At 36.2% G+C, this 64,341-nt stretch overlaps 2 protein-coding genes across 2 annotated transcripts; one reads left to right on the top strand and one right to left on the bottom strand.

Moving 5' to 3' along the window:
* Positions 1-18,678: 18,678 nt before the first annotated feature.
* Positions 18,679-20,613, bottom strand: LOC131640381 (spermidine coumaroyl-CoA acyltransferase-like). The gene has a single exon (XM_058910781.1). It carries the CDS (start codon positions 20,568-20,570, stop codon positions 19,092-19,094), a length of 1,479 nt encoding a protein of 492 aa, XP_058766764.1. The 5' UTR covers positions 20,571-20,613; the 3' UTR covers positions 18,679-19,091.
* A 7,069-nt stretch (positions 20,614-27,682) lies between these two features.
* On the top strand, positions 27,683-33,211 carry LOC131640391 (uncharacterized). The gene has a single exon (XM_058910788.1). It carries the CDS (start codon positions 27,683-27,685, stop codon positions 33,209-33,211), a length of 5,529 nt encoding a protein of 1,842 aa, XP_058766771.1.
* Positions 33,212-64,341: the final 31,130 nt, after the last annotated feature.

The following is a 64,341-nucleotide window of genomic DNA, read 5'->3' as shown; positions in this document are numbered from 1 at the left end:
TTAGTAGCACTATCAAGATAAATTTGGGTGCACATTTTTTTATTGGACATTATACATATCTCAACCTTCTCGACGGGTAATTGGAGCATTGGAGCAAAGACCCGAAGTGTGAACGGGTAATAAAGGCAATATGGCAAAATAGATCGAGGCACACAGTGGGTAAGTTAGCAGCGATGAACGAGTTGAGTGATCATTTCAAAGAGTACAAAACTGGCGTTGTTAGAAAAGAGTTGAACCGTATAGAGAACCTGCTCAAAGAGGAGTGTAATTGGGATGCTAGTGAGGAATCCATTAGAAGATACAGGAACTTGGAAGAGCAAAGAGATAACCTTTCGAGGAATGACGAAGTCGCATGGAGACAGAGAAGCAGGGCTTTATGGCTGAAATATGGTGACAAGAACAATAAGTTCTTCCATAAGAAAGCTGACCAGAGGAAACAGACTAACAAAATTACAAAATTGCGAGGCGACAACGGTCAATGGTGGAAAGGGGAGGAAAACTGTGAGAGAATTCTGTCGGATTATTTTGTGAATCTTTTTACGTCCTCAAATCCTAGCGCGGTGGAAGAGGTGTGCAGTATTGTGAGAGACAAACTATCGCAAGAACATGTGTCATGGTGTGAAGCCCCTTTTACAATGCAAGAAGTTAAAGAAGCTCTGGCTCAAATGCATCCTCTGAAAGCCCCTGGTCCTGACGGATTGCCGGCTTTGTTCTACCATAAATATTGGCATATTGTTGGACAGGAAGTAAGTAGGCTTGTTTTGGATGTTCTAAACAACGGCAAGAACCCTAGCAGCATCAATACCACCAACATTGCGTTAATCCCAAAAGGGAAGAATCCATCCACCCCGAAGGAATTCCGTCCAATTAGCCTGTGTAATGTCGTGATGAAAATGGTGACAAAGACGATATCTAACAGACTGAAGAGAATCCTGCCAGAAGTTGTAGACGAGGAGCAAAGCGCCTTTATCCAGGGTCGTCTCATAACAGATAACGCTTTGATTGCGCTCGAATGTTTTCACTGGCTGAAAAAGAAAGTGAAGGGCAAAAGAGGTCACATGGCTCTTAAGCTGGATATGTCAAAGGCATATGATAGATTGGAATGGAAATTCATCACATGTGTGTTATCCTTTATGGGATTCCCTGAACGTTTCACTGAGCTCATTGGAAGATGTATCTCCACGGTCTCCTATCGCGTTCTCCTAAACGGGCAGCCAGGCCGAAGCTTTATACCAACCAGGGGTCTCCGTCAAGGGGACCCTCTCTCACCCTATTTGTTTGTTCTTTGTGCAGATGTACTATCGGGTCTTATAAAGAAGGCGGTGGCGGAAGGTAGCGTTCATGGATTGAGGATTGCTCACAAAGCCCCGAGTATCTCACATCTATTCTTTGCAGATGACTCTCTTCTATTTGCACGAGCAACTCTAAGCGAAGCTTCAAACATTATGGAAATCCTGAAGAAATACCAAGATAGCTCTGGACAGTTGGTGAATTTAGACAAATCGGAGGCATCCTTTAGTCGAAATGTGAGTGAAGAAGGCAAAGATTTTATCCGGAACAGGATGGGAGTAAGGACAGTGGAATGCCATGCCAAGTACCTGGGGCTGCCAGTCATATTCGGGAGATCCAAGAAAGAAGTTTTTGCATTGGTTGTGGAGAGGATATGGAAGAAGATCAAAGGATGGAAGGAGAGATTTCTTTCGCGTGCCGGGAAGGAGGTCCTTATTAAAGCGGTCGCCCAAGCAATTCCAAGCTATATCATGAGTTGTTATAAACTGCCGGAAGCAACTTGTGCTGAGATTGAGAAGCTGATAGCAAAGTTCTGGTGAGGTACGAAGAACGGCGAAGGAAAACTTCATTGGCTAAGCTGGGACAAAATGGCTAGATCAAAACAGGATGGAGGTCTCGGATTTCGTGGAATAAGTGCCTTTAATACTAGCCTGCTAGGAAAACAATTCTGGCGCTTGCTAAACAACAAAAATTCGCTTATGCAGAAAGTGTTCAAAGGCAAGTATTACCCTCGTTCCAATGTTGAATTGAGTTCTATTGGTTACTCCCCAAGCTATGCTTGGAGGAGCATTCTAAGTGCAAAGAAAGTGGTTCAGAATGGTTCACGGTGGCGTATTGGAAACGGAGAAAAGGTCTCGATTAAAGGAGATAGGTGGATTCCGGATAATGCAGGTTTTAAAGCCTTTTCTCAACTGGGATCTCTAGAACCGGAAACAAAAGTGTGTGTTTTGATTGATAAAGAGTTAGGAGGTTGGAAAAGGAATCTGGTGGAATCATACTTCAGCCCCCTTGAAGCTTCTTCCATTCTCAGTACTCCCATTTCAAGACAGCATATAGAGGATGAATTGATTTGGCACTTTGAGAAAAATGGTGAATACTCGGTCCGATCTGCGTACCACTTATGTATGAAGGAGAAAGCTGACAAAAATCCTGGCCCTTCCAATGTACAAACTCAGAAGATTTGGAAACTAATTTGGAATTCTCCGATCAACAATAAGGTGCGTAACTTTCTATGGAGGGCTGTCAAAAACATTCTACCTACCCGTGGCAATCTGAGGAAAAAAGGTATGGAAATTGATACCTCGTGTCCATTCTGTAATATTAGTCTGGAACATGTGGAGCATATCCTGATGCATTGTGATTTTGCGAAGCAAGTTTTTTTCTCATCCATCCTAGGGCTGCGTTTGCAAGCAGACACTGATCTCACCACTTGGCTGGAAGCTATGTTGTCTAAAAAGGATAGAGGGGCGGTCCAACATTTGTGTTCGTTGCTTTATAATTTATGGCGTGCTCGCAATCTCCTAGTTTTTCAATCCAGAACTCTTTCCCCGATAGAGGTTGCTCGAATGGCTCAGGATTTTGTGTTGGATTTCAACAAGTGGAATCCGGAGATTGTAATCAAGAACAAAATTCTATACAGCGTAACGGATAATGGAGATGGTAAGTGTGTTATTCAAACTGATGCCGGGGTTTTTGAAGATGGAAATATAGTTTTTGGTTGTGTGATCAGCGATGGAGGAAGGATAATTCTGTCTGCAAGCAAGGCGGAATCGTCTAACGCGGAAGTGGCCTTGGCTGAAATCATGGCAATTCGATGGAGCCTCAATATCGCCCGCCAAAATAACATTGAGGAAATTCTAGTTCAATCGGATAGTTCGGTAGCTGTTGATTGTATTAATCGGGTTCTAAATCATGCGGTGCTTGAGCCGGTTGCTGTTGACTGTAGGTTTTTGTGTAGTAGTTTTAAATCAGTTTCTGTTATTTACATACCCAGGAATCAAAACTCTGCTGCCCATAACCTTGTTAGCATTGGGCATAGACAAGGAGATTGTATGTGGTTGGGTTCTTATCCCACCTTAAATTCTGTTGTTTCCTTTGCAGTTTAATGAAATGCTTTTTCCATCAAAAAAAAAAAGAACTCTTTTTATCAAAAAAAAAAAAACCTTCTCGACGGGCCATACGGTCCAATAAGATCAGCTTAATTCAAAAGCTCAATCTAAAGTTTCACCCGCTTAACATGCATAAACCGGTAGACTCTCACAAAGGAGTCGTGCATTGGAACCATGCACCACACTCGTTGCTGCCGTTTGGATCAATCCAACGGTGGTCCGTATTCCACACCACAGTCAATAGAGGTGGTTCTAACTGTTGTCTATATATAGGCATTACCAATATGAGCGTCTTGCAAGTGCACCCCTCTCCACCTACCAAAGACTCTCCTCGTTGTGCCAGAGAGCTTCCACGACGGTCTTCATCAGCAAATCAACATTTCATTTTCCTCACCTGAATAATGGCTGTCATACCCCAATTTTTGACCCTAAGATCCTATATCATTCATATCCCAATCACTAATCAAGAGCTTCACTTGGAAGTTTTGTTTATGGTGTTGCACTCACCTCATCAATAAGAGGGACCATCAAGCACCAATGATTGTTTATCTTGTATGCATATTATACTAACCCAAATACCAAAAATATTGCTTTGTTTCTTTGTAGGCTTTTGTTTTGTAGGTACCAAGCCAAGACATGCAATAAACAAGGCATTTTTCACATTTTTGACTGATGAAATCGATTTCCCTACTGGGTAAATCGATTTCCCTGCAGCAATCTTCAACAAAATCACATTCTGGACAGCATGAAATCGATTTCCCTCCTGGGTAAATTGATTTCCCTAGTGTATTTTGCGCCAAATTCTCTTCTGGAACAGAGTGAAATCGATTTCATTCCTGGGGAAATCGATTTCCTTAAGGCGAAATTCAAAAAATATAAGGAGGGAAGCTTGACATCATTTTGGCACCTTTTTCTTTGATTATTTTTGATCATTTTACCAATTTTCCACCTCATCAAAATTAACCCCTTCATTAAACCCACTTAAACCCCATTTTACCACTTTTTACCATTTAATTGCCACTTTAATTACCAATTAAACACAAGCTAATTACCAAATGCAAAAAGACCAAATTACCACTACTCTTGCTCTCATCCTATAAATAGAGCCCACTACTCTCTCATTTCTCAAGCTTTGAGAGCCAAAAAACCCCTTGCAATTTCTCTCCTCATCCCTACCAAATTCACCAAAGCTCTTTATTCTTTCATAAAGTTTGTGAGTCACACCTTGAACCTCACAAACTTTGAGCTAAACCACCATCCATTTCACTCTTTTTTCTTCAATTGTTGAGAGATCAAGATTTGTGTTGGTGATTCTTGAAGTAGATCTAAGTTTTGTGCATGATTTGGTAATTTTCTTCATCTTTATTCATCCATCATAATGTGATTCTTTTGTGCTTGTGTGTGATGCATCTTTGATGCTATATTGGTCCTATTTGATGGTGAATTGATGGAAAATTCGTGCTCCAATGGATATGTGATCATAAGGTGTTTGTATCTTTGCTTAAGTCAAGTTTTATGCCTCCTAATGCTGATTTTTTGAATGCTGTGTGCAGGAAATCGATTTCCCTCTGTAGGAAATCGATTTCCACCTTAGTTTTTTTCAAAATTTGAACTCCGCACTCAGGAAATCGATTTCCTACAGAGGTAAATCGATTTCCTGCTGGCAGAATGTGTTTTTTTGCCTTTTTTATGCTTGTTTTGGCTTCCTACTTCCTCCACTTCATTAATATCATTGGATCTAGGGTGTTGATAGGTTTGAAATGACCTAATCCACCAAAATGGATGAATGATATTAATGATAGTGTGAGTTGATTATCTTTTATGTTTTCATTCTTATCTTTTCATCTTACTTTCTTTTGATCGATGAAAGTCTTGATATCTTGAGAATTCTATGGATTCTTGATGAAGACTAGATCAATTTGTTTTCATTCTTATCTTTTCATCTTATTTCCTTTTGATCGATGAAAGTCTTAATATCTTGAGAATTCTATGGATTCTTGATAAAGACTAGATCAATTTGTTTTCATTCTTATCTTTTTTCATCTTATTTTCTCTTGATCGATGAAAGTCTTGATATCTTGAGAATTCTATGGATTCTTGATAAAGGCTAGATCATTTCTTCTTCTCCTTCTTATTTCTTTTGATTGATGATCTTGATCCATGGAGAGTTCTCCTACATTTGTCCCGACTCGATAAAAGATCAAATATGGAAGAGAATTGTATGCGGTTGATTTATGACTTATGGAAATTTATCGTGTAGTCGCTATGATTTTATCAAGCTTCTGATAAGTTTCCATTGACCTTAAATCCGAGTACATCATTCACTCACCATCGATCTTCATTACTAACTTTGATAACATACTTGACAAGTTTCAAGATGGTTATCTTTAACATCTAACAACTAACTTTAATTTCCGCCATTTATTATACCGCTCTTTATATTTCTCGCTTTATCGCTTTATTTTATCATTTCATCATATTTACATTCCGCCATTTTCTCTTTGTCCATTTGGACGTTTACATTCCGCTATTTTCTCTTTGTCCACTTGGACATATGTTTATGCTTCCGCTATTTTTCTTTTGTCCACTTGGACCATACTTTACTTTTATGCTAAAACACTAATAAACAACAAAAATCTAAAAAACACATAAGGCTCTCTTTTGGACTATTGGTTACTATCCCTAGCATTTTGGAGATTCGGACTTATGGACCTAGTGCCTCTGGACTCTTATTCTGTTATTACTCTGCTGTTATTCTGTCTGTCTGGCATTGGATTGTTGTCTGTTTGTATGTGCAGGTATTTCCTTGAAAGCCCTTGATGGTTAATTCCAAGGCATTGAGATAAGGATTTTACCCGAAAACAGCCGTTACTCTGCCCGATTTTCGTCAGAATCTTAATGTGCTTAATGGAAAGTGGTGCTAAGACAATAAGTTCATCTGGATCCCCCAAGTGTTAATGTGTTGGTATTGATAATTCCAAAGGATGGGAAATCTACCTTGACTCATAATGTCAAGTGTTGGCTTCTTCTTCGGTTAGACCGTTTCTTTCCTTAGCTTTTATTTTACGCAATAGGATAGCCTCTTCATCTCCTCCCCTTCTTAAATTTTCAAAATCTTCTCCCTTTTTCAAAAACCTTCTTATGTTTGCAACCTTTTCAAAACCTCTTTCTTAAAAATATCTTTCGCCCTTAGTGGCTTTTCTTCAAAAGTTTAGACACCGTTAATTGTCGAAACGAGTGGTTATACCCCACGATTTTGAAATTGATTGATATAATGAGATCTTTTCCGCGTGAGAGAGCTAGTGGCATACTCGTCGATTTTATCCGAGTTGGAGCCCTTCTTTCATTTGCGATTGCGATGCAAAGAACTCGTTTGTTCTCATGCTCAAGATCAATGGCTGAGTATTTCTCTCCGACGACGATAAAGTGTTTATTCGTTTTTTAAAAAAACGTTTTCCCAAAAAAGCGGAACTACATTAGCTCTGACTTCTCCATTGCACCGAGGAGGTATGTAGGCCCAAAGCTTAACGCTTTGCCGAACTTATTTTAAAAATAAATAAAACAAACCCCTTTTTTAGCACACACACACAGATTTTCAAAAAGGTTCCTGTGGAGTACCACAGATATGAGGGGTGCTTAAAACCTTCCCCTCATATAATCAACACCCGTACCTGAGATCTCTTTCTTGTTTTAAAAACAAAACTTTGGGTTTTACGTTCTTTACCCTTTTCCTTTGAAAAAATAAAGCGCGGTGGCGATTTCAAACGAAATATTGATTCGAGTCAATCCCATGGCTTCGATATCAGATTTTCCCCGCTACAATGGCGCTATGGGAACGTTTCTTGATTCTTCTTATGAAATATAACGTCAAATTCCTATGATCTACTCAGTTGCACCGTCGCAACTATTCTTGGTAACCAATTTGGTTGTTGCGAGTTTTCATAACCGTCAACAATGACTAGTTTCAAAGAAACTCGGTTACTGTTCATCACAACGCCACTTTACCAACTCCGACTTCTTCTCCTTTTCCATTTCCCCCATCTCCTCAATAACTTAAAGGTTATTTCACCTGAAAGAACCACTCATGACAACCATAAAGAGACATGCCACAAGATTAGAAACGAAAGGCGAAGAAGGGAAATCGAAAGACGAGATACCTATTCTAGGGTTCATGGGTAAAAAAAGGAGGGCGATATCCATAATGAGGTACTTCCATTTCTAATAACAAAAAGTATAGCCAATCACGAAGTATCATGATTCTTGACCAAAGAGGGAAGCTCATGTGACATCATGTACACTGGTCTCTTCAAAGAATTAGGGTTGAAAAGAAGGATATTCTCGCCTTGTGCGAGCACTCGTCTGCATGCGTTCAATAACATTGTGACACCCATTGGAAAAGTATAGAGTTGATGGCCTCGCTTGGAGAAATGAGATGTGAGGACACGACACATACAGTTCTTGGTGGTCCCCTGCAAGAGTGTTTAAATTATATCATGGATATACCCTTTTTCACAACTTTTGACATTGTTGCTTCTACCATCCACCTGAAGATGAAGTACCCCAATACTCATGATGGTTCGATAACCATCGACAATGACTTAACAAGAGCATGTCAAATACATGAAAAAATACTAAAGGATCTGATTGCGATTAATCTTCAACAAGGGAAAAGTTAAAATAGCAAGCCTTTCCAATCAACGCTAGCTGGACGTCAACATTACGGATTTTGATGTGCATTTAGACAAAAACAAAAAGGACAATGAATGCAGTCTCTCAGCCGAAGTGAGAATGAAGATCCCATGATCAATTCTTGATGGTGAATTCATAGTCGTCCAGAAGGGTAAAGTTAGGAGCTAATCTCTCTAACCCCTCGGAAAGAAATCTCATGAATTGCCTCAAATCTAACCCCGATCACTTCTCCATTTACTTGGATGATATGCACAATATCAACCCCATAGTGGCATGCCCTTAGTTGAACATTAACCCCTCTATGTGGTATGTATCCCAAAGGAGAAGGCGCCAGTCACCAAAAAAGTTGGCATTAGGTAAATGTATAAATGTATAAAGTTTGGATAAAATTGTATTGCTATTGGTTTAGCAATATTACCAAGTGATTTGTTTAACGGCTTGAAGAATATTAATTCAAATTTAAATAGAGATTTAAGTTTGAATTTAAATTTAAACAAATCATATCTTGTTGGAGAGATTTATGAAACAAATAATATCCAACAAATTCTGCATTTTTTCAGGACAAAATCAAATCAAATATCCATTAAGAAAAACCCAGAATCATTATGCTATATAAGAGCTCAAACTTGCATTGGAAGTAAGACATTCACATTGAAGATCATAGAGTGTTAGGTTTACAAGAGTCCTTGTTATATTATGTACACCACATTATGTTTGAGTAACTTGGCATAGTTGTAGGTTTGTCTAGCTGAGTTGTAAATTCAACATCACTCATTTTTTTAATTAAAGTTGATCACTAGGATTTAGTGGTGCAAGTTCAAACACTAAGGGTTGTTGAAGCTGTATAGCGGCAAGCAACAAAAATTTCAGAAATATTTATCCAAGAATTATCGTGTCAACAGAGAATGATGTAGAATGTCATTCAACGGTGTTATACCCCAAAATTTGCCCACATATTTTTCAAGAAAACTCCAATCTGAAAATTAAGGGTCTCATATAATCATGGATTTTTATTTCAACAAATATCCTGACATATGAAATACTTAGTTTTTAGAATCTTTCTTATACAGTAATTTGGCTTGCAGTTGAATTTATTCTTACGCAAACGCCAAATACTGTTTATTACTTCACACATGCTATTTATTTATTTACAGATAAATAGTACTGACATAATTGATACAGAGTTAAATCTTTTTGCAGGCGCAAAATCAGGAAACTCAGACTGTACTGGTAACAGTAAACATTAGTTATTTATTATGTCTGTGTTTTTCTAACAAGTCATGTAAATAAACTTTCATTTTTCACATAAAACATAAAACAAAAAACAACAAAAAAGAAAATTAACTTTGACTGTTGATTTTTCACTCTAACTGCTACATCAATACCTGAACAGTCAGTTGACAGCCAAACTGCTGGCAGTACAATTCTCAGTGTTTTGTACCATCAATCAAATCAATCTTTCACAATTCAAAATTCCAAGATTTTTGTTCTAGAAGTCTTCTGAATATCACGCGATTAGCAGAGACTCAACGCTGCACAAAAATCAGGTACGCTTAACTGTCTCCTACACAAACAGTCCCTAATCAAGGTTTTTCTTGTTTTTACAGGAGCAACAAGTTTTTGAGAGCTCAAATGGATTTCATACACATCCATATATCTCAAAGTACCATCATACAAATTTTCAAACTTCAATTCACTCAGACGCACCGTCAGCAGCTCAAACGGTCAACAGACGACCCGTTTGACCAAAAAAGTCAACAGACAATCAAAAATGAAATTTTTTGTCAAAGTCCATATTTTGTCAAAGGATTCATCATTTGATCATTGGATGATCATAATTCATCAAGGAAAGATCAAAAATCAACAAAACCCTAAGATTCAAAATTAGGGTTTTTGCCTGAAAAGTCAACTCAACTTTGACTGATCATAACTCTCCCATCCTTCATCCAAAAAATTCAAACCAAGGCTTGTTTTGAAGGAAATTCAATTATCTTTCAAATGCCATTGATCCCATGGTCATTGGATTCACCATTTGAAAAATATGACCAAAGACATTACAGGTCATTTTCAAAGTCAACAAAAAGACACTTTTTTCAAAAGGACACACAAGGAGCTTCAAAAATCATTTTGACATGAGACCAAAGGCATTGGTTAGAGGACTCTTTGAGGTTTCCAAAAAGTGCAAGATCTCCTTCATATGACAAAAATTGAAGGATTTACACCTTGTTGAAGTTGGCTAAATTTTGGGAAAATGCATGAAATCAACATTGCTCAAAAATGTGTTTTTTCCAAATGGGGCCAAGTTTTCAGCATTCAAACATCATTTCCATGTTACTATGGGCCTCCCACGACCAAGACTAAGCCCATACCTTTTTTATCCATTTTTTGCATGATTTTATCTTACTTTAAGATTAAAATTAAAAGAAAAATGCATGGATAATGGTAGCTTACAAATCAAGCATGACTCACCTCAAAGAATCTTCATCTTTCTGCAGAGAATTGAAGGACAAGGCAGGTGCATTGAAGGCAAGATGACTTGGTCAAGAATTCAAGCTTTTTTATATTAAAAAATGCAAAGTTTCAACAAAGGCAACTAGCTGCAAGTTAGCCTCAATTCTAAGCACACATAGCTTATAAATAAGCTATCATAGTTCAGCAAACAAGGAGAGGCAAGACCAGAAGCATAGCATAGCATATAACACTTGTAGTCACTTCAAAAAATCCAAAGAAAAACTCAAATTCGAATTTGTAATTTCAGTCCATTTCAATACAAACTAAGCATTCATATACCTTCCTTAAACATCACTGAAACTATCTCAATCAATTACAAGCCTTGAAGCTCACTGAATCGAGCTACACAGGTCAAAATTTGTTCAAACTAAAATCAATTCGTATCTGGTTATTCACACATGTTTAACAAGATGTAGACATACTATTGAGTTTGGTTTGAGGTGTAGATCATTTCTGGAAACTTAATTGAAGTTTGGACACGTATAAACGAAACTACCATTTTAGGGTTCATAGCTTCAAATTTAGGGCTTTCCAAATTAGGCAAAATTAGAAGTTCTGATTAGCACCATTAGATTCGCATGAACAAGACGAAACGAATGGAACCATCGCGCCAAACTTCTTTGCATGTTTACCCCTATTCGCTATTTTGCAGGTTTGAGGTTCACTTACTATAGCGCTTTTTTCATAAAAACGCTGTAAAAGGCCCTGGCGAGAGGTTGAAGATGATGAGGTGTCCCCACCTCATTGGTTCAGACGCGCGCGTTTTTTTTTAAATTGTCCTCTGATTCTGTGCTTCGCAGGTGTAGCTTTTACCACGTGCCTCACCATCTGGACCACCTGATCTCATTTAATGAATAATCCAACGTGCCAGATCAAACCATCCTTATCATGGACTCTCAATCCAACCACACAGGATCAGTATCCTTTATTTCTATTTTATTTTCTATTTTATTTAATTTCTTTGTTAAATTAATTAAAAATAGTTTTAAAAATCCAAAAAATACACAAAAAATATTTTTAGACTTCTAAAATAATATACTATTTTATGAAATAAAAATATTTTATTTTTCTTCAAAATTTCAATATTTTGCATAATTAATTAGTATATATTTATATATTTGCTTTTTAATTATTCTAACCAATCAAAAAATCCCAAAAAAAATTGTTCTTCATATAAAATATTGTTTATATATTATAAACTAATTTTGTACATATTTTGAATAATTTTATCTTTGAGTTTTAATTATTTGTATAATTATTTGCATAATTATGTTTTAATTAACTTAAATCAATTTCAAATCAATTTCCAAAAATTCCAAAAAAATTAGTTTTGTTTTAAAATTAATTGACAAATATTTTTGTACATATTTTTTGAACTTATTTCTAGGTTTAAATCTATTTTCATCTTTTTTCTTCATTTTAATTTAATTAATTATGCATTAATTTTAATTTAAAATCAATCATAAAAAATCCAAAAACATGCCTCTTATTTTTCTTGCAATTTAAAATTCCTAGATAAATGTATAGGATGTCAAATTCATGTAAATAGGCTAGTTTACATTTCCCGCACAATCGATGTAATAGCGTAGATTTACTTTCCGCACTTTACATTTCCGCATTTTAATTCCCAGCACATATAAACTGCGTGTATGTCAAAGATAAAATTGAACCGTTAGATCACTAACTTCAAAGATAAAATATCTGAATCCAATCACAATCCCACTTGCACCTCTTCAGGTAATCCTTTTCAATCTTTCAAAATCAAAGTCAAATTTTACTGTTTCGAGTACAAAATCGAACCTTGCTTTTATATCCGGTGAAAGGATAGATTTTTAAAGGAAATAGGATAAAGACCTTACAACTCAGGGTAGACCTCCTAGTTTGCTTGCTCAAATCAAAACAAACAAAATTCTCATACACTGTTGATTTTCCAAAAAAAACTTTCAAAAAAGACAATACTTTGTATACATTCAAACACGGATTATTACAAAGTTAACGTTCTTTTCAAAACATCTTTCGAAAGATAAACAAGCATTTTGTATACATCCACACACGGATCATTACAAAATTCAATTTACAAAGGTATTTGAAACCACATATGAGCAATTTCAGAGCAATTGAAAAGTGATCGAAAAACAAGTGAGCTAAGCAAACTTAAGAGCCCATGGATAACCATGGATACAAAGGGTGCTAACACCTTCCCTTTGTATAACCTACCCCCTTACCCAGAATTTCTTAAAGGTCTTTTTTCTGTGTCTTTTATAAACCTTTCCTTAATTGGATAAAATAAAAGGTCGGTGGCGACTCTGTGAATTTTCAAAATGCGAAAGCATTAAGCGACAAAAAAGAGTCAGTTCACGTATCTCTACAGATCAGAGGTATGGCCCGGTATTAAAAAAAATCGGAGGTCCACAAACGGTTTCTATGGTTTCGAACTATGGTTGAATGGGTAAAAAGTATAAAAATGAAAAAGTAAATATCAATACAAAAGAATTCATTCTTCAGAAAGAAAAGACTTATCAAGCTTTGCATATAATCTACTTATCACAAACTTAAACTTATCGACCAGTTATACACAACCTACGATACTCGTCAATGTCATCACGTATCTCTCACATCATTATTCATCTCTGAAGCACCTACAAGACAATATCACAACCAAGGTTATCTCTAATGCAAAGTTGCGAGAACATCCGTATTCTCGCGTCGGCGATCTCTCGCGCGTCACTCAAACATGAAAGCATTAAGGACAGATACACAAGTGATTGTTAGCTCTAAATCTATCTCTAGAGTTCAGAAACTAACAGATAATCATCCTAGATAAGGATTCAAGAAGTTTATCTCTAAAGTAACCAAAACCCCAAGCACAAAGCAAAAATCCAAGAAAACAATCAACACAGATTTGTAAAGCAGATTTAATATAACGCCATGGACGGCAAATATATATGAGTTAAAAGTAAATACATACACAAAACCCAACTATAAGAGAAAACACAAAGAGGGAGAGAAATGAATCGAAAATATCCTAGTTTGTCTGCTGCATTAGACAATCAATCCATCTCCAATCATTCAAATCAAGCTCCATAGTTGTTTTCTAACCTAATCTAACCTAAAAATTAGAGTTTAATGAGTTGGGAACAAATACCCTAAAACATAACCTACAAAAATGTGATTTTTGACCCTTTTAACGAGATACTGTCCCAGGCAATCTCGCTTAGTGATCTTAGCTCGCTAAGCGATAGCAGAAAAAAACCAAATTTTGTTTTCGCCATAACTTGAGAACCGTAACTCCGAATTGCGCCCAATTCGAAGTGTTGGAAAACTTATTCAATTCTCTATCTAACTATAACTAAATGACAACAAAATTTATGATTTTAGCATTCTTATTTTGAACCTTATGTTTTGATTAGTTAGTAAAATTTGCATTCTTGAAGCTTATCCTTTGTCCTTTATTACTCAATGCTCCAAATATGCATGAATACCTAAAAAAAGAATGGAAAACTATTAATCGGTACACAAATGAATCAAAAAATGAAGTATGCACATATTTAAATAAAATTTGAGATTTTATTATAAAAACATAATGAATATAATCGATAAGTGCCACAATTATATACTCAAAATAACGATATTTTGGCACTTATCTAACTCTCCCCAACTTGAAACGTTGTTTGTCCTCAAACAATGTCAAATAACACAAAGAATCAAAAGTAATAAACCAAAGAATCGTGAATCAACAAGTTTAGAAAACCAAAAACAAATGTATGGCTCAACACAAAAACGTATGAACAAAGTAAATACTTACCACTATCCTACGATGACAACATGTAAGCAAAACGAATCCTAAGTACAAAAATCATACAAAACATTCTAAAACAATACAAGCTCACATCATGAATCAAACCTAGCAAAAATTCTTCAATGGATGAAGAACACACAAAGGTGAAGGACTTTTAACACTCATCTAACAATCTTGCAAACAAAAGATTAAATTATGCATTCATCCAAAAATCACATTGAAGATACAAAAGCAAGAATCACAAGGGCTTTTCAAGGCTATAATGTGGCTTGGTTAACAAACAAGGGATAAGTCTTAAGTTTAATCGAAACAAATACTTGCCTAAACCTAAGGGAGTGATTAACTCACACAAGTTCAAACAACATAATTCCAATCAAACTTCTTCCTTATTCCAAGTTGTCACAACCAAAGCACCATACTTATTAGCAAAATTATTCCATACTCTTTTTGTTTTTATTTTTCGAAACTTTTTCTCTTTTTTCTTTCTTTTTCTTTTCTTTATTTTTCAAATTTTTTTATTTTCTTTTCAACCTCATAGCAACTAACCACAAATGCACAATCATTTTTCTCCCTAACTTGAATTCAGCCGCATCATAATATGAATACTTCCTACTTTCTAAGGCAAGGTAAAAATTCATACAATAACACAAAGTTGAGGGTTCAAGAAAAAATAATCAACATACATACAAAAATAAGTGAACTAAATGCAAGCATAGAAGTTCAAGAGATAACATGGATGTTGACAAAAAGCTCAAAGGAGGTTAACAAATGCTCATACACTCACAAGGTGAATTGACTATTTGGCTAAGGTGGTTGTGCTCAGAATGAAACAAAATGCCTTGATCCTTTTCATGCTTTTATAAAATCAACATAAACAAAAGATTAAGCATAATAAAATCCAGTTAAAACAAATATTATGGCCTCCAGCATATATGAACAATGGAAAGCTTCATCACATTTATGGTTTGGGAACTAAAGTGATTCGTGAAGGATAGAAAAACACTTAGAAAGGGGGGGGGGGGGGTTGAATAAGTGTAGTTTAAAAACTTGAACGATAAAAACAATTTGCACAGTTATTTTTATCCTGGTTCGTTGTTAACTAAACTACTCCAGTCCACCCCCACGGAGTGATTTACCTCACCCGAGGATTTAATCCACTAATCGCAACAGATTACAATGGTTTTCCACTTAGCCCACGACTAAGTCTTCTAGAGTATCCTGATCACAACCTGATCACTCCAGGAACAAATGCTTAGACACAAGCTAAGACTTTCTTAGAGTATCCTGACCACCACGTGATCACTCTAATTACAACTGCTTAGACACAAGCTAAGACTTCCTAGAGTATCCTGATCAACACTTGATCACTCTAGTTACTTACAAATTAATGTAATCAAATAAGAGTTTTACAATGCTTCTGAAAAGCTATAATCACAACGGTGATATTTCTCTTAACGTTTAAGCTTAATCTCACTAATATATTACAACAGCAATGTAGTGAGCTTTGATGAAGATGAAGTTTCTGAGCTTTGAGTTGAACAGCGTTTCAGCAAGTTTTTCAGAATAAGTTCATTCGGGATTGGTAACCTTGCTTCTCATCAGAACTTCATATTTATAGGAACTTGAGAAGATGACCGTTGGGAGCATTTAATGCTTTGCGTATTCCGTAAAACATTGCATTTAATGTTTCACGCTTTTGTCAACTACCTCGAGCCTTGTTCACGCTGTGTCTACTGACGTTGCCTTTAATAGCTTCCAACGTTCCTTTTGTCAGTCAGCGTAGCCTGCCACCTGTACTTTCTTCTGATCTGATGTTTGTGTATACAACGTTTGAATATCATCAGAGTCAAACAGTTTGGTGCATAGCATCTTCTTGTCTTCTGACCTTGAAGTGCTTCTGAGCGTGATACCATGAGAACTTCAGTGCTTCTGCTTCTGAACTCAAGTTCTTCTGATGCTTCCATAGACCCATGTTCTGATTCTGCCTTGATCATCTTCTGATGTCTTGCCAGACCATGTTCTGATGTTGCATGCTGAACCTTCTGAGACAAAGCTTCTGAGCGCTGATTTGTGCATACTCTTTATATATTTCCTGAAAGGGAAATTGCAATGTATTAGAGTACCACATTATCTCACACAAAATTCATATCCTTGTTATCATCAAAACTAAGAATATTGATCAGAACAAATCTTGTTCTAACAATTCAATCAACAAGCAAGTAATGTAAAAGAATGAATGGCATGATAATTGTACAAATGAAAAGTTTCATAAACATGTTATGCTATAGAAAGCGATAAATGAGTACCTTGAATGATACTACTTTAAAAAAAAATCCTATCATACATTCGTAAATTAAAACACTTTAGCTTAGGATAATCACCTCAAAAATCTTTAATTAACAAACAAAATTTGAGTTCAAACAACCAATAAAAGAATTATAAAAATAAAACTAGTATCTACTACTAAATAGCCTTGGTGAAAGTGGGAAAAAGGAGTGAACCAAGTGGAATAGGAACCCCACTGGCAGAATGCAAGAAAACTGAATTTTTCTGCACTCGTTAAGCGAGATGAGCTTTCTAATCGATGATAGGAAAAACCATAAAAACCAGAACAGCAACAGGTCTTCCAGCTTGCTTCTACTTCACCTAAATACCTCATATGTAGAAAAATAAACAAAACTTACAACCGTAGGGGTGCCTCCCAACAAACGCTTATTTTACGTCGTTAGCTCGACGCCTTTATTGAATACGTGCTCGAAAAGTAACATATTCTCGTAATGCCTTGGTGATGTCTCACCGCACAAACCTAAATAAAGTGTCCTAACCAAAACACTTAACAAACGTTATGGGTACAAATATATACGACAATTACACGAACATAAAAGAAAACATAAATATACAAGTATGAACATATACAACTATTATCACACAAAAAGAGAAAGTTGGTGAATGTTGGATGCACAAGTTGAAAAGTGAAGAGTTGTAAATAAAGAGCTAATCCGAGATCAACATGTTTAGCCAAGTTAAGATGTTGTGTATTGCATAAGGGGTGCTTTTCCCCTAATTAGAGTGCTTATTATGGTGGATTCAGATGAGAAGTCAGTTATGGGTTACATTTATGAAGAGATGGACCGAGTAAAAGAAAAGATTCAATCAAACTTCAAAGGAGTTGGTAGCAGGTAATTATCTTATCGTTTCTTTAATTTTCAAATTTATACACTTTGTTTCAAATCAAATTCATTTCCCTCTTTCTTATCTACAAATCAATATGGAAAATTATTGATGAAAGATGGGATAAATAACTATACCGGCCTTTGCATGATGTTGGAAATTTTCTTAATCCTGTCTTGCCTTATGCTCTTGAAATGTTGTAGACAAAATGTATGAATGTTTGAATAGGATGGTTCTGGAGTGGGAAATCGTTCTAAGGTTAGTTGTGATTTAGCCATGCTCGCACTTAAAACCAACACACAAACATAATGGTGGGGGGTCTTATGGAAGTGCATATTTTGAATTTAAGTGGTTTGTAATGCGAGTGTTGAGTTTAAGTTGCAGTTCATGCGATTGTAAAAGAAATTGGAATGTCTTTATTATAAGGGTGAGTAAGATTTTAACTTGAATTCAAATTTTAATAATCTTGAGCATTTGTTTTAAATTTTAATTTATTTAGGTCCAGACTAAAAAAAATAAATCTTTCAAAGCAAAAAATTATGAACAATATAGTTTATGTGATGATTAATTCAAAATTGGGCAAAAAGAAGGAAGTTAGAAAATCATTTTATAGCTTTTATGAAGATATTCCATTTGAAGATGAATGACAAGAGAATAGAGATAATAATGGACATATATATGAAGACATCATACTTAAGGTTGAAGAAGGTGTCATAAGTGGTGGTGTTGTTGGTGATGATTTGGATATTCCTCCTAGGATCTTATTAATGATGACCACTTGACGAAGAATTAGAAGAGAATGAAGACGAAAACGAGAATGAAGACGACTATGCATTTATGGAATTTGATAGTATTTTGAATGTTTAGAATACTTGTTTTTAAATTGTTTTCATTTTGAATTAAATTTTTAGTTATGTTTTGGTTATGAATTTATGGTTATAATGGTGAATTTATGAATTTTTGGTTATGATTGAATACTTATTTTCTTTATCTATGATGATTTTTTAGCATGTGTATTTGTTTTTTCACCGCAGACAGACGAGCATGTATCCAAGATGTTGGAGCATAAACAAAGGCAAGTGATCTCTAAAACAAGAGTTGAATCCAATATTTTTCTACGCTTGGAAACATGGAAAATCTGAGTTACATTTGATGAATCTAAAAGTTGGTTTCTGCCACATATCTCAGATCATTGAAGTAGCATCTTAGAACACCAAGCAACATTTCTTAACACCCTCATTGTCTTAAAAAAACCTTCATTACTCATGAAATGCAAAACTAGAGGTATCAAAAACTGGCTATCTCTCATCTTTGATATTAGTAAAACCTTTAATATAGTGCAGTAAAACCATCTGCATACTTTGGTGTCCTATTCTTCTAGATCATAATAACTCACTGAAAAAGAAGAAAAAAAATAGCACACTTGACTTTTAAGAAAGATTGAAAGAAAAACAAAAATAACTTCATAGAAAACAAACAAGCATCAAATTTTATTAAGTATCAATATTTTCTATATCTAGGAGCTATATATCTTCATCCACTTTCATGCCCTTGAGAAGCTCCATCTCCTCCTTAAACTTATCCATTGAAGCTTTAGGAAGTGACACAAAGATCCTAACTCCACCTTTCATCAAAGGATCCAAATTATTTGGAGGCAAAAAGAGACACAAATCCACAAAACCAAACATGTTCCAAGGAACAGGCACAATATTAACTGAACCCTTCCAACCAAAATCAACCTCTTGCAACAAACCAAGTTGTCTCCAATCTGTCAAAACCAATGATGCACCTCTTCCTTCAACCTTAATCTTCCTTTTCCTCATTATCTCCAACATGTTCATTGAATTTCTTATATGTTCTTCATTCATTGAAGCCTTTTTACTCTCTTTGATAAGCTTCACTGTTTCAAAAAGTGGTTTTTCATTAAGCTCTTTCACTTTTAACACCACATTTGAACCTACAAATGCATTACCATAATACCCTTCATGCAAAGGTGGGTCCATTAAGTTTCTCACACCTACTGCTAAACAAAACAAAGTGCTTCCATCATTGTTTAGTTTCAAAGCTCTTACTTTTGACCTCCAAACATAAGCACCAAGTGCTTCAACTGTTGTGATTGTGAAACTTTCCTTCATCACATTATCACTATCACTATCACTATCACTATCAATTTCCTTCATTAGTTTCATTTTGAGATTTTTTATAGTTTCAATATTCAAGTTAAAACATTCATGTGAGATTTCTTTGGTTGGTAAAAAAGGTGAAGTTGCTAATGAAGTTTCATCTACAAGAAACTTAAATGGTTCTTCTTTTTTAAGAGTAGTTTTTTTCACTGTTAACCTCTCTCTCTCCCAAACAGGTTTCACAGAAGGTTCATTTTTTCCACTTGCAAATTCTGAAAGTGCTCTATAGAATTTTGATGCACCAAAACCATCACAAACACTATGTGACAATCCCATACCAATTGTGAAACCACCACAAAGAAACTTTGTAACTTTGAAAACCAAAGGGTGAGGACTAGTTTGGTCTTGTGAAGGGTTATCAAAGACTAACATTTGTGCTGTTGGAACATCAATGCCTTCAAGATAGTTAAGTGAAGAGAGATCACAATTCGCATTTGCTTCCATGAATGGAACTCCATCACCATTGCAGTTGATTCCAAGTTTTTCATCATCATCATCAAGTGTTGTTAGTTTTCCTGCAAGAGGGTAATAGTAAACCAAAGCCTTTGAGAGAGCTTCTTTTATCACAGAAGCGGGGTCTTTTTGGTCATTTGAGAAATTTTTATTTGCTTTGTAGACATATATGGTTTGACAAAGAATGTTGATGTTAGGATCATTGTCAATGGTGGAGAGTGCGAGAATTTCAGAAGGTGTGGGTTTGGAGGGTTTTACTATGACAACATTTTTGGTATCAAGAGAAAGGGAAAAGGGTGTCTTGTGATTTTCCATTGAGAAAGATATGAAGAGAATTGAAATTGAGGTGAAATGGGTGTGGTTCATATGTATATATAGAAATTCTTGAAGTATGGTTGGATTTAATTCAACACTAAGAAACCTATTTGTAAGTTGATATATGCATCTTACTTTTTTTAATGGAGAGGAGACATCTTTTTATTAAATAAAATAACCCTGTAATAATAATAATAATAATAATAATAATAATAATAATAATAATAATAATAATATTAATAATAATAATAATAATTATTATTATTATTATTATTATTATTATTATTATTATTATTATAATAATAATAATAAGGGTTAAATATGTTAGTGGTCCCTATAAATAAACCAAAATATGATTTTAGTCCCTATAAAAAATTCATCTAAAGAATGGTCCTCATAAAGTTTTCCGTCCATATTTTTAGTCCTTGCCGTCTATTTGGTCTAACGGAAGCTGACGTGGCACGCCACGTTGCATGCCACATCACTCATAGTCAACACTGCAAAAATAACATGTTAGATTGCGGGGGTTTCAAACCTCCATAAATTTGAATATTTTTTCGCCATTGTTACTACCAATTAAAGTTGTATTCAAATGGTTCACATTTTTCTAATCATCTAACAAATTTTTTATTGCAGAAGTGCTGATTTGCTTCTCTTCTGCATCATCCAGCACAACTTGAAGAGTGAGTATAGTTATCTTGGTGTCATGGTGAAATAAGATGTAGAACCATATAAGTACTAGTGTATGACTAATGTGAGTATATTTATATTCTCCTCTTCTCCCTCCAAAATCTAGCAAAAAGGGTTAGTATTAGTAATATTTGTCCCTACTATATTATTTGCATTTTATGATGGATAATTATTTCAATATTTATTAACCATGCCCCTCGAATTGTGCTTTGCTAGTATATCTTCTATTGGGGAATTATTTTTTGTACTTATCTTAAAGCAATGTACATACTCGGTTCATTACATATTGATGAAAAACATCCACAAAATGAAAAAGTTTCTGCTCCACTAACCATTATACATGTGAATACATATAAACGAAAGAATATAACTAAAATGCTAAGAAAAAATAAAGAACAGTACAGACAAGTCAAGAGGCCAAGGTACCTGCCAATTCCAAAAAATTTAGTAATCTTTGCACAAAAAATTAGCTATGAAAATCAATATTGATAGAAAAATGGGACTTGAAAACATACAAACTAAAACAACACAGAAGAGGAAGTAAATTTACTTTAACACTCACTTCATATATTTTAGAATTGATAATATTTGCTGCATGTACATTTGCCTTTTATAGGCTCTCTCTTCTTAACAAGTAAGTAAGTAGTCTTGGACACTAAACAAACCTATAGGCGGTTAGAAAAAATAAATGGTGGTGGCACTAGCTGGATCCTATGATACTTAGCTATTAAGCAAAACATTTTAAACTTAATAATTAAGAAAACTCTAAATATTTTCTAACCACTTCTAGAACCCATTCTAAAATATTTTCCCTTGAAATTTAATTTAGTCAACAAATATTCTTAATAAAGAATTAGCTAATGTATCCTAGAAAAATGTAATTTTAAACAACTTTGCTGTTTGTAAGCAACTAAAGTTTATATAAAAGTTAGTAACAATTCAGCAAATGTTTACATATGCACTACTCATTAATTACTGAAGCAACACCAGCACAGCTTGAATTAGTTTATTAATATGGCACTAGCTCTATTATTTCACTTATCAGTAACCTTACCAACACTTATCAGTAAACTATCTGAAACAAAAGTATAGTTAACATTCAAAGACGCAATAGCCAAAAAAATATTGTTTCTGTTGGTGCCTTTCATACTCAATGGTCAGAAAAGGGCTCCTATTGATCAATAAATGCATTCTTAGAGGTGCCCTTCTAGTTGAGTTATTTCATCGAACAAGTTGAGTGCATCCACAACAGTCTCCTCCATGTATAAATCACTTCTCATATGATACAGAAGTAGAAAAATGAGATCATTTGAATATGATGATGAGAACCTCTTAGATAAAGATGAAGAATAATGGCAACATATGATTCACAACTTTAATATATAATGGCAAAAATTGGAAATAAACAATGGCAAAAAAAAACTCAAATTTAGGGAGGTTTGAAACCCCCGCAATCTAACATGTTTTTTTGCAGTGTTGACTTTGAGTGACATTGGCATGCCACGTCAGCTTCCGTTAGACCAAATAGACGATAAGGACTAAAAGTGTGGACGGAAAACTTTAGGAGGATCATTCTTTGAAGGAATTTTTTATAGGGACTAAAACCAGATTTTGGTTTATTTATAGGGACCAAAAACATATTTAACCCTAATAATAATAATAATAATTTTTCAATATTTTTTAGACAAATTTGAATCCAGTACCCTATAATTATATGATTAAATGCCTCTATCTAAATACGACTTTTTCTAACTCACATCATTCCAAACAACCACGACACAGACCGTCGCGTCACTCATTATTGACTTAGATCGGCTATCAGACTATTGTTATTCGTCGTCGACTTGGTCGATTTCCAGACCGGTCATTCGTCGTAGACTCCGATAGACTGTCAGACCGTGACCACATCAACTTCTTCGTCTCCTTCAAATTCCACCGTCTGGCCGCTGGTCCACAACTCTGGCACCATCTTTCAACTTTTCTGGCGTTCAGCTTTCTAGAAATCTTGAAACATTTTTTCTTTCTCTTCATCGCTTGAAGTTTTAAGGCATATTTTTACAATTCTCCATCTTTACTTTAAACTGATGGTTATGCTAATTTACTCCTCGACCACTTTGATGCTCATACTAATTGTAAGATAAGCAATACTAGAAATTATAGAGGTTCAATTGCAATTAAGTGACCTAATCCTCTCCCTCAACATTTGATCTTGAGAATATCCAATCATTCTTAAGACCTGTTAGTAGGCTGAACTCTCAAACCCTATTATACAAGGAAAAATAAATTTGCAGGCTAGCTTCCAACCAATCATCGAATACTGGATTGAAGTGGTTAGCCTTTTTCCCAAACAATAACTTGAAGCGATTTGGCCTCAAGATTCACCAAGATTTTCCACAAGTTTATCTCGAACCAATGTGAGATTTTGAACTAGGATGAACTCACAAAACGAACCGAGGTTTTGACTAGGTTGACCACAAATTATTCATATTTTGAACCAGACTTATCTCGAACCAAAGAAAGCTTTTTACCGGAGTGAGCTTACAAACTGAACCGATGTTTTTTTTATTAGGATAACCACAAACCAAGTTGAGATTTTGAACCGGGAAGATCTCAAACCAAAATAAGCTTTTAACCAGGCTTATCTTACGAACATAAATGCCACCTTAGAATCTAAATGCCTAAAATCAAAAGTACTTATCAGGGTTCGAGTCAATTCTTCTAAAACACAATTTTTACGCTTAACAACAAAATTTTGTTGTGGAGTTCTCAGACATAAGAAGTTACGAGCAATTTCATTTTTGGTGCAAAAGTTTTAAATTGATGGTTAACAAATTCACCATCATGATCACTATGGAGTGTGATAATTTTCAAACTAAGAACATTTTGGACAAGCTTAGAAAACTTAACAAAAGCTTCAAAAGTTTCATCCTTATGGGTCAAAAATAACGTCCAAGTGAATCTAGAGTAGTCATCAACAATCACAAATCCGTAATAACTGCCTCATAAATTTCTAACAAGTCTAGATGGAGAAGCTCGAGAGGTTTTATATTGAAACAATCTTTTTCGATTTAAATAACACTCTCATTTGCTTTCGCATTTGGAAAGCATTACATAGTTTGTCCTTAAAAATTTTATTTTAGAAAGACCGGTCACTAGATTCTTGGATGCTATTTTATTTAAAAAATTGAAATGCACTTGACTTAAGCGTCAATGTCATAACCAAGAATCTTAACCCTTGGTGGCTAAACACTTAGTTCTATGCAATTAATTAGGCAATTTAATTAGGCAATTTAGATCCCTAAGTAGTGGATCATTTAAGGTTAGTTAAGGTACACTTGTAGAAATTATTATCTTTCTTTTTATGATGTTTGATGAGAGTTGGACAAGTCGTTCTAAAATATCCCGATTTTCCACACTCATGACATGTAAGGTCATCATTTTTTTTCTAATGTTTTCTTTTGAGTGGGTGAGTATTTCTGAAATTTATCAATCTTTTGTCGGAATGCTTGAGCTTGTTTCTTTTCAAGTATCTATTGTAGTGTTTGACGAATAAACCCATATCCTCTTTTTTAGGAGCTTCTTTGTCAGAGTTATCACTTTCTTTCTTTGACTTTTTCCCTTGGAATGACGAAGCCTTCAACGAAAGACTCTTTTCCACTTCTTTCCTTTTTTTTATTTTACTTATCTATTCGCGAGTCGTTTTAGTTTATTTTCATGCTCGTCTAACTTCCAAAACAACTTTGTGATATATAAAGTATCAAGATCATTAGATTCTTTTATAGCGGTAACCTTTGATTGTCACTCATAGCATATAGATCTTAATATTTTGTTAGCATAATCTTTGTTAAAATGTTTTATCCAAGTTGCTTAATTTGTTGATTAAGTAGAGGAATCTAATTTGCATGGAATTCATGGATTCTCCGGGTTCTATACGAAATTAATCAAACTCCTCGGTGAATATGTTGATCTTAACATCCTTGACATCATCCATTCCCTCATTGAGAATTTGGAGAGCGTCTCACGTACCTTTGGCACTTGTATGATGTGAAGTTGCATAGAACATTTTCGCACTGAAAGCAGAGATAAGTATGTTCCTTTCTTTCAAATCATATGAAGCCTTTTTGGTTTCATCATCAGACCAATCTTTTGGGTGTTTGACTACGTCATTTTTTCCCACAGGAATAAATGGTCCCTCGTTGACAACACACCATAGATTTTTGTCAACCGATAGTAAGTATACGTACATGATCGCTTTCTAATAAGTATAATTTTCACCTTTGAAAATCGTCGCTCTATTATACGCATTCTTTGGATCGTCATTGTCCGTCATATTTTCAAAACTTTTGAAGTCAATTAGACTTAATAAAAATACCAACTCTTGATGCCAATTGTTGGGGGGAAATATGGAGAAGGAAAATATTCTAGAGGGGATGAATAAACTAAAAACAAAGTTTGACTGATTTTCCAAAAATAAAATATCAGAGGTTTTTCAAATTTACACATGAAAGATTTATAGCGAAAAATGTGAGAATTATACTCTTATTGAATCTTGATTACATAGACAAATACACAATGCACACAACTCACATATTATTCAATAATGAGTTGTTAAATTATTGAATATTACACAAGATGTACCTTATACGATATTTCGATTGTGATCGGATTCTAACCGCACTAGTTCTATTGAATTTAATCACCACTAAAACTCAATTAAGTTTCAATTCTAACAAAACCTAACCTTATGTAATAAATCACTACCAATTGAATAAATGATAAACTACACTAAGATTTGAAAACTAAAGCATTCTAGAAAATTAAATGCGAGAGAGAGAGAGAGAGAGGACGCAAGATTTATAGTGCTTCGGCGTTCGTCCTCGCTTTATATGTATGATCTATACGATAGTATGTTTCAATCCAACGGTTGATTTTTTTAAATAACATTTCTTTGAAATGTAGTTATTGAGCGAGTGTAACACGTGGTGTAATTCTTCAAGTGTATTTTGATCCCTCATATATATATATATATATATATATATATATATATATATATATATATATATATATATATATATATATATATATATATATATATATATATATATATATATATATATATATATATCCCTCTTCATATATATATATATATATATATATATATATATATATATATATATATATATATATATATATATCCCTCTTCATATATATATATATATATATATATATATATATATATATATATATATATATATATATATATCCCTCTTCATATATATATATATATCCCTCTTCATATATATATATATATATATATATATATATCCCTCTTCATATATATATATATATATATATATATATATATATATATGAAGAGGGATATATATATATATATATATATATATATATATATATATATATATATATATATATATATATATATATATATATAAATAAGATTAGATATATTGATCATTAATTATTAATTAGTTTAAAAAATAATTATCTGTTATAAGAAGGATTAAAGAGAGTATATTTGTACAAATTATACAACTCTCTTTAGCATTATCTATCCATTGTGGAATCCGAATGATTACATTCCAACTTAAAAAGTGGAATAGGTTGAAATTTTGTTGACAATGACATCAGTGGAACATGGTAGTTAAACCTTGAGTTGGAAGGTAACACGTTTTGGAAAGTTAAGCATTCAATCAAGAACCTAAGTTTTAGCTCTCTGTCAATACATAGAACATTTGTGAGAATTGGATAGGATAATGCATAATGAAGAATATATAACAAAATATAAAATAAACTTTTCATTGCGTTACTAATTAAAATTGTTCAATGTGTAACCATATAATAGGAAGTTCAGATCGTCAAGATTATCATAATTTATTTTTGAGAAACAAGTGACATGATGGTTGGATAAGTTTGAGAAACATGAGTCAAATACTTGGGACATTTAATAGATAATATATTTTTAGGTATAAATGTATATAGACCATGGTAAGTGGAGATGAAAGACACATGAATATGAGCAAATAATTTCTGGATCGCACTCAATAAAGCTACTGACTGATGAAGGTTTCACACACATACAGATCATGAAGAAATTTGGAAGTTGGTTGGCACTTGTGGGTTTGATGTGTTTTAGGTTAGGTTGGGTGTTAGGGACAGGCCCATTAGAGAGAAAAAGCCTTCTATTTTACTTAAAGATTTTTATTACTAATTATGGAGGTGTTGCTTAGTATTATTATTATTTCTATTCTAAGTCTTTTATTTTGTTTAGCTGGCCCATGGCCCAATGTTAGCTCAAACCCTAACTATATATTGTATGTTCCATCTTGTTGATGAGGAATGAAAAATCTGAAAAGTTATTTCTTTATGCTTTTATCTTCTTATGCAATTTAGATCTATGGTAGCTTAGTGTAACCTAACATTGGTGCTTTCATTTCTTGCCTCTCATCCCTCCCATGGCTCCACCAAAACCCCCTAACCCTTCTCCCAAAGAACTTATTGAAGAGGCTGTCCAAATCTCTACCCTCCACCTCAACAATGCAATGCATGACACTCAAGAGCAAATGGATGAAAGGTTTGCTCAACTCTCTTCAGATTTATCAAACCTCCAAACACGGTTAGACAATGACAAATCTGTTGAAGACTCTAGGTATGAGTCTCTCATGGCTATTCTTACCAAGATTTCCTTACAAAAGGAGCTCCAATCTGCCTTGACAGCAGATTCTGCTACTGTTCATGTCACAGCACCTGCCTCGTCTACTGTTCACGACACTGTTCGTCCCTCCGTTACTGTTCACGGAACAGTTTCCCCCCACGCTACTGTTCATGGAACAGCTAGCCCCTCAGGTACGGTATTCAATCCTTCTTCTATTCCTAGGGTTACAGCCCCATTTTCCCATGTCCTTTCCCCATCCAACACACCTATGAGACATTCTGCTACCTTTTCTACCACAATTCCTCAACCCACACCTTTGAGAAACAATTATACGACCTTTCCCCACCCTTTTCCAACATACCCACCAATCCCAACAGTATTGTCTTACAGCCAACCTTATACCTTGCCCTTTTCCCAAATTCCACCACAATTTTCCCAATCTAACCTTTCTCACATTCCCCCATTACCAACTCTAAGAACCCCCAAACTTGAACTACCTATGTTTGATGGTTCAGCACCCCTTGATTGGCTATTTCAAGCGGATCAATTCTTTAACTTTTATAATATGCCTCCGGAAAATCGTTTGTCATTAATTTCATTTTATATGAAGGGTGATGCGTTGTCGTGGTTTAAATGGATGCATCAAAGTCACTTATTAACGGATTGGTTTTCATTTGTCAAAGCCTTAGAATTACGTTTTGGTCCATCTTCTTTTGACAACCATCAAGCAGAATTATTTAAATTGAAACAAGAGGGTTCAGTTGTTGAGTATCAAACTAAATTTGAGAAATTAGGAACCCAAGTTATTGGTTTACCGCCGGATGCAATACTCAATTGTTTTATTTCCGGTTTATCATGCGAGATTCAAAACGAAATGGCAATTCATAAACCTACAAATATTTCCCAAGCTATTGGATTAGCCAAACTAATTGAATCCAAATTGAAAGATTCCAAACCAAAATTTCAAAAACCCTTTTCAACCCAATACTCAAAACCCTTTTCCCCTTCAGCTAACCCAAATCCCAAACCTTTCAATTCTGTCCCAACACAAGCACCTCCCTTCCGCCCACAAACAGTCCCAAACCCAACAAAACTACCCATCAAAAAGCTAACTCAAGCCCAAATTCAGGAACGTAGGGCCCAAGGCCTATGTTTTAATTGTGACGAGAAGTTTTTTGTTGGCCACAAATGTTCAAGTAGCAGATTTCTAATTCTAATGGCTGAGGACGACTCTGTTTGTGATACCCCTCTTGAGGAAGTTAATTCTGATCCAGAACGTGAACAGGACTTAAATGACACATACTTTCAGCTGTCTACCCAAGCCTTAACAGGCCAGTTTGCTCCCCAAACCCTTAAGTTCAAAGGCTTAATTGGTGGTATTTCCGTAATGGTCCTTGTGGATACAGGCAGCACTCATAACATTATGCAACCTCGCATAGCTCACCATCTCAACCTCACACCCACACCTATCACTCAATTCTCAGTTATGGTGGGTAACGGTTCGCACTTACAGTGTGAAGGGGTTTGTAATAATGTTCCTATTATGTTACAGAATGAAACTTTCAAATTACCCTTTTACTTACTACCAATCGAAGGGGCAGATGTTGTTTTAGGCATGGCATGGCTGCGAACATTAGGACCTATTCAAGCAGATTTCTCTATTCCTTCCCTCACCTTTTCCCATCAAACGAACCAAATCACACTCAAAGGTGATCCCAATATACATCCTTCCCATACCACTTTTCACCAACTTAAACACCTCATCCACACTAACTCAGTAGCTTCTTTCCATCTTATGATCTTTCAACCAACCGAGCCACCAAAAACCACCTTTGACAAACCAGAACCATTGTTTACAATACCACCCGACCTTCACCCAAATATCAAATCCTTACTCCAAAAATACCAAACAATTTTTCAACGTCCAGAAGGCCTACCCCCAACCAGACCTCATGACCATCATATCCCTCTTTTCCCCAATACACCCCCCATAAATGTCAAACCTTACCGCTATCCCCACTCACAAAAAACAGCCATGACAACAATCATACAGGATATGTTAAAAGAAGGAATCATCACCCCCAGCCATAGCCCATTTTCATCTCCTGTCCTACTTGTAAAGAAAAAGGATGGAACATGGAGATTTTGTGTGGATTACCGCGCACTAAATGCTGTAACGATAAAAGATCGTTTCCCAATCCCAACCATCGATGAACTTTTGGATGAACTAGGCAATGCAAAATATTTTACCAAGTTAGACTTACGCTCCGGCTACCACCAGATCCGCGTTGCATCGGAAGACACGCATAAGACGGCTTTTCGGACTTTTGATGGGCACTACGAATTTCTCGTAATGCCTTTCGGGTTAACTAACGCCCCTTCCACCTTTCAATCAGCCATGAATGATTTACTAAGACCCTACTTACGCAAATTCGTTTTAGTTTTTTTTGATGACATACTCATTTACAGTGATAATTTCTGTGATCATCTAACTCACTTGCAGGTTATTTTTACTCTTTTGGAATCTAATGCATTTGTGGTTAAGCTATCCAAGTGTGTTTTTGCTGTTAGTCAAGTTCAATACTTAGGTCATGTTATTTCTGTTGGAGGTGTTGCTCCAGATCCAGAAAAAGTGCAAGCCATGTTGGACTGGCCCACACCTTGTTCTCTCACGTCTCTCCGCGGGTTTTTGGGCCTCACCGGTTTTTATCGTCGATTTGTCAAGCATTACGCCACTCTCGCCGCTCCCCTCACCGATTTACTACGTTCCAGTAAATTTACATGGAGTACAGAGGCGGCCGAAGCCTTTACAGAACTCAAAACAAAAATGACCGACATGCCGGTCCTGGCTTTACCAGATTTTACAAAGAAATTCATCGTCGAGACTGATGCTTCAGGGGTAGCTATTGGCGCAGTTCTGTCCCAGGATGGTCATCCTATTGCCTACTTCAGCAAAAAAATGTGTCCCCGCATGCAAGCTTCCTCGGTTTATATTCGCGAAATGTTCGCTGTAACAGAAGCAGTAAAGAAATGGCGTCAATATCTTATCGGACAGAGATTCCACATTTACACAGATCAGAAAAGTTTGAGAAACCTATTGCTACAGAGAATACAAACACCGGAACAACAGAAATGGGCTTCAAAACTACAGGGATTTAATTTCGAGATATTTTACAAACCTGGGAAATCGAATCTGGTTGCTGATGCGTTGAGTAGAAAATTTCATTCTGAAGATTCCTTGCTGCTGGCCTTCTCTTCCCCTATTCCGAATCTCCTAGACACGCTTCGAGAGTTTTATGCAACAGACAGAGCAGGGCAAATTTTAGTATCAGAGAATACTTGTAAAAATGATCTTAACACACCATACAGGTTTTCTAAAGGCTTACTCTACTACAAGGATCGACTGTTCATACCTGACATTAATCAGCTCCGCCTTAGCATCTTGAAAGAATATCACAACACACCCACTGCGGGGCATTCTGGTGTAAAGGCGACTTTGGCGCGAGTATCGACTTCCTTTTTGTGGCCAGGCATGGTAATAGCAGTAAAAAACCTGGTCAAATATTGTAGTGTTTGTCAGCATAACAAGTATGAAACTCAGAAAAAGAAGGGCCTGCTACAACCACTTCCGATACCTAATCAAGTTTGGGAGGAGATCACAATGGATTTTATAACAGGCTTACCTAACTCCTTTGGTTACACAACTATCTGGGTTATTTGTGATCGTTTAACCAAATTTGCTCATTTCCTTGCGCTGCCTTCCAAGTTCACAGCCAAAGATCTTGCCATCCGTTTCTCTGTCGAAGTAGCACGCCTTCATGGAACCCCTAAATCAATCGTTTCGGATCGCGATCCCTTGTTCCTGAGCCACTTTTGGAAGGAGTTCTTTAAAATACAAGGAACAACCCTGAAATTTAGCACAGCTTATCATCCTGAAACGGATGGTCAAACAGAAGTTGTGAATAGATCTGTGGGGACTTACCTTCGGTGTTTTACCAGCGATCAACCTCGCAAATGGTTTAAGTTTCTTCATCTTGCTGAATACTGGTTCAACACATCCTTCCATACAGCAATCAACATGACGCCATTTAAAGCCTTATATGGAAGAGACCCACCCAAGATCCCTGACTATGTATGCGACTCAGTGGAGGACGATGCCCTTCGAGATTCTCTGCAAGAACGTAATAACATTTTGACAAAATTAAAAGCCAACTTAAAGAAGAGTCAAATCCAAATGGAAAAGCAAGCAAACAATAAACGGAGAGATTTCACCTTCCAAACAGGTGACTTGGTTCTGTTGAAACTTCAACCCTACAGACAACAAACGGTTAGTAGGAGAACTTCTCAAAAGTTATCAAAACGATTCTTTGGTCCATACAAAGTTATCCAAAGGGTCGGCGAAGTAGCTTACCTATTAGACCTGCCTTCATCATCAAAGGTACACCCAGTTGTCCATGTTTCCCTCTTGAGGCCGTATTTTAGCAACACCGCGTCTGAAGGATTTCGACCTCTTCCCGGAGACGCCGCTTTAAGCTTCGATAACTCGCTGGTGGACGATTCTCAACCCCCCTCCATGGATGATACTCGCATGCTATTGCCTTCGGCAGTAACTGATATCCAAGACAAAGGTAAGAATAAGGGTTCTGAGAAGGGAGAGCAAAAACAAGCTGAGAAAGAGAGGAAATATTCAGAGAAGGGAGACGTGAAACAAGTAGAGAAAGAGTTGAAGTGTTCAAAGAATGAAGGGACAAAGAGTGAATCTGTGGGAGTAATTGAAGAGTGTGGTACTACTCTTAACTTTCCCCAACGTATAGTTCCTTCACGTGCTAAAGGGAGTTCCAAGATTGTGAGTCCCAAAGCCAATACAGCTGTAGCCGCACCTGCTACCCACCATCTTCCAACACGTGTCCCAGGGCCCCACGCTCCAGAAGACTTTTCCCTTCCCCAACACGCTTTCGGTTCACGTGACTGCACTTTGCCACTTGCTTTTAATAATTCAAACACACAACCAGCTGTAAACCATACTTTCCCAACTACCCCCACTTATCCCACATCCCCACACAACACGTGTCTCCCCACCTCACCGAAACCACCTCACTCAAATTCCCCACCGTCCATTCAAAATCCTTTATTTCCATCGGCCCCCAACCCTAATTTATCTCCCACACCCTTTTCCACACGACCCGGCCCAAATTCGGTTTCCTGTGGGCCAACTTCTCCATCTATGAACCTTGAGGACAAGGTTCTTTTGGACCCAATGAGTATTGTTAGGGACAGGCCCATTAGAGAGAAAAAGCCTTCTATTTTACTTAAAGATTTTTATTACTAATTATGGAGGTGTTGCTTAGTATTATTATTATTTCTATTCTAAGTCTTTTATTTTGTTTAGCTGGCCCATGGCCCAATGTTAGCTCAAACCCTAACTATATATTGTATGTTCCATCTTGTTGATAAGGAATGAAAAATCTGAAAAGTTATTTCTTTATGCTTTTATCTTCTTATGCAATTTAGATCTATGGTAGCTTAGTGTAACCTAACATTGGGCTACAAAATATGTAGTTTATTGAAGAAAATCTTGTTTACTACCCCCCAAACACTAAATACCCTCAAAATACCTTTCATTTTAACAAATAAACAACTAAATAATTAAATAATTAAAATGTGACTTATTTTAAAAAAATATTTTTGTTTTAATTTACAATATACTGTTGAATATATTTTGAAGTTGCATTTTTTCTGCCTCCTGAATTTATGTTTTGATTGTTTGTCTTTCATCTCCTGATTTTGTTTATATCGTTATTGAGTCTCCTCATCGATTTTGCATCTTGAGGTTGAATTTTAAATCTATTTATTCTCATGCATAAGTCAAAATATTTGGTTATAGTTTAAGCAATATGCTTCAAGTCAATTTGTAGAGTTTTTGGATCAGTAACTATATTTGAAAGCGATTCAAGTTATGATAATATTAGAATCTCAAAAACACTTTACATTTTGCAAAAATTATGATTCTGAAAGTGTGATTCGAACACGGTATTGCTTGACTCGTATCAGACAGAACTGCATTTCCATAGTTTTGCTTTCGTAATATGATTCGAATCACATGTTTTCATGACTCAACCATGTGATTTGAATCACATAATCTATAATTCAAATCACACAAATAGGTTCTCATATGTTATTGGCTCTTGACTCAAATCACTTGATCCTTTGAGTCAAATCATACTTCTTACTTATGACTCGAATCATACACAATTTTCACTCCTTTTTATACTAAATCTCCAACACATAAAAAAGTATTTTCACTCAAAACCTTTCACATTGTTGGAAAACATACACTTTTCACTATTGATTTGAAAATTCACAACACACTTGTTCTCTCAACTTCAAAAGTGTTTTTAATCAATTTTGAGTGATTTGCAAATGAATTCTTTCATCTTCAATCTCATTCTTTTTGTATTTTCTTGTGGATCTAAATCTCATATTTTAAGAAGTGTAATTTTTTAGGAGATTTTGTTATTGTGATTAAAGTTTCTTTGAAGATTTTTTCAAGATTTCAGAGGTTTACAAAGTGTATGTGGTTGTAGCTTATTTTGATAAGTCCAACAGAAAAGAAGAAGGCTCTTCTCTCTATAATTAATTAGGTAGTGTTGTATAAAAACCTACAAACAAAGTGAGGGTTCTTCTCAATCTTCAAACGAGCCAAGGCTCAAGATATCGAGAGGATCGAGGAAAGATCACTGCACAACGAAGATTTTGGAGCAGCATTCCTTGTGTTGGAAGATTCAAGACGACTTCGAGTAAATATTTCGCGAGGATTCAATTTAGATACTGTATAGAATTCAACGAGGATTTATATAAGATATTTTATATTTTCAACATTATTTAGATAGTGATTGTGCTTAACATCTTGTAATTTCTCACAAACTATAGTGGAAGACCAAAATATTTCAATGAGAAGCCATTGGAGAATGGAGTAGGCTTAACGAGGACGTTATTTGAATCACTATACATCTGGTGTCCTCTCTATTTTAATTTCATTTAAGAGCATGTTCATGTTAATTTTACCGCTTTCATGGAATCGTATGTTCTTTGACTTATTTTCTTGGTAGCGATTTATTATTTAAGTTTATGTTTTGTTAAATTAAAAATTGAAATTGTGGTTTTAGAATTATAATATGTATTGAATTTGTATACTTACACATCTCGTGTGAGTTGATAATTATTTGATAAACCACTTTGATTAATTTGATTACTTGTCTGATACAATTTCTGTATTTGTATACCAATTATGGTGTTTTATGTATATATATCGTCCGATAAGCAAAATCGATTTTATACGCACTTTACTTCAGCTACGCAAATCACTTTTAAACTATGATAAGTTTGTCAAACTAAAGAAATTTTCAAATAGGTCATATTATTTTTGGGAGGTTTATTCACGTCCCCCCTTTCTAGACAGTTGCTTTCTCGTATTCTCACCCAATAATTGGCCTTAAAGTTGGTCTTTTGATCAGGTCTAAGCGACTCAAATGTTTAGAATATGGGTAATGACAATTCGAATGGAGCGCATAGTAGATCCCAAATTTTCAAAGGCGAAAGTTATGCTTATTGGAAGGATAACATGTGCGTACACTTAATGTCAGTAGACAAAAATTTTTGGCTAGCAATCACCGACGAACCTTTTATTCCTAAAAGCAAAATCGATGGTTCTGTTAAGCTCCCAAAATATTAGTCAGATGATGACACCAAAAAGGCATCCTATAATCTATAGGTATGCAATATACTTATCTCCTCCTTAAGTGCTAAAGTATCTTACTCTATCTCACATCATAACAATGCTTAATCAATGTGGAATGCTCTTCAAGTCCTTTATAAGGGAACTAAGGATGTTAAGGATTCTAAAGTCAATATGTTGACAGAGGAGTATGAACTTTTTCATACGGAACCATTAAAATCGTGGAATCTATGAAGTGTCATTTTTCCATTTAAACAGCAAGTTAGAAAAATTGGGAAAGTCTTTTTCTAATGACAACCATAAGTCACAAACATCAAAGAATTAAATGATTTAAATGATTTGGATAACATAAAATTGTTTGGAAGGCTGGTTGAACATGAAACTGAACTAAAAAAGCTTCGTCATCAAATTTAAATAAAGTAGAGGAAGATAGTGATAGTTCTAATGAAGACTCTTTCAAAGTAGAAGAGATGGTATTCGTCAAGTGCTAGAATCGATAAATAAAGAAGCATAAGCTAAACCATTCCGATAAAAATTTGATTAAATTTAAGAATACACATCCACATAATAATAAACATAAGAAAAGGAAGAAGATGTCACATGCTACGAATGCGGAAAGTGAGGTCATTAGCGAACAATGTGCCTGAGTCTTAACAAGTGCAACAAGAAGAAGGATAAAGGTTCCTACAAGACGAAGGGAAATCATGCGAAAGGACGTAAGGCTTATATCTCTTAAGAAGAATAAAATGATAGCTTCTCTTGATATTCCAATTCAATCTTAGATGATGAATATGCAAATATGTGCTTGAGGTCACACAAGCAAAGTAAAGACTAAGAGGTATATGATTTTAATTATGATTTTAAACCTTCTTACAAATAGTTGTCAAAAGCGTTTAGAGAAATGCATGCAGATACATTAGGTGCATTTAAGAAAATTTCTCTCCAAATAAAACTTATTTCAAAACTAGAAAAGAAGATTTGTGATCTTAATAGTACCTTATATTCTTTAAAAGAAGAACATGCATCTCTCGTTAGTGAGCATGATTCTCATCTTGCATGATACCCATAAGATACATGTGAAGTAATTCAAGAACATGAGTAAGATGTTGAATTTTCTCATGTTACATCTTGGTTTGCTTTCTAACTTGACAATAGTCATAAATTTTATCTTCATCAATTCTGAGATCTAACATACATATGACAACTTTCTCTACAACAAGGTTCTTCGTACTCCCAATTTTTTTGTGCCATAGCTTAGTTTTTGTATCTAAAATGTTATCCATGATTTCAATAACACGTTCTTCAACATTTTACACTACAGTGTTAAAAACACTCATCTTCCCTTCAACACATTTCTTTCTTGTAGCGCTATCACCAAATGTAACATAGTCTCTTTCTCCTATCAAGTGTTTAGTGCAACTATTATCAAAATAACAATCTTCACAAAAAATATCTTGAGGGAGGTACAAGCAATGTGAACAAGAGTTTTGGCTTGCCACGCCAAACTTGTTGATGATACATTTCAAACTTCTCATTCCACTAGGGATTCATATGTTGGTGATATGGTTGTATACCATATAACTTATAACAGTACAATGGAATATAGTATAACAAATTAATGAACCGGTAATGATGTTTGACAAGATATCGAGACTTGTTACCTGACATTATGCATTTTGTTTTCTGAATAGGAGTAACATACATATTCTTTGAGTTGGATGGCTCACCAGTATATCTAAAACCTTTCATTGTTTGCTTGATTATATCCACCTTATTCATTTATCTTATCATTAGTGACACTGTAGAATTTTCTTTGTTTCCTTAGAAAACTTGAGCATTCAGTTTGAAAATGTCCAAAGCCTATGCATTTAAGACATTGGATCCCTTTGCCACAGTAAGAATAGTTGAGATTTTATCTTTCACAATCATTTCCTTTATGCTTAAATTTACGCCTATTAAAATTGTGATTTTGATTGTCCTTGACATTGGTAGGGACATTGTTCCCATATCTCTTGTCCAATCTTCTCGTGACCTTTCTCAAGATCTTAGCAAACTTGATATTTTCTTCAGTTCTATATTTTACTTGGTCTTCACAATCTTCATAACTTTCTTTAGCTACAATATTAGGAGGATTCTTAACACCATAAAGAATCCCTGGTCGATGAACTACTCCTCCTTCTTTGGTATTCTCCATATTGAATAGAATAAGAATCCAGGAAATCACCCAAACCCAACAAAAGGGTGCTTGCTTTGATGAAATTTGAAATTATGTTCTTCTGACGGGAAGATGTCAAACACAATGTATGGCACTATGTGTATGACAAGATAATTACGTAGCGGACAAAATTAAAGAAAAATATAAATAACACATGAATTGGTAACCTATTTTGGTGCAAAATCAGTTGGATGTACAAATTGGAATTAGTTGAACCCTCATAATTCAATGCCTCTTTTCCTAATACTACTCAAGTATTTTTATACAGGACTCACTATAGAAATAACTTCACTCCTAATATTCAGAAGTACAATTGGTTTTATCTGAACCCACTTCGTGTAGGGTCGCTTTCCTAATACTACATGTGAAGATTCGATCAAGACTCCCCTGAAACTGAGACACCTCCCACTTTCAATCAACACCCTCCTAAGTGTTTGAACAATTACAACAATATAATATGGATGGTATAACAACCTTACACTCCAATCTTGATTGATCAGTTCCAAAATTAATGTGAATCTCTAAATCAATCTTGCTGCATTTGATTCAGATCATATCTCCCAAAATCTAACATAATCAATCAAATTTTTATTATGAAGATTTAGATCCTTGATTGATATAAATTTTGAATAAATAAGCACTCCAAATGCAATTTTGATAAAATTAGATCTTTTCAAAATCCAAATACATGCTAACTCACTTATATCCTTGATATAACAGAAGAGGAAATAAATCTCAAAAGGACAAGATATAATTCAATTAATCTTGCTCTCCAAGCAAGAAGTCTAAGACAAGATGTCTTAGAAATCATGGAACGTTTGACTTGACATCTGTCCATGGAACAAAATTTTGAATCTTTAATAATTGAAATAAAATCTTAACTTGATATAATCACAATTCCAATTTCTCAAATAAAGAATTTATAACAAATTACTTGATTAAATCAAGTTCAATCTTATTTCCTTTAAACCTAAAAAGCACATAATCAATCAAATATTTGATTGGATATAAAAGAAAAAATTTCTTAAATAAATCAGCTCCAAATCTTTTAATAAATGCAAATTCAAATCTTCTGTTTAAACCATATTCAATTTAGATCTTCTCCAAATAAATATATGATTTAATCAAATGTTTTACGGACAATCTTTCACCAACAGATAATGTATTATTCTTCTTTCTTACATTCAAGTCCTTCGAGTACAAGGCTAATTGAAATTCTTCAATGGTCAAGGACTCTCTTCCATATAAGAGAGTTTCTTTGAAGTGAGCATGAGATCTGGTTAAAGCACACAACCGTAACATCTCTTAATCTTCATCACTGATGGTAACATCATTATTCTCTTAATTAAGAATAAGTTTATTGAACATATCCGACTGCTCTCTCAAGACTTTGTATTCACTCATCTTGAATGAATACAGAGCTTGATTAAAGTAGATATAATTTACCAAGGATTTGGTCATGCATAATCCTTCAAATTTCGGTCACACACCTGCGACTGTTTTCTCCTCGAGACTTGCCAGAGAACCTTATCATCAAGGCTCGAAACGATGGCACTATGGGCTTTCTTGATCATCGTCACCTTCTCCTTCTCTGTTAGGGAAGCATCTATCTTCTCTGGTCCTTTCAATGCTTCTAACAAACTCTATTGAACTAGAAGAGCTTGCATCTTCAAGCGCTATTAACCGAAATCGTTTACTCCGGTGAATTTCTCAATCTCATACTTCGTTGACGACATCTTGATCCACAATTTCTGCCCTAGTTTATTGTAACAAATGATACCAATAACGATGTAATTATGTGAGAAAGAGAGTTTCTTGATTGATCAAGAAACTGTCTAATTAACAAAGGGGGAGAAGAGGGAAGAAGAAGAAAAAAAAATTGGTTAAAACTGTTATTCTTTACTTTCTCATTAGGGTTTATGATTATAAGTATTACAGAATAACAACCAACCTCGACCTCTCTCAACAACCTGGGAGATCAGCCTATTAATAGACTACTAACTATGTATGTTATGTATGATGATAACACACATACATACATGACATACATAGCTAACTTAGACACTAAGTTACCTTAAACAACTAGTTAAAAACTTATACAACTACATTTTAGAACAAATTTCGACTACAATACATGCATCTGTGACTACTGCATATTAGAACAGACTTCGACTACAACATGTACTACTCTATCAAACTATGAAACTACCATTATGTACTAGAGTTCAATCCAAATACCACAACACCATGAACATTTATGAACATTTATGGTTCATAAATTACAACAGGATGTGCCCAGATACTACAAACATCAACATGGTCTCGCATGATTTCAATAGCTCCAATAAATATAATTGCACCTACTTATCCCCTCGCATGAAAGTAAGTACAAAATTATTTACACTTTATTACATTTCTAATTATATTAATAAAGTTATTAATATTCAGATATTTAAAGTCTAAAATATGATGTAAAATGATATCGTTCACGGCATCATTGGTCTATCATATACACCATAAACAATGTTATAATTCCTCACTTTAATCTTTCATAATTCTTCTTAGTTCAATATGCATACACTAACAAACATCACATTTTCAATTTTCAGTTTGACTACCACCAAGATATCAACCTTGGTGCTTAATAGAGCACCATAAATCAAAAGTGCAAGGGTCATTGAATGTGGATTGGACTGAATTAAACCAAGCTATAATTTTCCACAACATCATCGAGAACCATGACACAACATTGACCATAATTTACAACTTTAAAACTTCACTAATAGTTTAGTCCTTGGATTGGAAAACTGTTAGAACAAGATTTGTTCTGATCAATATTCTTGTTTTGATCATAACAATGTATATGAATTTTGTATAAGATAATGTGGTACTCTAATCCTTTACATTTTTCAATTCAGGAATTATATAAGGAGTACGCACAATTCAGCGCCAGAAGCACTGACTCATAAGGTTCAAGATTGCAGCATCAGAACATGCTCTCGCAAGACATCAGAAGATGGTCTAGCAGAATCAGAACATGGTCTATGAAGCATTAGAAGAACATGAGATCAGAAGCAGAAACTCTGAAGTTCCTATGGTATCACGCTAAAGCACTTCAAGGTTAGAAGACAAGAAGATGCTCGGCACCAAGCTGTTTGACTCTGATTATTCAAACGTTGTATCTACAAACATCAGATCAGAAGCAAGTACATGATGACAGGCTACGCTGACTGACAAAAGGAACGTTAGAAGTTACAAAAGGCAAAGTCAGTAGAAGCAGTAAAAGAAAGGCTCGAGGTAGTTGACAAAAGAGTGAAACATTAAATGCAAAGCTGTACGGAACACGCAACGCATTAAATGCTCCCAACGGTCATCTTCTCAAACGCCTATAAATAGAAGTTCTGATGAGAAGCTGAAGACACAACTCTTGCGCAAAAATACAGAAACGCTGTCAATTTCAAAAGCTCTCAAACTTCATCTTCAACCTCACTTCACTTGTAATATCTTAGTGAGATTTAAGCTTAGAACTTAAGAGAAATATCACAGTTGTGATTATAGCTTTCTAAGAAGCATTTGAATACTCTTGTAAACATTTATTTTACATTGATTTGTAAAAGGTTCCTAGAGTGATCTAGTTGTGATCAGTAGACTCTAGAAGACTTAGAAGTTTCTAAGTGTTGATTTCCTAGAGTGATCAAGGTGTGATCAGTATACTCTAGAAGACTTAGAGTGTTTCTAAGTGGACAACCTTTGTAATCAAGATTGATTAGTGGATTAAATCCTCAGTTGAGGTAAATCACTCTAAGGGGGTGGACTGGAGTAGTTTCGTTAACAACGAACCAGGATAAAAATATTGTGTTCATTATTTTTATCTTAAGAGTTTTTAAAGTCACACTTATTCAAACCCTCCCCCCCCCCCCTTCTAAGTGTTTTTCTATCCTTCAATTGGCATCAGAGCACCGGTTCTAGGTGCAAGCACTTAACCGTATTAGAAAAAGGTTCAGGGTGAGAAAAACACTAAGTCAATATGGTTGATGCTATTACTTCTACTACATATACTTCAAATGATCAACACAACAATGGAAATGGAAATGGATATTCTAGACCACCAGTATTTGATGGTGAAAACTTTGAATACTGGAAAGATAGATTGGAAAATTACTTTCTTGGTCTAGATGGTGATTTATGGGACTTGCTTGTGGATGGTTACAAACATCCAGTAAATGCTAGTGGAGCAAAGATGTCAAGACAAGAAATGAGTGATGATTAAAAGAAACAATTCAAAAATCATCATAAGTCAAGGACTATTCTGCTGAATGCTATTTCTCATTCTGAATATGAGAAGATATCAAACAGGGAAACTGCCCATGACATCTTTGAATCATTAAAGATGACTCACGAAGGAAATGCCCAAGTCAAAGAGACAAAAGCTCTTACAATAATCCAGAAGTATGAAGCCTTCGAGATGGAGGATGATGAAAACATTGAAACAATGTTCTCAAGATTTCAAACTCTAAATGATGGATTAAGAGTGCTTGACAAGGGGTATACAAAGGCTGATCACGTCAAGAAGATCATCAGAAGCTTGCCTAGAAGATGGGGCCCAATGGTGACTGCATTCAATATTGCAAAGAATCTGAATGAAGTATCTTTGGAAGAGCTGATCAGTGCTTTGAGGAGTCATGAAATAGAGCTGGATGCTAATGAACCTCAGAAGAAAGGTAAGTCTATTGCATTAAAATCTTTAAATAAAAAATGCACTAACGCTTTTCAGGCTTAAGAAGAAGATTCTGAAGAATCATAAGAAGAAGAAGAAGAAGAGAACTGTCCATGATCTCTAGAAGGGTAAACCAACTCTGGAAGAGTAAGCAAAGGAAGTTCAAGAACATCAGAAGTTCTAAAAAGCCTAAAAGAGGAGAATCTTTTGGAATCAGAAGATCTGACAAAAAGAAGGTCACGTGCTTTGAGTGCAAGGAGCCAGGTCACTACAAGAGTGAGTGTCCAAAGCTTCAGAAGGAGAAACCCAAGAAGAAGTTCCAAAAGAAGAAATGTCTTATGGCAACTTGGGATGATTCAGATTCATCAGAATCAAACTCTGAAGATGAGCAAGCCAACATAGCACTGATGGCTACTGTGGATGCTGAATCAGAATCTACATCAGAATCAGAGTCTGACTCTGAAGAGGTATTTTCTGATCTATCTAGAGATGAGCTAGCTTCCAGTTTAGCTTAAATTCTTGAAATCAAGGCTAAGCTTAGTATCAAGTACAAAAAGCTGAGAAAGCTCTTTGTATCTGAAACTAAAAAGCTTGAATTAGAAAATTCTGAACTCAAAGAAAAAGTTTAAAAACTATCCAAAGATGCTGAGTCATCTTCTGGTTCAGAAAAATCTATTCCAAGCTTGAACAATATTCTTAAAGAATATGACTTGAGTTTCAGGAAATTCTTATCTAGAGGTATTGGTAGAAGTCAACTTGCCTCTATGATATATGCTGTTAGTGGAAACAAGAGAGTTGGCATAGGCTATGAGGGTGATACCCCATACAAACTTGAACCTGTAGATGATATGAAAATCACATACAAGCCATTGTATGATCAGTTCAACTATGGTCACTCCCATGATATTAGGCTCACCTCACATGCTAAAAGCTTTCACGTTACACACACTAAGAAGCATGTGACACAAAATAGAAAATATCATGTTGCTCAACCTAAGGAATATCATGATGTACCTCCTGTTGTTTATCATGCTAAACCCAAGTTCAATCAGAACTTGAGGAAAATTAACAAGAAAGGACCCAAGAAAATGTGGGTACCTAAGGAGAAGGTAATTTATGTTGCAGATATCCTTGGAAGCAAATAAGACAAAGCAAAACATGTCATGGTACCTGAACTCTGGGTGCTCGCGGCACATGACGGGAAAAAGGTCTATGTTCCAAGACCTGGTGCTTAAGTCCGCTGGTGAAGTCAAGTTTGGAGGAGATCAGAAGGGCAAGATTATTGGCTCAGGAACCATAAGTATTGGTAAGTCTCCTTCCATAACTAATGTACTTCTTGTAGATGGATTAACTCATAACTTATTGTCCGTAAGTCAATTAAATGACAATGGTTATGACATAATCTTCAATCAAAAGTCTTGCAAAGCTGTAAGTCAGAAGGATGGCTCAATCCTATTTACAGGCAAGAGAAAGAACATTTACAAGATTGATCTTCAAGAACTTAAGAACCAAAAGGTAACTTGTCTTATATCTGTTAGCGAAGAGCAATGGGTCTGGCACAGAAAATTAGGCCATGCTAGTTTGAGAAAGATTTCTCAGTTTAACAAACTAAATCTGGTCAGAGTACTCCCTAATCTGAAATATAAATCAGATGCTCTTTGCGAAGCATGTCAAAAAGGGAAGTTTTCCAAACCTGCATTCAAGTCTAAGAATGTTGTCTCTTCCTCTAGGCCGCTAGAACTTCTGCAAATTGATCTGTTTGGCCCAGTCAAAACAGCATCTGTCTGAGGGAAGAAATATGGATTAGTCATTGTAGATGATTATAGCCGATGGACATGGTTAAAGTTCTTGAAACACAAGGATGAGATTTATTTCAAAGAAAATGGTATTGCCCATGATTTCTCTTGCCCTAGAACTCCACAACAAAATGGAGTTGTAGAGCGAAAGAATAGGACTCTACAAGAAATGGCCAGAACCATGATCAAAGAGACCAATATGGCTAAGCATTTCTGGGCAGAAGCAATAAATACTGCATGTTATATTCAGAATAGAATCTCTATAAGACCTATTCTCAATAAGAATCCTTATGAATTATGGAAGAACAGAAAGCCTAACATTTCTTATTTTCATCCTTTTGGATGTATATGTTATATTCTGAATACTAAGGATCATCTGAGTAAGTTTGATTCTAAGGCACAAAAGTGTTTCCTTCTTGGATATTCTGAACGCTCAAAAGGCTACAGAGTATACAATACTGAAACATTGGTTATTAAAGAATCAATCAATATCAGATTTGATGATATGCTTGGTCTTCAAAAGCCAAAGCAGTTTGAGAATTTTGCAGATATTGAAATCTCTAACTCAGAAGCTGAAGAACCCAAAAGCAAGGTATCAGAAGATCAAGTTGCTGCTTCATTAGAAAATCTCAGAATTTTTGAAGAGCCTACTATCAGAAGATCTTCTAGACTCACCTGTAGCGGGGAAAATCTGAGATCGAAGCCATAGGATTGACTCGACTCAATATTTCGTTTAAAATCGCCACCGTACTTTATTGTTTCCAAAGGAAAAGGGAAAAGAACGTAAAACCCAAAGTTTGTTTTTAAAACAAAAAAGAGAACTCAGGTTCGGGTGTTGATTATACTAGGGGAAGGTTTTAAGCACCCCTCATATCTGTGGTACTCCACAGGAACCTTTTTGAAAATCTGTGTCGTGTGTGCTAAAAAAGGGTTTGTTTTATTTTTAAAATAAGCTCGGCAAGACATTAAGCCTTGTGCCTACATACCTCCTCGGTGCAATGGAGAAGTCAGAGCTAATGTAGTTCCGCTTAAAAGGGAAAACATTTTAAAAACGAATAAACAATTTATCATCGTCGGAGAGAAATACTCAGCCATTGATCTTGAGCATGAGAACAAACGAGTTCTTTGCATCGCAAATGAAAGAAGGGCTCCAACTCGGATAAAATCAACGAGTATGCCACTAGCTATCTCACGCGGAAAAGATCTCATTATATCAATCAATTTCAAAATCGTGGGGTATAACCATTCATTTCAACAATTAATCATGTCTAAACTTTTGAAGAAAAGACACTAAGGGCAAAAGATATTTTTAAAAGAGAAGTTTTGAAAAGGTTGCAAACATAAGAAGGTTTTGTAAAAAGGGAGAAGATTTTGAAAATTTAAGAATGGGAGGAGATGAAGAGGCTATCCTAATGCGTAAAATAAAAGCTAAGGAAAGAAACGGTCTAACCGAGGAAGAAGCCAACACTTGACATTATGGGTCAAGGTAGATTTCCCATCCTTTGGACTATCAATACCAACACATTATCACTTGGGGATCCATATGAACTTATTATCTTTAGCACCACTTTGCATTAAGCACATTAAAATTCTGACGGAAATCGGGCAGAGTAACGGCTATTTTTGGGTAAAATCCTTATCTCAATGCCTTGGAATTAACCATCAAGGACTTTCAAGGAAATACCTGCATACACAAACAGACAACAATCCAATGCCAGACAGACAGAAACATCACAGAGTACCAACAAAATAAGGGTCCATAGGCACTAAGTCCATAAGTTCGAATCTCCAAAATGATCGGGATAGTAACCAATAGTCCGAAAGAGAGCCTTATGTGTTTTTTAGATTTTTGTTGATTATTAGTGTTTTTAGCATAAAAGTAAAGTATGGTCCAAGTGGACAAAAAGAAAATAGCGGAAACATAAACAAACTGTCCAAATGGACAAAGAGAAAATAGCGGAATGTAAATATGATGAAATGATAAAGCATAAAGCAAAATATAAAGAGCAATATAATAAATTGCGGAAATTAAAGTTAGTTGTTAGATGTTAAAGATAACCATCTTGAAACTTTTCAAGTACGTTATCAAAGTTAGTAAGGAAGATCGATGGTGAGTGAAGGATGTTCTCGGATTTAAATTCAATGGACATTTATCAGAAGCTTGATAAAATCATAGCGACTACGCGATAAATCTCCATAAGTCTTAAATCAACCGCATACAATTCTCTTCCATATTTGATCTTTTTATTCGGGACACGAAATATTGCGCTATGTTAAGCAGATCGCCAAGTGATTTATGTAGAAATCACCCTACAACGAGGCCGGTCAAAACTTTATGTGCTAATGCATGCGAGAGAAGCGATATGTAGATCACTCTCCGAAAGCAATACTGCACGAAAAGAAAAATAAGGAGCGATCTAGCCTTCACCAAGAATCCATAAGAATTCTCAAGGTATTAAGACTTTCATCGATCAAAATAAAAAGAAACAAAAGATGGAAACACATTAAAAGCTCCTTTCATCCATAATTTCAATCACTTAATTTTGCGGATTTGGATTCTCATCCTATCGACGCCCTAAGTCCATTGATATTAGAGAGAAATTAGCCCTCTAATTTGTGATTCAAAGAAAATATCAAAAGAATGGAGTAGAAGAAGAATTAGAACCAAAAACAAGTCAAAAAATAGCAAAAACAAGCATTCTGCCTCACTGGAAATCAATTTACCTCTGTAGGAAATCGATTTCCTGCCTGCAGAATCCAAATCAGGCGCAAAAGACAGAGTGGAAATCGATTTCCCTCATTAGGAAATCGATTTCCTGCGCACAGTTATCAAAAAAACAGCATTATGAACTATAAAACTTGATTTAGACAAACATACAAACACCTTATGATCACATATCCATTGGAGCACGAATTTTCCACCAAATCACCATCAAATAGGACCAATATAGCATCAAAGATGCATTGAACACAAGCAACAAAGATCTACATCTTAGAATTTAGGAATTTACCAATTCTTGAATCAAAATGTTGAAGTAGCTTCAAGAACAAGCACAAAGTGTGTAGATCTTTCACAATTGGAGATGAACAACTAAAGAAAAGAGAGAAATGTAGGAGGTTTAGTTCAAAATTAGTAAGATTCAATGTGAATCTCACTAATTCTTTGAAAATGAACTTTGGGTGAGGGTTTTGGAAAGTGTGAGAAATGAATTTGCAAGCAATTTTTTGGCTCTCCAAGCTTGAGAAATGAGAGAGTAGAGACCTTTATTTATAGGATGGGAGCAAGATTAGTGACAATTTGGTCATTTTGAATTTGGTAATTAAGTTGTGTTTAATTGGTATTTAAATGGTAAAATGAGACTAAAATGGGTTTAATGAAGGGAATTAATTTTGGTGAGGTGGAAAATTGGTGAAATGGCAAAAATGATCAAAGAATATAGGTGCCAAAATGATGTCACACTTCCCTCCTTATTTTTTTTGAATTTCGCGCACAGGAAATCGATTTCCCATATGGGTAAATCGATTTCCACCTTCAAATTTTCAAAAATTTTCTTCTTGCACTGTTTTGATTTTTGTCCGATCTTTTACCTGTAAAATATAAACAAAAGAGACAAAAATGCATATTTTTGGATTTTGGTTAGTATTAAACAAATAAAAGCTAAAATGCTCGATCATTCCCCTCAAAGATAATCACAGTATCAAAGGTAGAGCTTCACAATGGTGCTCTTGATTAGTGATTAAAATGCAAATGATGTATGATCTTAGGGTCAAAAATTAGGGTATGACAAGCCCCTATTTAAGTTTCTTCGATCCAGAGATACGATGATTACAAATCTTCATTTTGACGAGACTGAAGAGACTTAAATATATAAAACACACAATTTTTGAACCTAAGATGCAATGCAATGTTTAATGAATGCATATGATGATGAAATAATACACCACTGGGGAGAAAAAGAACTCCACTGGGGAAAGCAAATGTCTTGCGGGAAGAACTCCACTAGGGAAACAAGACTTTGTTGGAGAGACGAGACTTTGCTGGAAAACGAAACTTTATTGGGGAAAACATTTCGCACCAGAGAGGTTAAAGCATCACCTTTCACTGGAGATAAGAAAAAAGAAAAAAAAGGGGGGGCATCCTCTTTCACTGGGGATGGAAAAAATATGCATCCTCTTTCACTGGGGAATCAGAATACCAATCTTTCATTAACAGAAAACACACCATCGTTCCACTGATGATATGAATAGAACTGCATCGACGTACCACTGACGATGAAAATATAACAATATACACCAACGTTCCACTGAAGGTGAACTACCAACGTTCCACTGGAGGTAGGAAAGAAATGTATCGCCGTACCATTGACGATAAAATATACCATCGTTCCACTTATGATATGAAAGAGAAATACATCGACGTGCCATTGACGATGAAAATAACAAGATACACCAACGTTCCACTGAAGGTGAACTACCAGCATCCCACTGGAGGTAGAAAAGATATGTACCGCCGTACCATTGACGATAACATATACCATCGTTCCACTGATGATATGAAAGAGAAATACATCGACGTGCCACTAACGATGAAAATAACAAGATACACCAAAGTTCCACTGAAGGTGAACTACCAACGTTCCACTGAAGGTAGAAAAGAGATGTACCGCCGTACAATTGACGATAAAGTAATAAGATACACCAACGTTCCACTGAAGGTGCTGAAGAGAAATACATCGACATACCACTGACGATGAAGATATAACAAGATATAACAAGATACACCAACGTTCCATTGAAGGTGAGGAGAGACGTACCGTCGTACCACTGACGATAACATATACCAACGTTCCACTGAAGGTATGAAAGAGAAATACATCGACGTACCACTGACGATGAAGATATAACAAAATACACCAACGTTCCACTGATGGTAAGGAGAGATGCACCGACGTACCACTGACGATGAGGAGAGATGCACCGACGTACCACTAACGATGGAGAACAATCAATAATACTTTGCTTTAAGGGTTGAGGGTGCAAACACAAATGCACAATCTCAACATTCATCATCCAGCGACCAAAATTCAATCCATGGCCAAATGGAAAGAAACTGCCAAATAAGACCAGATCAAGTGAGGGAATAACTCACTAGATTTCTGTTCGTAAGCATCTGAACAAAATAACTGAAACATATTATCCACATAGAAACAAATTCAGTGGTGATTTCAAGGAAAATGAGTATTTTCTGCCTAAAGACACTCTAAATGGAAGAGGAATCCGATTGACGGTAAACTTCATGATAGCAAATATGAATGCATGACTGTTTTTGATGCATGTTAATGATGCATATGCTGCCAAAACTTAGCACAAGGATTAACTCAAGAGATAGAGTACATAATCAAGCATGTCTCGAGCTGAACACTCGAGATATCATCCACAACCAGGATTGAAAATTGCTATATCAAACTCTTGATGGCTTCAGAATAAATGCTACTCAATACTGAGGAAACATTAGAGCTGAGAGAACCAAATAGCTGAGTTCTACATCACATTTGAACCAGGCCAAAGGTACACCATCTGGAATACATTCTTACTCTTTTGCACCTGAATACATCAACATATCCATTCCTTGTAATGCACTCATGAATCAAAACAAAACTTCTTTTATATTTTTCAAAAAGATTTTGTTGAAATCAATTTTCTCTTTGTTTTAAAAAGTACTATCAATAATAAATGACATTTTGAGAGATATGAAAGAAATAAGATTGCCAATAAAGGGTAAAGGCTCAAACTTTATTAATGGAATGGTAGCCTGCAAAAGGCGAGACCCCATGGATGATTACAAAGTTTGGAAAGTGGTAATTTTGTGGAAAAGGTACATTGAAATGTAATGACCCCATCCTCTCTCTCAACTTGGAATTCCTGAGCAAAGGCTTCTGTTGAAATGTGTTGAACTTCTCATGATAAACAGATGACTGCTGATGATCAAGTCTTGTCTGATGTAGTTACTTGCCATGAATCCCTAACTTTTGCCTAGACCGCCCTTTTGGGTTTTCAATCCACCCGGCACTTTATTCTGTTTATGTCTCTAATTTTTGCCTGGACCGCCCTTTCGGGTTTTCAATCCACCGAGACGCTCTTTTTTTGCCTAAGCCTCCCTTTCGGGTTTTCAACTTAGCGAGCTGTTCTTTTATTATTTTTTAGGCGAAGTATTTCTTGACTACATCAGCATTCACGGGATGTGGGAGCTCTTCTCCATCCATAGTTGCAAGAATTAATGCACCGCCAGAGAAGGCTTTCTTAACAACATATGGTCCTTCAAAATTAGGAGTCCACTTGCCCCTTGAATCGGAGGTGAAAGATAAGATCCTTTTGAGCACGAGGTCGCCTTCTTTGAATACACGAGGTCGGACCTTCTTATCGAAAGCTTTCTTCATTCTTTTCTGGTACAACTGACCATGGCATAAAGCCGTCATTCTCTTTTCTTCTATCAAATTCAATTGATCAAACCTGCTCTGACACCATTCAGCCTCAGATAACTTGGTTTCCATTAGAACTCTCAATGATGGAATCTCAACCTCAACGGGGAGCACTGTTTCCATACCATAAACCAAAGAAAAGGGGGTTGCCCCGGTTGAAGTACGAACAGATGTACGATACCCATGCAAAGCAAATGGGAGCATCTCATGCCAGTCCTTGTACGTAACAACCATCTTTTGCACAATCTTCTTAATATTCTTATTTGCTGCTTCAACAGCTCCATTCATCTTTGGCCTATAAGGCGAAGAGTTGTGATGTTCAATCTTAAAGCTTTCACAAAGTTCTTTCATCATGCTATTATTCAGATTCGAGCCATTATCAATGATGATCTTGCTCGGTACACCATATCTGCAAATGATGTTGTTCTTGATAAATCTAACCACAACTTGCTTTGTCACATTAGCATATGAAGCAGCTTCTACCCACTTGGTAAAATAATCGATTGCTACCAGGATGAACCGATGTCCATTCGAAGCCTTGGGTTCAATCATGCCAATCATATCAATACACCACATAGAGAAAGGCCATGGAGACGAAATAACATTGAGAAGTGTCGGAGGCACATGAATCTTGTCAGCATACACTTGACACTTGTGACACTTCTTTACAAACTTGTAGCAATCAGATTCCATTGTCAGCCAATAGTAACCTGCTCTAAGCATCCTTTTAGCCATCGAAAGTCCATTGGCATGAGTACCAAAAGAACCTTCATGAATTTCACGCATCAACATGTCTGCTTTGTGTCTATCCACGCATCTGAGCAGAACCATGTCATAATTTCTCTTATACAAAACATCCGCATTGATGAAGAAACTGCCAGCCAATCTCCTCAAAGTTTTCTTATCCTTATTTGATGCCCCAAGTGGGTACTCTTGGGTTTGAAGAAAATGCTTAATATCGAAATACCAAGGCTTCTCATCTGCTGATTCCTCAACTGCAAATACATGAGTAGGTCTATCAAGATGCCTGATTGTAATCTGAGGCTCCTCATTATGGAAATTCACTTTGTACATGGAAGACAATGTGGCTAAAGCATCAGCCATCTGATTCTCATCTCGAGAGATGTGGTGGAATTCAACTTTGTTGAGGAATGTCAATAGCCTTCTGGCGTAATCTTTGTAAGGGATTAAACCAGGATGACGAGTTTCCCATTCTCCTTTAATCTGATTAATCACAAGCGCAGAATCTCCATAAACATCAAGGATCTTAATCCTTAGATTAATGGCTTCTTCAAGTCCGATGATGCAAGCTTCATATTCAGCAATATTATTTGTACAATCAAAACATATCCTTGCAGTGAAAGGAACATGTGAACCTTGCGGGGTGATAATAACAGCACCAATGCCATGGGCATGAACATTAGAAGCTCCATCAAAAATTAAACACCATTTGGATCCAGGATCTGGTCCTTCTTCTGGCAACGGCTCATCGCAATCTTGAGCTCTCAAATACATTATATCTTCATTCGGGAAGTCCATTCTGATAGATTGACGGTCATCAATTGGTTGGTGAGCAAGATACTCTGCCAACACACTTCCTTTCACAGCTTTTTGAGCTCGGTATTCAATATCATATTCAGATAGCAGCATTTGCCAGCGAGCAATCCTTCCGGTCAACGCAGGTTTTTCAAATATGTACTTAACTGGATCCATTTTGGAAATCAATAGGGTGGTGTGGTTTAACATATACTGCATACTCTTTTCGTCCACACTCGTCATGTTGTCCCAATTCACATCCCATTGAATTCTCAAGCACTGTGAGATACATAATCAGAGGTCTTCCCTCAGTTGGAGGGAGCAAAATGGGGGGTTCAAGCAGATATTTTTTGATGTTGTCAAAAGCTTTCTGACAATCTTCATTCCACACACATCCCTGATTTTTCTTTAACAGCTTGAAGATTGGCTCACAGGTAGCAGTCATATTGGAAATGAACCTGGAGATATAATTCAAACGTCCGAGGAAACTTCTCACTTGTTTCTCAGTCTTTGGTGCTGGCATTTCCTGAATTGCTTTGACTTATCAGGATCCACCTCAATTCCTTTCTGACTGACAATGAAACCCAATAATTTTCCAGAACGGACACCAAAAGTGCATTTGTTTGGATTTAAGCGGAGACGATACTTTCTAAAACGCTGAAAAAACTTTAAAAGATCCTCCATGTGCCCCTCCTCTGACTGAGACTTGGCAATCATGTCATCCACATAAACCTCAATTTCTTTGTGCATCATATCATGGAAAAAAGTGGTCATGGCCCTCTGATATGTCGCGCCAGCATTCTTCAACCCAAAAGGCATTACTTTGTAGCAGAATGTCCCCCATGGAGTAATAAAGGTTGTATTTTCCATGTCTTCAGGTCCCATCTTAATCTGGTTGTATCCTGAAAAACCATCCATGAAGGAGAAAACCTCAAACTTTGTCGTGCTATCTACCAACATATCAATGTGAGGTAGAGGAAAATTATCTTTCGGACTGGCTTTATTCAAATCTCTATAATCAACGCACATGCGAACTTTTCCGTCTTTCTTTGGCACAGGCACGATATTGGCAATCCATTGAGGGTATACAGAAGTGACAAGGAAACCTGCGTCAATCTGCTTCAAGACCTCATTCTTAATCTTCTCTGCCATATCGGGATGACTTCTTCTTAGCTTTTGCTTGACAGGAGGACATTCTGGTTTCAATGGCAAACGTTGCTCCATAATATCTGTGTCCAACCCAGGCATGTCTTGGTAGGACCACGCAAAAATGTCAACATACTCTTTAAGAAGCTCTACAATCCACTTCTTAACATCTTGACCAAGCAGTGCCCCAATCTTGACTTCCTTTTTATCCTCTTCAGAACCCAAGTTGATGACTTCTAATGGCTCTTTATACGGCTGAATGGAGTCTTCCTCGTGCTCAAGCAGTCGGGAAATCTCATCAGGAATACATTCATCACTCTCTTCTTCCGCCTCATACACAGGACACTCGAAGTTAGGAGAGGGTGCAGGGTCATTACTTTCAACGGTTTTATTGATTAATCTGCACAAGTGATTATTATTTCAGGAAAAAGGAAAGATATATGCAAACATGTAATCGTGCAGATTATGGCAAATGAAAACATATTTTTTAAGGTTTTTTGTGTTACCACTTTCCAAAAAAAGCGAAAAGGTAAAAAGCACATATATGCAGAAACAAAATGACTTTTATTGATGATTTTAATGTTTAAAACAAACAGAAAAAAGCCCCAACAACTTCACTTTCATCTTGGGCAGAATGAAAGGATTTTGAAAAACATAAAAGCAAATTACTTTGAAGCATGAGTACAATCAGGAACATCAATGATGATCCAATTCTTGATCATCTCCCCATGGGTCACAAAGTTTGGCACTTCTGGCTCTGGTTCATCTTCAATGATAGCGTCCACTTCTGGAGGAGTTGGATGTAGGAACCCAGCACTATGGAATATCTCCTGATAAGGACGAAAAGCAGACTCAGGCTTCATCACAAACTTGCCTGAGGCAGAAAATCCCAAACCAGCTCTATTCTTGTTCTCTTGCAGACTCACCACTTGTCCCCATACTCCTGAATGTCCATTCTGAACCACCAGCTGAGCATCTTTGAAGGAGGCAATGGAAGCTTCATCCTTTTTGAATTCTTCGTTAACAGACAGGGCTTGGAATGCAGTTCCAATGACCACTTCATCAGCTTCTATGGCACGAAATGAAAAGAGATGACTAATCAGCAACGCTTGTTCTCCATTCACAACAACCATCTTTCCATTTTTCACAAATTTCAACTTCTGGTGAAGAGTCAAAGTAACTGCCCCAGCTTCATGGATCCATGGGCGTCCCAATAAGCAGTTGTATGCAGGAAAGATATCCATCACTTGAAAAGTAATCTTGAAGACAAACGGTCCAATACTAACAGGCAAATCAACCTCTCCGACCACTGATTTCTTTGATCCATCAAAAGCTTTCACAACCACATTGCTAAATCTCATTGGTGTACCACCATAAGACAGCTTAGCAAGAGTGGATTTTGGCATGACATTCAGCGATGATCCAGTATCGATCAATACATTAGACATCGAGTCCTCCTTGCAACTGACAGAGATGTGCAAAGCCAAATTATGATTTCTCCCTTCCTTAGGCAAATCTTCATCACTGAAACTCAAATTGTTACACGGAGTGATATTACTCACAACCCCATTAAACTGATCCGACGTCACATCATGATCCATGAAGGCTTGATCAACTATCTTCATCAAAGAATCCCTATGAGCAGGAGAACTCGTCAGCAGTTCCATTATAGAGATCTTATACGGAGTGCGATGCAACTGATCCACGATCTTATAATCACTCATCTTGATAAGCTTCAAAATTTCATCCATTTCCTTTCTTGAAGACGACCCATCATTAACTTTTGTCGCATCATTCACAGGCACTTGAGTAGGATTTTTCTGGACATCCACAACTGCTTGGGGTTGAGTAAAAACTCGCCCACTTCTAGTCACTCTACTAACATCTGCTATATTCTCAACAGAAGACAGAGGCTTAATCTCGACTTCTTTTCCAGCTTCCAGCATGGTGGCATTGTATCTGTAGGGTATAGCTTTATCAGAGCTATAAGGCACAGATCCAGGCAGACATATCACAAGAGGTTCTACAGCAGCTTTTCCATAATAACCAATTTCCACACGTTCCGAAATTTCAAAGCACGGCTCGATCACATTGACATTATTTTCATCTATGTCCCTCAGAATCTCAATGAGCCATTGATCTATCATCTCTTGTAAGTCTCTTCTCACGATGTAACATCCTCGAGGATTGACTGAACAAATCCTACAAGCAGCATGATTATGCTCATAATGACTATATTCACACAGAGTGGCATGCATATCTACCAATGATCCTCTGATGTGTTCCACACGATAAATCTTATACTTTTCAGGGCATCCATGCACCATGTTCACAGCAGACGCTTCATGGGTCGGCAATGGATTACTCTGCATATTTGGGCCAATATCACGGAAGGAAAGCATACTAGAACGGACCAGTCTCTGAACTTCATTCTTTAGAGGCCAGCAATTCTCTAAATCATGCCGAGGAGCATTCTGATGAAAAGCACAATTGGCATCAGCCTTATACCATCAGGGGAGTTTCTCTGGAACAGGAGGTGGTGACCTTGGTTGAACCAACTTCTTATGAATTAGAGCAGGATACAATTCAGTGTATGTCATGGGGATTGGATCAAAATTAATTCGAGGATACGGATTCCGCCTCGCTGGTTGTTGATTAACAGGAGCTACAGGCACTGAATTCACAACAGGAGTCACTGATGCCACTTGTTGAGGTTGATTTCTGGATCGACTATTCCTTCCATGAGAAACAGCATTAGCATCTGATTCCTTCTTCTTATGGAAAGAAGAACCATACTTCTTCGCACCACCAGACAGATTGTCATTCTGAACCAGACAACCTTCTCGCATAGCTTCTTCCAGTCTAACACCCATACCCACCATTTCAGTGAAGTCTACAGGAGCACTCGCAATCATTTTCTCAAAATAAAACGGGCCAAGAGTTTTCAGCAAAATCTTAGTCATCTCTTTTTCTTCCATCGGAGGAATCACTTGGGCGGCAACCTCACGCCATTTCTGAGCATATTCCTTGAAGGATTCTTTTTCTTTTTGCATCATAGCTCGCAGTTGATCTCGATCAGGATCCATGTCCACATTATACTTATATTGCTTCGCAAATGCCTCAGCTAAGTCATTAAAAGTGCGAATATGGGTGCTATCAAGGCCCATATACCACTTTGAAGCAGCTCCAGTCAAACTATCTTGGAAATAATGGATCAACAGACGTTGATCATCGGTGTGAGTGGACATCTTCCTTACATACATCACCAAATGTGCCTGAGGATAGGAATTTCCCTTATACTTCTCGAATTTAGGCAACTTGAACTTAGCAGGTACTTTCACATTGGGAACGAGGCAGAGATCATGCACATTCTTTCCAAACAGTTCTTTCCCACGCAAGTCTTTCATCTCTTTTTGCAGTTCTTCAAACTGATCTTGGAAACCATCCATTCTGTCATGGATACCCAAACCTTCACTTGGCGCAGCATCATAAATAGGCTCTGGGACAAAAGGACCAGTATGAACAATAGGAGACGTATTGACCATAATGGGAGTCAAAGGACGAGTCATCTCAGGAACAGATAGATAACCTTCAGGCATACCCCAGGAATATCCATTAGGCATACGTTGTTAAGTAGCACCAACAGGGACAGCAGGAATTGTTGTAGCAGTAATTTCAGAAATCACAGTAGCTTGACCATGAGCTTGGGCATTGGGAGGAGGAACCTGATTCTGATTCTGATTCTGAGTAGCCATCAATGTCTCAACTAGAGCAGTGAGACGCTCCACACCAGATCTCAAAGTAACAACCTCTTCACGTAGTTCACGGTTCTCTTGTTCAAGACCTCCCATCTTCTTCTTGCAGTTAGCTCGAGTGTTATACCGGTGAGACAGCTTGATTCTGTATGAAGAACACTGAATAAGACCTCGGGAATATTCTCGGAAGCAAGACCAAAATGCGGAATGATGCATGAAATGCAATACAAATGATTTTTATTGGTTTTCAAGGAACTTTAAGACATTAATTGTAAACATTAGCAAAAACAACATAAAACATAGCAACATTCTTTCATTAGTAATGGAAAAGCTTACAAAAGGATTCAAAGATCCAAAATTACAAAACAACGGAAAAACTAAAAACTAGAAGGGAACGCTTCTGACGAAGATCCAACTCCTCTCTGCAGCTTCCTATGGAGCTTCTCCAATTCATCTTCATAATAGGCTTTCAAATGAGTCTTCTCGACCATCAGCTTATCAGCAACTTCCTTCCATGCAACTGAATCTTCATGACTACCAGAGGAAAATAAATCCTCTTGTTGTCTCTTCCTCTTTTCACCATGTTGTTGAAGTAGCTCTTCCTGACGATGGATCTGATCATCCTTTTCCAACAACCAACCATCTTGGATATAAAGCATTTCATCCTTTTCCTTCAAATGTATCTTCAACTCTTTATTCTCAATTTCCGAAGCATGAAACTTCTTCTCCCAAGCATCTCTTTCCGATCTCAACTTAGCCACGAGCTCTAGGCGCTCTTCACTACTCTCGATGGGAATAATGAAAGACAATGGTGGAGTAATGAGTAGAGAAGGCTCCTCGAGTAAGTAAGGCATCTAAAAAGCGCGAGCTCTAGCTTGAACCCTGTAATACGGTGAACTGACTTTTTATCGATCGAAATGTCGCGGTTAAGCATGAGTCGCCACCGACTTTTATTTTATCCAAACTAAATCAGAAAGGCAAAAAGAAACAGAAAAAAACCTTTTTTAAAGAAATCTAAGTTCGGGGGGTAATTTATGCAAAGGGAAGGTGTAAGGCACCCTTTGCATCCATGGTTTTCCATGGGCTCTTAATTGCTTCGCTTGCTCATTTGTTTTTAGAAAAAATAGATGAAAGAAAAAGAGTGGACTTTAGCTCGTGAATGAGCGTAGCCAGCTTTTGAAGAATTGTGAGAAAGAATATGAAAATTGAGCATTGCAAAGCAATTAGGGGCAATTACCTTAAACTCAGATGATAGGTCTCATTTTAGCCTTTCAGAATGAAAGGGTCTATCCTTGCCATAAGAGGGCAGGAAGCCTTTCGTTTGGAGGTTGAAGGGTCATCGAGATATCGTTCACCCAAAGACTGACCCATGCCATAGAGGGGCAGGTAGTCTAAGGGGAAGGATCGGAATAAGCCTTTTCGTAGGCAGCCAGAAGATACCTCAGCCTTTTTCCGTAGGCAACTTCCGAGGGTCGAAGTCATATTAGTGTATCGAAGGCAGCATCATTTAGGGTCGTATGACCTTTAATTATCGAGGCAGCATGGCTGAGGTATCCTCAAATTCGAGGGACATGGCTTATTCTGCAAAAAACACAAGGCAACAAGGCAACAGGCAACAGGCAACAAGGCAACAGAGAGGGTTACCCAAAAGCGTGCGTGTGTGCACCAATCACGTGATTCGATTCAGTTATTTATCTTGTAATTAGTCATTCTAGGTTTAATTCGAGGTTATCACTCCCTAAATTACTAGCCACGCAAATAATAAAAAGCAACAGTAATATGGGAGAGGGGAAAAAGAAACCAGCGGATCCCTTAATAGGGTTTGACATAAGTAATAATAAAAAATAAAACATAAGACTAGGGTTTAGGGTTACCAATGACGTAGCTTTGGCATTTGACAAACCCTGAAAGAAAGAAAAAATGGCAAACAAAAGAGGGTGAGTGCATTATCAGGTTCGAGGCAAACACAGCTAACCCTAAAAAAACAGGATAAAGAAATTAAAAATAAATAAATAGAATAATAATAAAATACTTAGCTTCGTATTTGATCTGACATGGTTAGCGGTTGGAGGTTGCCTCGGAGGTAAACCCTGAAAAATGGCAAAGGCAGAAAAATAGAGGGAGTGAATGTATGCACAGTTCAGAGATATAAGGGCAAACCCTAAAATCAAAAGGAAAACAAAATAGACTTTAAAAGATAAATTAAATACTTAGCTTCAATTGGCAGGTTGATGGACAAAGGTTTGCCTCGAGCCTTAAGCACTGAACCTGATCATCAGAGAATTGACAAAAATATAAGTGTAGGAGGAGTTCTATTGACGAGGAAATTAAATCCTAATTAAAACAAAATAAAAAGGTAAATAATATTAATAAAAAAGGGGTTTAGAACTTAGCTTCGTAATAGGCGATGCGTATAGTCGGGAGGTATCTGAAAATTGCCCTGAAAAGAATACACAAAGAAATATTTTTTCAGTGTAGGCATGATCTCGTAAACCCTGATTAGGGCACAAGTTAACCGTGGTTAATAGAATAAATAATCGATTTAATTAATTATTGGTTTTTTAACCCAATTAATTAAATCGGTGAAAATCAAGTTTCGATTGAATATCTAACCCTAATGCTTATTTTTAATTCATGAATAAAAGTTAAATACAATTAATTAAATGATTTAAGCAAATTAAGTTGATTTAAACAATTAAGAAACAATTTATTAAAATAAATATTTTTTTTTTAATGTTTTTTATGAGAAAAAAGAAATTTGGAGATTTTTTGGTTTTCTAAAGGATATATAAAAAACATAAATAAATACTATATGTAAATAAAAACAAATTATATAATAAAAAGTAAAAGAAACTCAGCTCTTATCCGGTGTGGCTGGCTTCTGAGGGATTACAGTGCACCCCCCAACTTTTGAGGCGTTGGATATGATGCTGCAATGATCCTGAGGCTTGGACACGAGGTTGCACCATGGGGCGTCTAGATTTGCTGTACAGGATTTTCAAGCTTGTTGATACAATGATTTGGTTAAAAAGTAGGTAAAAAATAACGCGTAGCCACTGGGGTTCGAACCCCTGTCTGGACTGTGAACAGCGAAGCGCCTTGCCATCTCTACCGTGTTTGCTATCTGTTTTAGATACATGACACTTTGAATATAATGGAAATACGTTAAGCATAATTTAAAGTAAAAAGCTTCGCGCCCAGCCACCCTTCCTCTTCCTTCAGACTCTGGTTTCCTGCTACAGTTCAGACACGATTTTGCTACAAAACTCATCCATGGTCAATTCCTGCAAAACCAAAACTCATAACACACAGCAAATAAATCCCAAAACAAAACATGGTTCAATCCGAAATCGCATCATAAACATGATAGAGGCCTTAGTGTTCACCAATTTTACTCATATACAAAACCCCTAATCAGAAACTCTAAAGACCTAGCCATGGTGGATTCTTAATTCCGCAGCGAAACTTAAATTAATAAATCCAAAAACACTCTAAACATTGATAGGAAACAGAATATGCAAACAAAAACCATTGATAACAAGTAAATATAAGGAATCGAAACTGAGTTCGAAGGAGGCAAAACGTGACTTATCTGTTCGCGATTTTGAGTGCTTTGGCTATGGATGATGATCGGAAAATCTTCAGGGAGGGCCTGGGGATATGATAGGATCCATAAAACTCCTTGAAACAAGCTCTAATTCAAAAACCGAATTGTCTTCCCTTTGAGAATTTTTGAGTTTGTTACCAATCCTCTAGGGCTACAATCCTTGTTTTTCCAACCCCCTTTTCGTCTGAGTATCTTAGGTATTTATAACAGAACAAATTAGGTTAATAATATTTCCCAAAATCTCTTTGGATCAACCATTGAATTTGATTGAAAAATCTTATTCTAAACTTTCTAAACTTGGCCAAGATGCTCTTTTCCTCTCCAATCTTCTTGCACACGAAATCTGTATTGGGAATATGGAGTAAATGCTAATTGGAATTGATTGGAACATGTCTTTAAATTATTTCTTTGATTTTTCCCTTGATTAACATGAATTATATTACTTTTAAAATAAATAAAAATTCATAATAAATCAAATAAACCATATAAATTTGTGGAAATAATATTTGGAGTCTTGTGGATCACATTAAAGCTTAAAAAGTTAGGCCCATTTAGTAAAAATCCAAGATTGCTCAATATCGACTTTATGCACTTTCTCTAAAATTGGTCAACTTTATCAATTCATAACTTTCTCAATTTTTGTCATATGGAGATGTTCTGAAGCTATTGATTCAGTGATTTTCCTTTGAAAGAAACAAACCCTAGTTTAGAGCCTTTGTGTAGGAGAGTGTGTCTACGAGCTTTGTACTTTGATTTTGAATTTGAATAGGAAAAGTGTATGGGCAAATTTTGGGGTATGACAGCTGCCCCTGTTCAATTATCTTAAACCTGAAGATGTAGAGTGGTTTGTATGTCAGTCGGTATCTGAAGGTGGAAGATGATTGAACACTAGAATACCAAGAAATTTGCCCTAGCTGATGTAGGGACTTTTGTCGGAGATGGGCTTGAAGATGCCATCCAGCAAATCATGCATTAGATTCGGTTTGGAGTGTTTGAGAAGTATTTGTTAGAGATTGATCGTGTTAGCGTTGTTCGTGATGAGAGAAACGGGTCATATATTTAGACCATATCTGTAGAGGAATGTCAGAATGAGTCATACATTGGACCATATCTGAAGAGAAATAGCAAAACGAGCTATGCATTAGACCATGTCTGAAGAGAAATAGCAAAACGAGCTATGCATTAGACCATGTCTGAAGAGAAATAGCAGAACGAGTCGTGCATTAGACCATATCTGAAGAGAAATAGCAGAACGAGTCGTGCATTAGACCATATCTGAAGAGAAATAGCAGAACGAGTCGTGCATTAGACCATATCTGAGGGTGAATACCAGAACGAGTCATACATTAAACCATATCTGATGGATAATGCCAGAACGAGTCATACATTTAGACCATATCTGACTAAAAATACCGAAACGGGTCGTATATTAGACCATATCTGATGGATAATGCCAGAACGAGTCATACATTTAGACCATATCTGACTAAAAATACCGGAACGGGTCGTATATTAGACCATATCTGATTAAGAATACCGGAACGGGTCGTATATTAGACCATATCTGATGGATAATGCCAGAACGAGTCATACATTTAGACCATATCTGACTAAAAATACCGGAACGGGTCGTATATTAGACCATATCTGATTAAGAATACCGGAACGGGTCATATATTAGACCATATCTGATTAAGAATACCGGAACGGGTCAAAATTAGACCATATCTGATTAAGAATACCGGAACGGGTCATATATTAGACCATATCTGATTAAGAATACCGGAACGGGTCATATATTAGACCATATCTGATTAAGAATACCGGAACGGGTCATATATTAGACCATATCTGATAGAGAATGTTTGTTTGTTAGGGTTGATGAGTTATTTGACGAAGTTTTGGAATGTAAAAAGGCTTGTCAGAATGAATCTCCAGCTCGATTATATCTGAGAGGAATGATTGTCGAGGCGGAACCTGAAAACAAAGTATGCAATGTCATGATGCATGTAATGAATAAGATGGGATTCTCAAAATAAATGAGAAACTTGCATGAAGTGATGTATGCAATGTATGAATATGTTTATGACATATGATATGCGAATATGATTTATGTTGTCCTGATTGAGAAAATAAATCTCTATATCCTTGTGATTTTATTGTCGGATCTTGTCTTGAAGATGCTCAGCTGGTGATTTATGGTTTCTGCTTGGGGATGATTAGTAGTTTGATGTACCCTGATTTTGGAGATAAGCCATGTTGTAGAAGAGCAACATATTGGATGACCGGTAATGCGGAAGATGTAAACTCTGTTGGGGAGTCATGTCTTTGTTGAGACGAGTATGTTTGAAGATATCTTCTTGAGAATTGCTCTGTGGGGATATGATCTTACGAACGTGGCTTTCTGGGGAGATGTGGGTGTCTGGAAAGTTGCCCCCAGTATCATAGTAACTTACTACTTGATTCAGGACACGCCACTGAGTATTGATCAAGATGTTGAATTTGGACTTGCATAGATTTGCCCCAGTTAGCAGGAAATTTGGAAAGATTCGCCTCGCGAGGACTTTATGAGATGTTTACTTTGGGCGATATGCCCCCAGTAATCATAGGCTCATGACAATGTCTCACGTTGATTGGGGAGTAGCTTTAGATATGCTTGGATGCATGCCCCTGATTGTTCGAGCATCCATGAGAGATTCTCAGAATCTTGACTTGATTGCCCCAGATTGATTGGACGAAACATGTTATGCCCCTTGTATACGTAAGAGACATGGCTTCCTTGGAGTAATTTTGTCTGTCGGGATAACTTTCAATCGTTAGTTGTACCCTGTGCAAATTCTTTCTGTTGCTAACATTTGAAATTATGTAGCAGAATATGTTTAATAATGTATTCATGAGATGCAATGCATACGTTTGTCTTGAGTTTTTGGAAACACATTAAAACAAGAGATGTAAAAGCGTGATATTTGTAAAAGCATGATATTTGTAACAACGTGATGTAATGAAATATCAACTCAACATTTTTGTAAACCTTAAAGAGTCAGGATACCCTTTTGGTGACAATATGTTTTTGAACTAATCATGCTTCAATTAGGACTTTCAAGGGTTGTAACGTGGCTTGGTTCACGGTTTAAGAAACGAAGGATAATGGCTCAAAGTTTATTTATACCCATCCCCTTCTTCGTGATGTTCTTCAGTCCTAAGCTCAGTTAATTCAACTTATGCATTCAGGTTCCAAGAGACTTTTGGATTTGCACCTTTGATAATGATGATTGTTCATAAGTAGAGAGAACTTTTGAGATGGCAGTCACTTCTTCCTTGTGATAGTCGCAACTTTGAGTTGTTCAAGAATTTATTGACTTCTTTTTTTCATCTTCTTGATATCCCTAACTTTTGCCTGAACTGTCTCTTTGGAGCTTACAGTCAGCGGGACGCCTTGATTTTTGCCTAAGTCTTCTTTTTGATTTTTGACT

The sequence above is a fragment of the Vicia villosa genome, unplaced genomic scaffold (genome assembly GCF_029867415.1).
Source record: "Vicia villosa cultivar HV-30 ecotype Madison, WI unplaced genomic scaffold, Vvil1.0 ctg.003089F_1_1, whole genome shotgun sequence".
Taxonomy (NCBI): Eukaryota; Viridiplantae; Streptophyta; class Magnoliopsida; order Fabales; family Fabaceae; genus Vicia; species Vicia villosa.
The sequence above is the reverse complement of the archived record's forward strand: the minus strand, read 5'-3'. Positions and strand labels throughout refer to the sequence as shown.

What these genes read in the sequence shown, in the direction of transcription:
- LOC131640391 (XM_058910788.1), top strand. Translation starts at nt 27,683, where the DNA reads ATGGCTCCACCAAAACCCCCTAACCCTTCTCCCAAAGAACTTATTGAA.
- LOC131640381 (XM_058910781.1), bottom strand. Translation starts at nt 20,570, where the DNA reads ATGAACCACACCCATTTCACCTCAATTTCAATTCTCTTCATATCTTTC.